Source organism: Pinus tabuliformis, chromosome 6, assembly GCF_031772625.1.
Source record: "Pinus tabuliformis cultivar Carrire ecotype Pingquan chromosome 6, CPIR1, whole genome shotgun sequence".
In the NCBI taxonomy this organism is placed as follows: Eukaryota; Viridiplantae; Streptophyta; class Pinopsida; order Pinales; family Pinaceae; genus Pinus; species Pinus tabuliformis.
This window is the reverse complement of record NC_142292.1, coordinates 251,415,538-251,487,626: the sequence shown is the minus strand read 5'-3', so window position 1 is coordinate 251,487,626 and position 72,089 is coordinate 251,415,538. Positions and strand designations below refer to the sequence as shown.

Below are 72,089 nucleotides of genomic sequence, written 5' to 3'. Positions count from 1 at the left end.
GGGCGAACACCACCTTCCTGCATCAAGCGTGGGCTTCTCCCCGTACATTAGAATTACCTGAACAATGGCATCTAGTATGGCGGGATTATACCGATGCTCTGTCGCAGGCCCACATTCGACTTACCGAAGGCCACGACGAATTAATCTGGGCAATCGCACCCCATGGCACCTATTCGCCCAAGCTGGGATATATTACTCTAATGGAGCCATATAAGCCCACGGTTATTCTCCCTGTCTGGAAAGCGCTCTGGAAATTGGACGCTGCCCCCCGAACTCGCCTCCTTATGTGGAACATCCTTGCTGATAAAATTCCAACTGGTACCAACCTCATGAAGCGTGCATTCCACGGGCCGTTCAGATGTCATTTGTGCCGTTCAGGTGAGGAAAGCACTGCACATTTGTTCCTCTTTTGTCAGGCCACATTAGCATTTTGGCAGAGCATCGTTACACATTATCCATCCCTCAAGACCTGGCAGGGACAGAATCTCATGGATACATGGAGCGATTGGTGTCGATCCCACACAGGCAAATCCGTCAACATGCCCTTACTTGTTTGCTGGGCAATATGGATTGCCCGAAACCAGGTTATTTTTCAAAACAGGGAGCCACAGTGGCCTGTCATTCTGAGACACACTATAGCAGATTTTGATTTACTTCCCACAGCTGTACCAAAAAATACCACGCGTACCTTCAGACAAATCAACCTGGATAAATCGAAGCCCTGGGCTTTTTTCGACGGCTCTGCACAAGAAATAGGCTGTGGTGGAGGAGCGCTCCTTTATCTCAGCGATACCCATTTCTATAAAATTCAGATAAATCTGGGTCGTGGTACCAACAATTTTGCTGAATTATGTACAGCAAAGCATATCATCCACTTTGCCATACAGAAACATTGCAGCCATCTTCAGTTATTCGGAGATTCACAAATTGTCTGCAATTGGTTGAACGATACAGCACACTGCCATACATACTCTCTGAGCCACATTCTCCTAGAGACAAAAAGGCTGATAGCATCATTTGAATCCTTCAACTGCAGCCACATATACAGGGAACAGAACACTGAGGCGGACCAGCTTTCCAAAGCAGCAACTCAAATTCAAAGGGACGGCTGGCTAATACAAGAGGACATTGATGGATCATCCCATCAATACTACCACAGACCATTTCACGATATTCCATAGGTCTGGGCTTGGTCCCACACATAATCTATGTTTTTTTGTAGCTTACATGATCAGCTGTTATATTTTATGTATAACATTTTTGTAGCTGTACCAGCAACTGCTGGGCTCTCTGCGCAGAGCTGGAATGTGAAAGTTCATTACAGGCATATTACAGCATTAGCTGTTAGGACTCCATACCAGACGATAACCGTTCCACAATCTCGAATGCAACTGCATCTGTAAAATGTAATTTCTCCATTAATAGAAGTTACGATATTTTCCTCATGGGAAAAAAATTCCTTTCAACTAAATTTGATGTTATTGTTTTTCAAATTAATGCATGTATTGCATGGATTCCCAAGAAGGGACATGGTTAAGGCAGAAAATTTTCAACACAAAAGGATTTAGTAAAATATTAATAATGTGTGCATGCATTGACCTACCGGGTTGAAAAAAAAATAATGAATGAATAATACAATGGTGAGATACAATGTGTTTGGTAATGCATTGGGAGTGCATAAAAATGTGGGATTTATGAAGCAAATGTAGGGATTGCAATTGTGTTCATGAGTCCATGAGTATTGGCTCAATAGTTTCTAATCTTGAGACAATTTACTATATCATATAATGTTGATTTTTTTAGTAAGGAAAATGTAATTGGAGGATTGGTTCTTCCTATTTAATGTGAAAATTATATGGAATTGTTGATATACTAAATAAAGTTTGTAATAAGTACCTAGTGGGTTATGAAAAGGGCAATAAGTCGTAAAGATTGATAGAATCTTTGAGATACATCCATGAGTTACTATGGCATGATTTTGTCATGACACTCATATTATGAATCATGATAGCACATATTCTTGTTGCATGGAATGCATCCATGCTCATATGAGACAATTAGTTGCATGATTGAATTTCATGAAAATAAATAGCTTCTAATAATTTTGAGGAATTGTTGAGTAGTGGAATGAGTGGCATGAACCCTCATCCTACAAAGGAAAATGGAAGCTAATTACTCATGAATTTAGGGATATGTATATTTCAGTTTTGACCCTTTGATTGTTGGAATAATGTTTGAATGAATTATGGAATGCTTGGAATGATTGTGATGCAAATAAATAATGTAATGATAGCTTCATTTCAATTTATTTGTAAATCAATTGAAATTGATTGAAGTATTATGCATATAATAATTTTGAGATCACTTTAGGGGATGTATAAATGTTGCAATGAAAATACTTTATGTATGAACACTTACCACTATTTGTATCATTGAAAGTATAGATTGCAGTTGAAATGGAATTGGTAATGATAATGAAGGTTGAGAACTAACATATGCAAGAGTCAAATGTCATAAGAAGAATCTCATATTTATGAAATATAATTCCTATATGACGCAAGTTTGGAAAAGAGAATAAAAAGGAAGAATATTTTATTTAAATTATTATGATTAATCTCATGGAAGTTGTATGTTGGTGATACAGGTGAGATGATGATCTATCCAAGAAGAATAGATTACAGTTGTGAAGTAGAAAATATTAGGGACAAGGCCATTGTGGTGACACTGGAACCCTATTACATACATTAATCACCATGAGTTATGACAAATGTGTTGTGTTATTTAGAGCAAGCCAAAGGGATGCCTTGGTTGTAAGAATCCAAAAGTCTCAATACTCTTCCTGTGTGAGGAAGCTTTGCCAAGGAATGGATCACCCAAGGAACTAGGGAGGAAAAGAAGGGAATATATGAACTTGGAAGGTGTGTGACTATAAAGAAGGGGAGACTTGAGTGAATTGGTTTTCAAAGATTCGTATACATACTCATTGGGATCATGAATGCACTGGGTGTGTCCAAGAAAAAAATTAGATGAACGTGTTCCCTATGGAAGCCTTGTGAAGCAATTACAACCATGTAGGAATGTGCTAGAATGCTAGGAGGTATAGAGGTAACTAGCTCATGAAAAATGAATGACATGGAAACTAAGGACATGGAAAATGTTGCTAATATAAAAGTGGCATATCCCTTATTTTACATGGAATGGTTCTATAGATAGTAGAACAATGAGGACGATGTTCCTTAAAGGGGGAGGGGATTGTGACATCCCTTCCATTACCCCAAATTTTGAAGTGTAATTAAGAACATATACTATTGGGGTGTCAGCATTGATGCTATGATTTCAAACTCTATTATATGATGTAATGTTTATTTTTATTAATAAAAATGTTAGAGTTGAGGAAAGGGGACAACCAATAGATTATAATGACTTGGGCAAGGGACACACTTGACTTGAGAGGAAAAATATACCTTGGGCGAATACTTCTATTTGATGTGATGGTTATTCTTCCCTAGAAGATGAAAGTTTGGGAAGATGAAGGGGAAAGGTGTGATTATAAAAATAAGAGGGAGGAGTGATCAAGGGGTTATTCTTCTTAGTTCTTAAGCTTCTAGTTTTTCTCCCTTCTATTACTCTCTCGTAGATCTCTCCCTCTCTCACTTAGAAAAAAATGAATTGGAAAAGGGATTGGTGATAGAACCTAGAGAGATTCAAACCTTATGAATGGTTCAAAGTTGTGAGTTATTTGGCAATAAATGCATGTGTTACAGTACTTTTTCTTTGGACTAGATAGCTCAAAGGATTGGGAATGATTTTGGTTGTGTGTGGAACATAGAACATTAAAGAGGGGAGGGTTGAGGAACTACAAATATCAGAGAAGTACTCCGTTGTGTTGCACATAGTTGTATGGTATTTTTGTGAATGATACCTAGTGACAGATGGAAATGTTGATAAATGAATTTTCCTATGTGTGTGTGAAGGAGAATGGCCTTCAATTTTGGTGTTCAAATCTGGTCTGAATTTGAGTGTGTGAAATACCCCTTAGTTAACTTCCCCTTTAGGCACCAATATTTGGCATGGGGGTGTCTAGTTGTGAGAAAAATTGCAACACAACTAAGCCTATGGTGGGGTGGAACATGTCTCACCCTACTTCATTTTCCAATATATTTTAGTTGTAATAGATAAATATTTATTTCTATGTTAATGATATTTCTAGGATAGATGGTTTAAAGATATGCATGATTATTTAATTTTTTTTTCAGAAAGTTTATAGGCACATGCATTTACCCTTTACAAAATTTATCATGCATGTAGCTATTATAATATTTGGTTCTAGTTTTTTTATATGTATTAAATTTTGTAACAACATCCGTTGAAGAATATATGATTCCTAAATTCTTCCTTAAACAAGCCATGTTGGAATTTCTACTATAAATTTTCTTTTGAGAGGCTCCAGAAGAAAAAAACTTGGACCATACTGAGGGGAAATCTTGTTAATTCTCTAGTCCAATTTTTAGATCTTGGGTCACAAAATTCTAGGAAATATGACCAGAGGAAGTTGGGCTTCCTAAGTGCATATTTAAACAAGTCATGCTCGCATTTCTACTATAAATTTTCTTCTATGAAGTGTTAAAATTTAAAACTTGGACCACAAAGAGGGTAAATATTATTGATAATTTTGTCCAAGTTTCAAACCTTGGGTCACAATATTTTAAATATATGATCAAAGGAATCTGAGCTTCCTAGATGCTCCTGAAAATATGTATCAAACAGGTTATGTGGGAATTTCTACTATAATTTTTCTTTTGGGAGGTTATAGAAGCTAAAACATGTACCATAATGATGGGAAATCCACTAATCAACTAGTCCAATTTTCACATCTTGGGTCACATATTGTAGGAGATATGATTAGAGGAATTTGAGCTTCTTGGATGCTCCTAAAATCATGCATCAAACAAGTCATGTTGGCTTTTCTACTACAGCTTTTCATCTGGGAGGTTCCAAAGGGTCAAGGTGTGTTTATAACAAATGAAAGAGAAAATCCATTTAGGATATTTTCCTTTTTCCTTTTTGTTCTGAGAATTACTTCATTATTCTACTCACTCATTTTTTTTCCTCTCTCACTCATAGATTTGAATTGGCATGACAATTGGTGACAACTTGTGTAATAGAAATTAAATTTGTTGTAGTTATTTTTCCTTGGAATATATGGCTCTAAGGACTAGGAGTTGCTCTATTTGTGTGTGGCATAGAAAGCACTGAAGAATAGATGTTCAAGAGACTGTAGATATCATATAAGGACTCCCTTGTGTTGCGTAGACCTGCATTGTCATTTATGAATTTTTATGGGCTTGATCAAAGAATGGAAAAGCTAAAGATTTAGATTATTTCTTGTGTGTGGAGGAGAGTGGCCTTCACTTTTTGTGTTAAATATAGTCTGAAAATTATGTGCTAAATCCATAAGTTTAGTTTTTCCCTCAATGCATCAAGATTTGGCTCAATGGTGGCTAGCTATGAGAAAGGCTACAACATAGTTGAACTTATGGTTGGGTGGAAAGTGGCGCTCACTTCTTCAATTCTAAATTGAAGAAAAAAAAATACGCAAGATAAATTTCTCTTATGCATGATTATTTAATTTCTCTTTACAACAATTTTATATGTACATGGATTTTCCCTTCAACAAATTTATCATGGTCATAGTTGTTATACTATTTGGATGTCTCTTTTTATACGTATTAAATTTTGTAACAACACTAGTTGAGGAATATATGCTTCCTATATTATTCTTTAAACAAGTCATGTTATAATTTATGCTATAATTTTTCTTACAGGAGGTTCCAAAAGCTAAAACCTAGACCACAGGTAGCGGAAATCCTACTAATCTTATGGTCCCTTTTTCAAATCTTGAGTCACAGAATTTTAGGAAATATGATAAAAGGAAATTGGGCTTCCTAAATGCATCTTTAAATAGGTAATGTTGGCATTTCTATTATAATTTTTATTTTTGGAGGTTCCATAAGCTGAAACTTAGACCATAGTGAGGAGAAATCTCGATGATCCACTAATATAATTTTTAGATATTGGGTCATGAAATTTTAGGAAATATGATCAGAGGAAGTTTGGATTCCTAAATGCATCTCTAAACATGACATTTTTTAATATATGTTATAACTTTTATTTTGTTAGGTTCCATAATATGAAGCTTGGACCATAGTGAGGGGAAATCATATTGATCCTCTAATCCAACTTTCAAACGTTGGGTTGTGATATTTTAGGAGATATTATTAGAGGAAGTCAAGATTTTGGATGCTCCTAAAATCATGTATCAAACAAGTCATGTTGGAATTTCTATTGTACCATTTTCATCTGGGAGGTTCTAGAGGCGGAAACTTGGACCATATTGGGGGTAACTCCCATTGATCATCTAGTTTATTTTTTAGAACTTGGACTACTATAATTTAGGATATATGCCTTGAGGAAGTTGTTATATTAGTTTGCATACAAAGTGTTCAAAGAAATGCCGTAATGGTTTAATGATTCATTGCATACAAAATGTTTGATGAAATTCTCCAATGAACATGTTATTTTGTGCATGGGGATAGTGTTGTATGTTAGCATTGTTATATGAGAGTAATTTTATTGTTGATCTATGCATATTTTCATGCAAAGAATTTTAAGAAAGGTTTTAAAGGTGTGTTATTACAATTTGCAAACAAATTATTTGATAAAATACCTCAAAGACATAAATCAAAAGTTGCATGATTGAGTGGCATATTTTAGTTAGTATGTTATAAGTGGAATCAGAGGAATATCTCTTGTTTGATTTCATATGAAATGTTTGAAAAAAAATCTACAAGAAAAATTCTAATTAATTTGTTGTATACAAAGTATTTGAAGAAAGGTTTACATGTAAAGTGTATGACAAAATGTATGAGAGATGAAAATCAAGTTTTTGTAAGAATGGTTAGGATAAATTTATTAGGGGTATGTGAAAATTGCAATAGTTTAAATGGTTGTCGTGATCCTTGTGCTGTTGTGAAATGGATATTGTCTTCTTATCTTCCCCCACTTTCTACTTCTCCTTCCCCTCCTCGGAAGCTTCATAGTGCTCTTTCTACTTGGAACCACTTGGTTGGCATTTCTTGTGGCCTATGTTTTCCAGTATTGTGCATGTACACATGCCTCATCCACTATCCTTGGCTTAAAAGGTATCACTTTCTTTCATGGATGACTATGTACACCTCCCAGAAACAAGAGGAGTACATCTAGGTTGTTGGGAGAAATACTTAGCATGATGGTCATCTTTCTAAACTCAGCGGTGTACTCATGTATGCTCTACCCCTGCATCTACCCTAATTAGAGCAAATTTTCTCCAAAAATGGGTCTCTCAAGAAAATTATAAAATATAAACCATGTGTGACACTTCGTAATGTTGTATAAACTAAATTAATCTATAGTTACAAAATCAAAATTAAAAATAATACTAATAAGTGTAAATTATTGTTCATAGGCAATAATTCACAATAAATATCATATAATAAATATTTACTAATAATATATAATATGAAAATAGAATAATTAATATCTCATTAATATATGTTAAAATAATTTATGATATAGTCAAAATATAATAATATATAATATGTACTATAAGCATAATATAATACTAGTATAGATCCATTTTAAGCACAGATCTAGCATGCCTAGAGGGATCAAATCTCTTCAATTTGAAAATAAGAATACATCCCTCTCATCATTTAATAGATCTCAAAGAATATATATATGTGATTTGTCATTGTCAATATTTTATTTTTTCAATGTTATATAGAGTACATAACTTAAACTTGTAAGTGCAAAGATCATTGTTGGATTTAAGAGAAAATTGACAAAAAAAAAATATACCAACGACCAAAATGTAAAATAGTGAACTAGTTCAAAAGTTTTAACCACAAAACTTATTTTTTTCAATTTCTTTATATGATATATACATTAAAATATATATATATTAAACAATATATAATATGTACATAATTGACATTAAAATATTTTACTTAACATGTGTATGAGACATTTTTACTATGGCCTGCATTATCACATTAATGGTTTTTTTGTTATTGATATTTTAAGTATACTTCAATATGCATATTATATTGGCATTTTTTATTATTATGAATATTTTTAAATATCACATATTAATTTATATTAAGAACTGAATGAATTACACCTCTCTAGATGGCTCATTAAATCAGTTATAGTTTTTCTGATGGTTATTAGTCATATACTTGTCTCAAAGATTAAGACATGTGTGCGCTTAATAGGGACTACTTGATATTTTTTACTTGATATTTTTTATTTTATGTTTTAACTTTCAATTACTTTTTTTTTAGACATTGAATATTTGACTATAAACAACATTATAATATTTTGTTTTAGCATTATATATATATATATATATATATATATATATATATATATATATATGAAGTTGATATGGACATAAACTACTTAATATAAATCTTTAAATAGTCTATTTATATCTCGTGTTAAAATATCTTTGAAAAGTATAAAGTTTAAACATTTTACTCACACTTTTTTTTACTTATAATTACTTTATCTTTAATATCAACAAAAAATATAATGACCATAGTGAAGTTGAGATTATTGATGCTTTATAATGTTTTTAATTAGAATTAACTAAGCATTCATATTTATTTTTGTTTTTTTATTATGGCTGACATCACTTTTATATTTAGAAAATATTTTGTTTTTATTTTTTTTTAAATACATATCAACTCCACATTTGGCATAAATGGAAATACACATCACCCTCATATTAAACCATAAAATATACTTACTAACATAATCAATTATTAACTATAATATAATAATAGTATTACTACTCATTATATTACATTAGCAAAAATTAAAAAATAATAATAATAATAATATAATATGATTAACATATTTATAGTATAATAATATCGAATATATCAAATTAATGTGTGTAATATAATAATGATTCATAAATGTTAACGAATTAGGTAAAAAAATGTCAACCTTATTTTATTACGTTATAAACGTAAATGTAGCAAATTTATTTATGGTATGAATAATGATAAGAATGTATACAAAGGGAAAAGGTCAGCATTGAGAAAAAATGTGATATTGATTAATACTATAAAATAAATTAATTAGTATATAACAGTTATATAATAATATAAATTAATAAGTATATTATAAATTTATAATTATTCATTAAATATCTTATAATATTATAAAAGCAATAATTATATAATATATAATATTATTATAAAATTAATAAAAAATTATTATTAAGTTGTTAATCTGAGTTGTGGTTTTTCTTTCTGTGTGCTTTTGAGTGAGTAGCTCACATTCGATCTTATTAATGGGGTTTCTGGAGTGTTTTTATTTCAAAGGTGTTGCACTACAAAAATCTTAGGCTCACTTTTTCCTTTTTTAAAGCACAAAGCCATATTTATATCCATTCTCATTAGTCTATGATGTTAATGAAGAGGCATATTTTCTCATTTTTAATAGCTTGGTTGGCCCTTTTTGGGTTTTTGACTTAGTAGATTTTCATGATTTGATTACAAAATATTTGGTTTTAGTGATTAAATAAGAAGTTTTCATTTACCCTCGTTCAAAGGGGGCATTTTGTTGCTAAGTTTGACATTGTCAAAGATAGGACACTAATTATTAACTCGAGTCTAGTATGGTTTTGGGACAATACAAGTCTGTGAATGAAGCCTTGGACTCTCTCTTTCAATCCTTTAATAGAGGTTCTAGCCACAGTGCCTCTTTGGGTGAGGCTTCCTACTATGTTTCTTCACCTTTTGGATTTACAAACTTTTCAAGCGAGAAAGTCCAATTTTGTGTCTTGTGAAACTCAAAGGTGCAGTATAGCAACATATATAAGAATTTGTGTGGAAATCGATTTCAACTCAAGGTTTTTAAAAAAAATTGATTTGGCTAGTAAAAACTTTTCTTGGACCCAAAAATTAGATTATGAGAGTTTCCTTGTGTTGTGGGGCTCGTTTTAAATAGGCCATATCATAGCTCAATTCCCAAAAGGGTCTTTAAAAACAAGGAAGCGCTAGAAAAAATATACCTAGTGGGTTGGCTTTACATAGGATCACTAAATAGTCTTGCATGATATATCTCCACCTACAGATCCTCTAACATAATCAACTCCAATTTCTCAAGAAAAAAATAAGAAAATGTATCCCAAAGCCTGAGGTCGATATTTCAAGGTCAATGGCTCTAGGGTTCACAAGAACTTTTATTCAAAAAATGGTCCATAGTCTTTTATGTTCACTCCGAAAAACTTGCGTTCATACTTATCTAGGTTTGGTTTTACCTAATCTAACTCTAATTATTTATTCTAAATATGATTTCAAGGAAATTAAAAACACTCTTGGTTTTTTATGAGGTCAATCTCTCTTTTCATTAGATAGGGTATATGGGCATGACCCATATTTTGGTGGGTTTAAATCTCTCCTCTAGTATTCTTGATTCAATTTCAATTATCTCAAGGAACCTAATTCACTATCAAAGTTTTGAATACAAGGGAATCCCATTACAATGTGGATAATGCCATGCACATAGCCATATAGGCTTTTCACCTAGAAAATCAAAGAAAAAATGGATTCAAAAGGATGATCTTCCTCCATATTCTCAATAAGTTCTAGCTCCATTCTCTTCCACATGTTCTTTATACTTCCACAAAATATCGCAAGGAGAACGTTCCTACGATTGCTTCACTTCAGTCTATCCTAGAAGCTTTCAAGGAGGATGTGCTTATTGTTTCATCAAAGGACCTTCCATGCATAGATATGCCTTTTGTTTCCTCTATCCCTTTATCAAATTCTATTTCTTATCCTTTGGTATTCACTCATTCTTTGGATTCACTCCCTCCCTTGACCCCAAAGGACTATCTGGCCTCTCTCTCTCTAGTACCTCCCTCCCTTATCCTCTCCCCTTCTTTCCTATAGACCATCCATTCCCTCCTTTCATTATTATTTCCCCCTAACTAGTGTCTCCCTTTTATTGAATTAAGGCACTGAAGCTTTGATAGATCCTCCTTCCGCTTTTCCCTCACTACAACCTACACTCACTTTCATACCCTTGACTATCCCCCAGACTCTTATCCCTCTGATGAATTCCTTCTTGAATCTAGAAATCGACTAGGGTTTCTTAATAAAGGAGAAGAAAATACCTTTGGTAGAGGACAGAAATACTTTCTCTCCTTGGCACAAAAATAAGCAAATTTTGAAATTTGATCAAGAAGACAAAAATATATTCTTAAGGCCCTTAGAGCATCAACCCCTCTTATGGTTTCGAAATGAAAATTGTGTTCCTAAATTACAAGGGATTAGCTAAACCCTCTTAAAAATTGGTAATAAAGAGATTAGTTGAAATGAATTCTCCTAAAATTACATTTCTACAAGAGACAACAATGGAAAGATAAAAAACAATAATCCTACTTAGGAAAACCCTCACACATTATGACTTTGTAGCTGTGGATGCATCTGAAAGATTAGGATGGCTTGTTACAGGTTGGAATGTACATAATGTGCAGATAAATATAGCATAGCCAATTCAATCTAGGATTTCATTAGATATTCAATCAAAATATATAAACATGTCCTTTGTTTTCTACAACATATATGGGCCATACTTGTATAGGAAAGAGTTCTAGACATTTTTTTTCCAATTTTCCCTCTATTGAGTTTAACAAAACAATTGTGTGTGGGAACCCAAATTTTACTCTATGAGATTCAAAAATATGGGGCTCCTTGTCTCTTCTCGACCCCATCTTTGGTATTTTAATTGAACATTTTAAAGAAGTTTGGCTTATTGACATTCTTCCCCAAAAATCATGACCACTTAGAAAGAAAAAAAAATAGATTAGGAATGGAAAAAAATGCAAAACAATTAGATTGCTTCCTCGTATCAAAGGACCTACTATATCTAAACATCCATATGCACTAGTTAGTCTTTATGGGAGGTGATTTTGATCACAAACGTGTCCTTCCTGACTTTGAATCCTCTCCCCCAATGCCTCCAAGTCCTTTTAAATTAAACTCTCATTGGTTTAAATAATCCTCTCTGCGTGAAGCCATTAAAATGGTTGGGTTTCCTTTCTGTCTTAATTCATAGGAACTCCCCTCCATTCAATTCTAAGAAACCTAAAATTTTCCCCAAAAAAATCATCTTCGAATGGGAAAAAAAATGGGGAGGGAGACTCTAAATCTTTGGCTAACATTTCTTGTAGGTTAAAATATACTTTTGATCATGGCATAAATTGGGAAGGACTAGTAGACCAAATGGAGTATATTCAAGACCTTGAAGCAAGGAGAAGGAAAATTATTTTGGATGGGGAAAAAGACTGGGGAATGAAGAGTATATCCCTTTGGTTGCAAGATACAGATGAAAACATCAAATTATTTCATAGAATTACTAATAATAGGAATACCATAAAATACTATTTGGGAGATTAAAAAAAACTGATGGAACAATTACTTCCTTTTTCAAAGGCATACCATCAGAGGGTTTTATATAAAAAATATATCTTCCATCAAGATAACAGAGCCACCATTGATCAAAATCTAAAATTGGTAGGGATATTTCCTAGTTTCATCAATCAAGAAGGAAATGGAAAACTAATGGTTGAGATTATAAAAAATGAACTAGAAAATGTCCTCCACAATTTTTAAAAGGGGAAACGTCTAGTATTAGATGGCCTCTCCATTGAATTATATCATGAATGTTATGACTTCCTTGACTAAGATCTAATGAAATTCATTGAATATCCCATAACTTCTAGGAAAATCTTGGCTCCTTTCAAAACCATTTACAAGATCATATCCAATGTTATATCCCTTCAATTAAAATATATACTTTCTAAACATATCTCTCTAGAGAAATTTGTGTTTGTAGAAGGACACCAAATCCATGAAGATATAGGCCTCACTCAAAAAGGTCTACACCTAATCCACACGAGTCGTGAAAAGTAGTATTATATAAAGTGGATCTCTCAAAACATTTAGACAACATAGGTTGGATATGTACATCATACTTCTCTTGATTCACCTAGGTTTATATCATTATTTTTTCTCCTTGGTGCTAAATTGTATCATCTCTTCTTCGGTATCTCTCTTGATAAGTGGAGCAACTTCACCCTTCTTCAATGTGGAAAGGTTTCTTTGAAAATGGATTACTTTTATCCACTTTTATCTTTCTCCTTGTTGCAAAGTTCTTAGTAGGCTCAATGCAGATGAAAAACACAAAGGATGCTACATAGGAATCTCTATAACACACCACTACACTTTGTCACGTTCACACTTTATGGATGACATTATTATAATATCATACGGTAATCTGGGTCATCTACAAATTTTGAAGGTCCTCCTAAACACCTTCTCTTTGGCCACAGGTATGGTTATAAATCTTTCAAAAACATCCTTATTATGGTGGGTCTCATCTAAAGGGGATAAACTACAATTTCATAATCTCTTCTCTACTCATGAATTACAGATAAACCAAGCATTAAAATATCCATAATTTATCTAAATCCCGACCATTTCATAAAATCTTATTGGAACTAGTCACTAGAAAAAATGGAAAAAAATTGTGGGTTTAGTGCAACAAGTGGTTTTCCAAGGTTGGTAGACTAGTACTTTGCACATATGTAATTGAATCCATTCTAGTATATTGGGCCTCCCTTGCCTAGATTCCCATAAGAATATTGCATAAAATTAGACAACTATCTATATTTTTCTTATGGGTAGGGAAAGGGGAAAAATGAATTTTCACTTACATCCTAGAAATCTATTGCCACCCCAAAATCATAGGGAGGTTGGGGCTTAAATTGTCCACAATGGTTCTCAAAATTCATTGTCGCAAAAGGTGTATGGAAACTCATCTAAGGATCTAGTCTATGAGATTATGTCACACATAAAAAATACACAAGTCCTCTCTTGATGCTAGATCTTCACAAAAAGTGGTAAAAAATGGATCCACCATCTAGAAATATATAACATTTTTTTTCCTCTCATCGATCATAACCTCATATGGAAGGTGGAAACTAGATATTATATACAAATAGGGAAGGACCCATGAATTTGGTCCCATCAAATCCACCTTCTCAATACATAAATAATGAAGGCATCTACAACCTCGACTAAATTTTAGGCTATAATTATGCACAAGGTTAAAAAACTAGATTTATTCTACTAATATGAATTTAGAAGGTGAACTTGCAGCAGTCGGGGAATACTATACAGGAGCCTTAAAACTTTCACATGTTACTGTAGTCGACCATGAATATTTTCTTATATGGGATCCAAGGCCTCATGGATAATACTCCCCATAATTTGGGTATCGTTTCCTTGCATTGGGAGTAGAAACCAATGAGCCCCCATGGTGGGGGAAGAAATTATGGAAACTAAAATTCTCTCCAAAAAATAAAAACTCTTCATGTGGATATTACTCTAAAACAAGACTCCTACTTGAGATAAGCTACAAAAACAATCATTCAATGGACCAAGTATCTACTCACGTTGCTTTGTTTCCTTTGAAACTTTTGACCGTGTCTTCATAAGATTCCCATTTTCTCAAGATTTTTAGAAATAAACCAATCATGAAGGATAGACATATTTCTAGTAAGGACCCTCCATATATGAAAGCCTAAATCATTGGATTTCAGTAAATCATTAACTACAACATAAAGATATTCCCCTAATAAAAGTCACGGGGATATGTTTGGAAAGGGACTAAGCCATCTTTCAATATGAAGAGCCATATTTCTTCAAGATTGCTCTAAACAGTCTAGTAATTGCAAATAGTATGATTTCAAAAAACTCCCTCACCCCATCTCTCCCAATCTTAAAAAACCAATTTAAATGGACTCCCTATGGGATTTTCTCAATGGGACAACTCAAGTTTTCCCCACGATTGGAGGGGTGGGTGGAATACTATTAAAATTATACAACTGCAGTAAAATTCCACTTTGGACATTTCATATGATGAAGATAATAATTTCAATAGGTTCCTATTTTTTAGAGGAGCAAAATTGACCTAAAGATCACCTCATTTGGACGAGCAGAAGTTGGTTTTTGAATTTATGTTCCCACTCATGTATATTGGATCAGGTCGGCCCTATGCATATGTACAATTGGACAGGTCGGCCTCAACATAAAGTGGACCCTCATTGAAGCCTGTATATAGAAGATACCTCAAGCTCATTTAGACATATTTATCAAGCCATCTTCTATTCTCTTTTATTGTCTTGGTTTGCACAGGTCTGACAAAGATCTGAAACTATAGGGTTGAAGCTCGCATGAATCTACGATTTTTGTTTCTCAGTTTTTGGCTCATAAGTAAGCATTCTTGGCCCCATATGTACACACATAGTGGTCAAGGGTGCATCTGGGAAGCCTCAAACTCTCGCATAGTAGCCTAAAGGGAGCGTCTAGGGTTTATGAAGAAGATCGGGTAGTCTGGTTCCTGGACGCACACACAAAGTCGTCAAGGGTGTGTCTAGGAAGCCTCAGATGCTCGCACAGTAGCCTGAAGGGTGAGTTTGGGATTTGAGGTAGATCTAAGTGTATTTTTCCCTAGTCGCACACATACAATTCACTAAGGAGCATCCAGGACTGCCATAGTCGCTTACACAACTCCTCCTCCATGCATTCAGGACTTAAATATGAAACTTCAGTACTCCGAAGACTTCACTCAGTGACAATAGCATTCAGCAGTAGGCTACAGACAATGAAGTACATTACAATCCTCAGAATCAGGGTTTTGAATATAAGCATGTTTAGGTTCATTTCATGGATTTTCTAGTTGTTATGAAGAAATGGATCATTGTACTCTCTTTTGTTGAATCATTTGATGACAAACTATAAGAAGAATAATTTGCTAGGGTTTTCCCCATAGTGGGTTTTTCCCCGGTCTACAACTAATCCTGGTGTGTCTATGTGTGCATTCTTTTCTTCTATTGTTCCTTTATGTTCCACTGCATTGATGATGATGATATTGTTATTTCTACATAGTTGCATATGCTGATAAATAATGATGTAAATCTGAATAATCTCATGATGTTAAGAGGTGAACTTAATGTGTTAATGAACAAATTCAATTATCAACGCAAATAAAAATGTAGCCCTATGAAAAATTAACATGGTATAACAACTTTCCTAAAGAAAAGCCATGGAGATCACCCTGATGATGACACCATTGATGAAAGCAAGAAGAGGATGGTGGATACCTAAAAGAATTCTATGGTTTGAAGAAAACCTTAGGCATCTTGATTATTATGGTTTTATGAGGTTAGGGTTTTGAGATAAACCTTGGTTTATGGGATATACATAAGATATACCATGGTCAATGTGAAGAGGCTCAAGAACTTATGAAAGATTTGATGAATCCCTAGATGGGATAGTCCCTAGGAGGCCTGGTTGGTTAATTGAAGGCAACATTGATATGTGGAAAATGGATATTGATGGATCTTGAAGGATGAAGAGGATCACCTCTCATTGAAGATAATTATTTCTTGACTTATGATTCTTCTTACTTTTGTTTAGACTTATGGATCTAATTATTATGTTTATTTTTTATACTTCCTACATATGTATTTGAGTATATGGATGTTTCTAACCTCCTTGATGAGATGTGATGAGTGGATCCTTCTTTAGGATCATTTGAAATGCAAGAAGGATGGCTAGAATTGGAAAAGGTAAAGAGACACTATATGAATAGGTGTTGCAAGTTTCCTATGTCTAATGAGAAGGTGCACAGCTATTTTAATACCACAAGGTATGCATGGCATGTTACATTGAATGGCTAGGTAAGACCTAAGGTATAATGAGAATGTATGTTTCCAATGATGAAATGGTGCACCTTGTATTGAAATTTTGATCTTCTTGAAATGTGGATCTTTGATCTTTATGGTATACTAACATCTATATATTAGATATCTTGATCTCATAAAGAAGGCTAGCACCCTAAAGATGATACTCTTGATACTTGTCATGCATAAGTCATGATGGATTTCACATAGAAGTATAGCTCATTGGCTCTTTATAATGCTTGTAATGAACATGATGAAAAAGAGTTGAAACTCTTTTTTTTTTTTATAAAGTTCTATTGAATGACCTTACTTGATCATATTGATAATGGTAAGCATGGTAACGTTGATTATAGAGATATAACTATGAGGTTGATATTCTATATATTTTTACTAACTACAGTCATGTATTGATGTGATGAGTAACTATGGAATATGGTAAAAATGATTGTCCTATCTTGATAGTTTGACTTGATATTGTTACATATGTCTGATACCCTAATCACTCGACTCTAATCACCTGATGAAGGATTGATGTCATGATGTTGATGACCATGATGGATATATGTTTTATTTTATGATCTAACATATCTGTTGTTGCATGACTCTAGTATAGATAGGTTGATGACATGAAAGAAGATGAATGAAGTGGATTCCCATTTAGAGGGAGAATCTCTCCTCAAGATTCTTACTCATATTACCATTTGCATTATATGTATATTTTGTACTATTGAAGTATGATTTATGGGTATCTGAAACTGTTGCTTTACAGTAGAGGTCTGAACTAAGGTAAGATGGTTTTATCCCACTCAAAGCTTCAGTCACATGGAAGAAAGGCTACAGGTGAAACTATATCCTCCCAATTGCACGGATACAAGCTCAAGGGTGTGAGCAAAGAACTAAAGATAAGTTATGGGTTGGTCCAACCACAATAGCTCACATATCATCTTGAAGAGCATGACTGTGGGTCCTAATTGCATAGAGGAAGGCCTATGGGTGCGACTATGCCTACAAATCATAGAAAAATGAAGTTCTGTGCATGAAATTAGATGTTCACCTAGAGGATGTCATTTCTACAGATGTGTAGTAGATAATAGAAATATCTAAGCAAGGAAGTTTGAATGTTTACTATAATATGAATATGTAGACTGAATTTGTGTTTGCAGGTGATTGGGATACATATACATCATTATGTTTGAAGTTTGTATTACAAGAGTTTGACATGATTTGGCTGATTGATATATATGAGCAGTGTTGATAGTTCTAACATGAATTATATTGGTATTTGATAATGGTTTTGTATTGGCCTTCTTGTTCTTAGCACAATGGTTGAAGTATTGGCAGTTTTATGCTTGGAACCTGCATGATTTATCCTTGGTATATGCATTTGCATCTAGTAACATAAATGACTTGTATTATGACCATGATAATGACTTAATGAAGTTTGATATTGCTTGACAATAGATGAAGTCAAGACTTGATATGAGCTCTACCTATCACCTGGACTAAAGAACTTGATACTATGATATTAATGATTTTGATATTAATTATGATCTACATTGATTTATGAAAAGTTGAGCAAGTTGGTTTGGTAAAGTGTTATGTTTGCAGAGAAAATTGTATGAAGCAATCTCCCCGATCCAGATATGTCTGCATTGACTATTATCTAGTGAATCCAAGATGATGTGTTGATCCAAACCTCTGTTTCATAAATGTTCCAAGGTATAACTTTGGTTTTGGTTTTATATACTGATGGTCTACCCTTGACAGGTGATGAGCCTCCGATAATCTACATAAGAGGGAGATGGCTTCTGAAGCTCAAAATAAGAAATCATGACATTATGAATCGATTTCTAAAATTGGGAAAAGATAAACTATATTGCAAAGCTATTGAATAAGTATTGGAAAGAGGAAATGCAAATCCTTAGACACTCTAATTAAATTGGAAACCAACAGTTGGTTGAATCATTTTGAACATATATCTATGTATATACATGATATGCATAGAACCTGATTCGATTCATGATTGAGCCACTTCATACATATTGAGTTGCCACCAACCATCTTTCAATATATTTGCATGGGATGATCTATTCTTGGTCTGAGATATTCTTCCTATGATATATGATTGTATGGATATGTTGATGTTGATTGGGATCATTATTGATGAGCACATATGAGTTTGCCTTAGCATGAGATCTGTCATGATGAGAGGTCTAAGGTTGAGTACAATGTTTCTAGCATGGCTAGTTATGAAGCAGGATGAAGAAGCGTCTGAAGAGATGTTTGAGAAAGTTTTGAATATAGCATGGATACATTACGATTACATGGAGAAGTAGAGAATCCCATATATATAGTTGGGACTGAGATACTTTCATATATTTAGACAGTGCAGTTATATGAGACAAGCCTTGGCTTGTGTTTGACACCTCCTTGAGAGGGAGGATGATTATGGTATCCTTTTGAGATTTATATGATTATTTATGTTCTAACATGATATTTGATTTGATGTCATGTATGAATAGGAGACAACTTCCAATGATACATGATGATTACCTGATACGAGTACGATTATATGAGTATGATGACAGCAACATTGATCGAGGACACTGAGCCAAGCTCTTCCTCCCTGTTTGACCTCCCAGGGTGTGGAATTGAGATAGAGGGCTCCTGGGTTGAGGGAAGTCTGGAAAATAGGGTATCACCCCTATCTATTACCTATATGTTATAGACATTTTTGTGCCTTACAGCATGAAGCATGAAATGTCCATAATCTAAGGGATCCAAAGTCCCTAAACATGTTGTTCCTACCCCTAGAGGAACAAGGTCAGCAAACCACAGCACTAAATATCAGTTCTCCACCTGAAAACACTCAAAAACAAGCTAATTCTGGATCATGTCAACTGCTACACTGGCTACCTGCACTGAATGTCAACTGCTACACTGGCTACCTGCGCTGAATGTCAACTCCAACACTAGCTACCTGCGCTGAACGAGTTTGGCCAAGTGGCACAGTCATTCTGCAAGGTGTCAAATGCCCAGGAAGCTTCCAAAATGACACTTGGATCAGGGAATTCGCCTTGTGATGAGTAAGAGGATCTAGATCTCCAAGTGGAAGCAAGAAACTCCAAGTGGACTCAAGAACTTAAGTATAACTGAAGTGGGAGAGGACACTAGTCAGCTTCATGCCAAACTCAAGCTGACTCATCCTTTCTCCAAAACTCCTATATATAGAGCTCTCTCATGAGGTCTAGGGAGGCTGGAATCTTGTGATTGTAAGGAAGTGTTGTTGGTTTGAGTATAGAACTATTGGGTGATTGCTTTGAAGGAGGTGAAGAGGAGATTTCTTTCTGCTGGGAGGTGTTGCTGGATTGGGCCTATTATGGTTGTAACACTCTCAGAACTTTACTTCTTCCATTAATAAAGCATTTGAGGTTCTTCTATATGCATGTGTCTTTGTGGCGTATTGATGCTTGTATATTTGATTTATTCTAATCCTTGAATCAATTATGGATGTATGCTTCTTGTAGTTTCCCTTTCTTGTGCTTTTGCAGGATCTTTGTGTAGCTGGGCCAGTGAAAGAGCAAGGAGCTGGGAGCAAGCAGCAAGGCGAGAAGATTGGATCAAACATTAGCAGAAGACAACGGTTAGTGGATCTCTTTCTCCCCTCTCTTACATCTCATAAAGAAGTAATTTTGAATAGCTTTGCATTCGGTTGTTGCTGAGGTACTATCACCCTTAGAGTGGGATAGGGTCATTCCGTATTGGATACTTTTCCCAACAACAAATTGGCAACTCCGCTGGGGATCGTATCTTGTTGGTTGTTTGTGTTTTTGCTATTCATTTCATAAACAAAGGGAGTACTGAATCGAACTGCATTTGGATATTTCAAATGCAAAGTAGAGGGCAGCTACTCTAGCTCAGTTTCTGGGCAATTTTATGATTTGAAGAGCTGATCCACAAGGACTCTAATAAGCTCTTAGTGATAGCTTTTCATCCTCCTTGTCATCCCTTAGTGTGTCCTTGACTGATAGCTTCTGATTTGGCCAAAAACTGTGAATTTTTGAGCAATCTGTGACCCGGAAACCAAGAGAAACGAAAGTTTCGTTCTTCAGTGCAGGCTGTGTGAAGGTTGTCTGCATTTCAGCGCAGTTCCCGAAGGGGCTACCTGCGCTGAAGGTCAAACTGCCTGTGTACCACCTGCGCTGGACCAGTCTTGCCTTGTGCTACTGGGGTTTCCTGCTGTTTCTTGCCCTGTTTTCACTCTTGTTTTTTGTTGCCTGTTACCAGTCAATGTGCCTATCTGAAACCAACTTTCCTTGTCACTATTCCGCCTCGGTTGTATAAAGAAACTATGTTTTTTCTTTGTGTATTTCTTGTATCATTTACAGTTTCCCATAACGAAAGTGAACTAGTCTTGCTGTGACCTCTTAGATCTAGACCTGTGATAAAGTGTCGTTTTGATCTTAAGAGTTAGTTTGTTTGCTGTTCATAGCTAATTGAGCTTTTGCTTTCATCATATGGTTTGAGTTTATATATTTCTAGTGTCGAAACAAGTAAATCTTAAGGTGTCTTTTGATTTTGGACAAGCTTGTTTGCTTTCACTTGAAATTGAATTCAAAGTTATACAACAGCTTTCTTTTTGTGTCGCACAAACATTAAGAAAGAGAAAAGAAATATTAAGGAATTTAGACTTCTGTGATCCATAACATTGTCTGGATATCTTCGGCAAAATCACATAATCAATCTTTTGTCGACGCGTTTCGAACCAACCAGTGTGGTTCATCGTCAGGACAAGTTGAAGAACTGATCAGGCTAAGCTTGATTAAATAGAGTGTGCAGAGACTCCAACGGCTATATTGCAACGGCTAATTTTGACCTGAGGATCAAAGTCAAACCCTTGATTTTTATTAATAGAAGCATTAATTATTATTAGTTAATTGAGTAATAAATATAATGGTCATTATATCATCATATTTATTAAATAACCTATATTTAATATTATCCCCAAATTATTTAAATTAAATCGTATTAAATTACTATTATTCCTAGAATTAAGTTACAATCGGTAAGTGTGTATTAATTTAATAATAACTGTTTAAACCCAAGGGGTCCAAAGGTAAACAAGAATTATTGGTCATTAATAAATAAGGTAAATTAAATATAAATAAGGTAAATTAAATATAAAGGTCATTAATAAATTAAATTTTTTCAAATAACCTAAATTTATTATTATTTAGATATAATAAATAGTATTAAATTACAAATATTCTTATAAAATAGTTATAATAGGTAACTGTGTAATAATTATTAAAATTCAGGGTCCAAAGGTGAACTAGATCTCCTCTAAATTTAAAACATTTTTATTAATTATGATAAGTTCATACACTAATTATGTTTATTAAATATTCTATATTTACTTAATAATTTTTATCTTATAAATAGTATTCTAGTTAAGTAAATACCATAATTAAAGCACATGTTAATCTAACCTAGTAATTTATATCCATTAAACAATCAATATTTATTACTAAAATTATTTACTTACAAGGTTTAAAAAAGGTTTATTTTAATTAAATACATATGAATACAGTTAAAGGAAATAACTAGTTAAAAAACAAAGCAAGGAATCTGATCAAATTTTGAATTACCCCCTCGGATAGGATAAAAGCCATAATTGGCCCGAAACTACTAAAACCAAATTACTACCTCCTGCATTCCAAGACACACCCGCCAAGAACAGAAATTGAGGAGAGGGAAGATAGAAACCCTAAGACCTAACCAAAGGGGAAAGAGGAGGCTAGGAAGACAAGGCTGGGACCCAGCAACTGCTAATCTTCCAGCCATCATCCCTATTAAGATTGTTCGGCCTTTTCTCAATTTCCAGGGCCTCTCTAAATTTGCGATGGTGAAACTGCGCAACTTTGGCAATGACTTGAGCATCCTCTATACACACATGATGCATAGTCTTCCCCGCATGTTCAGCTAGGGCAGAGGACTTGGTTCTACCATGTCTTAAGTCAGCTGAATGCTCGCTAATACGTTGATTGATAGAGCGACCAGTTTCACCAATATAAGGGGTCCCACAGGAACATGGAATGACATATACGCCCTTCATGTCCTTAGGGTCAATAGGGTCTTTCACAGACCTGAGGGAGCTACGGATCGTGCGGAGAGGTCTAAAACAGTTATTATTAAATTAATACACACTTACCGATTGTAACTTAATTCTAGGAATAATAGTAATTTAATACGATTTAATTTAAATAATTTGGGGATAATATTAAATATAGGTTATTTAATAAATATGATGATATAATGACCATTATATTTATTACTCAATTAACTAATAATAATTAATGCTTCTATTAATAAAAATCAAGGGTTTGACTTTGATCCTCAGGTCAAAATTAGCCGTTGCAATATAGCCGTTGGAGTCTCTGCACACTCTATTTAATCAAGCTTAGCCTGATCAGTTCTTCAACTTGTCCTGACGATGAACCACACTAGTTGGTTCGAAACGCGTCGACAAAAGATTGATTATGTGATTTTGCCGAAGATATCCAGACAAGAAAAGAAATACCTGCATTTTTGCATTTTGCATATAAGTTTGTATGTTGATTTAGGGAAAAAGTGCATTAGCGAGTGCTCTTTGATCTGTGTGAAAAGATTTTGTCTCTCTTTTCCCTCAGTAGTTAAGATTTTCATAAGTCGAAAAGATTGAAAAAGCTTGCTTCTCATCTTAGACTGCATTTAGGAATTTGTATCAAAACATCTCGTGGTGAACCTTGAAAGGCAAACTTTAAAAAGATCAACTTAAAATATATTGAATGAACCTAACAACGCTTTGAAACATAACGCAAACATCTAGAGGTCTAAGCTAGAGACGTGTTCCGGCGTCGTTAAACGTAGTGACTGTCGATCTCAACGAAGGTGGGTGATTCCTCCTGAGAGTCGGTGGCACTAATACGGACTTGTGCTCCCACGTACCATCGCGTATATATTGGGAGACCCCTATAGGAACAAAGCCTTTATCCATAGGAAGCCGTGTCGGCCGCCCTACTGATCGCAATGCAGTGAACACAGCATTCACGAAGATCGACCACTCGTACCGTAAAACGTATTCTGTGGTTTTGCGAAAGGTTTGGCACACCCTCTGCCTAGATCTCCAGAGCAGTTTCTTTTGGCCTTTTTCAAACTCTACAACTGAAAAAGTCCAACCGAGCATTTGTCACTTCGGGCTCGTTAATACATCGAAGGAGACTAGAGTCATCTTTAGCTTTTTCTCGACTCTTAAAAAGTGAAAAAGCAAGTTGTGTCTAAAAGCGTCTAATAAAATTCATTCAATTCGGAAACACCAATTTCCCCTTTTAATATTTTAGTTGATCGAGTAATCCGCAATCATGGAAGAAAGTCAATTGAAACCCCGTCGTTCGCGGAGGCTTACGAGTCAACTGTCTTTGTCTCCGGAATCGAAAACAGTACGGGCAAAGCGAACTCGTTTAACCGGTTCAAAATCTCCTTTGAAAGTTAGAACAAGTGTTCCGACTGCATCTGAGGTTCCGGTTACTCCTAACATTTCTGGAAACCCTGCCTCTATAGAAGAAGTTCAACAGCCGCAGAAGGACAATAATACTGATCCTAGTCTGGGGGCAAGTACTTGTGTAACTGAATCAGTTTCATCTATAACCGGTCCAGAGAGTTTTGTTCCCCAAACAACTGTCGCTGTTGAAACAACCACTTCTTCGGCACCAGAAATATTTTACGGACCTGACAGTCTTCCTCTTCCACCGGGTTTGATTGCGATAGAGGAAATTGCAGAGGATCCGCAAGCAAGTACTCCAACTCATTTTGGAGTCGGGGTCACTCTATTTCCTTCATCAGAAGTTAATCCACCACAAGTGGAAGTTCCTGTAGAATCGCTAGGCAATCTATTGGATAGACTTAAAATGTCTGAACAACCGTCATCGTCTAGGACTGTGTCAAATGACACAGCGACAGCAGAAGCCCCTGCCGTCACTCCAACGATGTTTGCCGGCATACCAGCTGTCCCAACTAGCTCTCAACAGCTAGAAGGAGTCCACCAAGGGACTATTTCGACAGTATGGTCTGTTCCAGTTTGTTCATCCGGAGTAATACCCGGCAACTCTTATGTTGAAACTCGACAAATTGATCCTCATGGAGGTCAATTTGGGCCATCCAGTCCTCAAGGACTAACAATCCCTCTGAGTTCCGGATTGCTACCATATGGGGGGCAGTATGCCCTTTCATTACCTCCTCCGGGAGGATATCCATATGGCAGTTCTCAACAGTATTCAGGTTATACTGGAATTGCATCAAGTAGTTGGGTACCTATGCTACCTCAACAACCAAGGGTTGTATATTCTATGCAACAGTGTGTACCTGTGACGAACATCCCAACCACACCGGCTATTGTAACAGTGTCACAAGTTCAAGCGATACCTGTTGCATGTCAACCTCAGATTTCTCAGGTTGTAATGCAACAGTCACTTGATCATGGGTCACAACCACAATCGCCAACTGGTGGGGCGACACAAGTACAAACGGGTACCATTACCCCACACCTCGGTCCAACGGTTAGCATAGCACAACAAAACATGGCATCACAACCATGGCTTGTGCAATACCAACAACCGCAGTTCCAGCAAGTGTACCAAGGTTCTGAGCAGCAGATCTTTGCGAATAGTGGACAACCGTATATCCAAAACGGTCAAAACCAACCACTTTACAGTGGTCAAGTCCACCAACCGTATCAGTCATACCAACATCAATTACATTATGCTGGTATGCAAAGGCCCACTGCTCAAGCGATTCCATCGTACCCTGGTTACGCTTCGCCTAACCTGAATCAACAGTTACCATTCGTGGCAACTTTAGAGTTACCCGATTTACACCGTTTAACCAACGATCCGATTGCTTATGCCCCTTGGTGGCCAGCAATTCCTCATAAACTTCCGTCAGACATTCCTAAATTTAATGGAAATCCGGGTGAAGATCCGTCGAATCATGTGATGACATTCCATCTATGGTGTTCATCAAACACCCTGAATGATGATTCGATACGACTTCGCCTCTTTCAGAGGACGTTAACGGGTCCAGCGGAAAAATGGTACATTGAATTGCCTAGAGCTTCGTTCGACAACTTCAGTACCTTAGCCACAACCTTTTTAACCCATTTTCAATTACCAATAAGGTATGAAACGGGAACAGAACTCCTTACCAACTTCAAACAGACGACTGCCACCCACATATCTGATCATATACATGAGTGGCGACGTCGTCGTAGGATGGTAAAAATGTACGTTCCCGATCAGCTATTAGCTGAATGGTTTATCAAGTCATTACTTCCTGCCATCACGGAAGATGTGGCAAAGGGGGGAGTCGTAACGGAAGAGCAGGTTATCGCTCGTGCGCAATATCTGGACTTGGTTTATACTCAGTCCAGCACACTCTACGACAAAATACCTGACGCCCCTAGACCGGAATTCTCAATTCCTCCTCCTCCTAAATCAAACAATGACTCTCACGCCGGCGATGGCGTGATTAGAAAACACAAAATTTCTAGTCAAAATGCAAATGAAGAACTTCTTGCCTCAGAAGTAAATACCATGTCGACCGACAAGGGCAAACAACTGAAGCAACCAGGGGGCAAGAAGAAAAAGACAGGGAGAAAAAGGAAACCCCCGGCAGGGTGTCATATATGCGATGAGGATCACTGGACGAAAGATTGTCCACATATAGCTGAAGTTAAGAAACTCTTTAAGAGTTCAAAAACCCCAGCAGTATTGACTGGTCTGTTTCCCAACCCAGGTCAAAACCTGGTTGCTAATCAAAATGCTTCCCGATCCCAAGTGCTTATGTTGTCTGTCTCGAAGTAGCAAAATGAAGCTTTGACAAGGAATAAAGATTACGGGAATCCACGGCTGTCGAATAACAAGGCTAATGAGCAACCTAGTAGTTCGACAACAACTTTAACCGAAGTTGTGCCACCCATCGTTCCTGAGCTAATGATAAAGTCGAAAAAGGGAGCAGTACACAAATCGACATCTAATCCTTGTGCGAAAATAACACGGATAGAGGACCTGGCCCAATCGTCGTCCGCTATGTCGACACTTGAAGTACCGCAAAATTTCCCCTCCCAAGAGCAAGCTTTGTTATCAGCAATAGGTGGGATTGACTCAATGGATTCCAATCTTGTGGCCTTTGATCATAAAGGATATGACCCTCAGTTACCAGCTCAACTAGCTTTCCTTATTCAAGTGAAAGCCCTCAACAAAACTGTTCAACGAACAATTATTGATGAGGGGGCATCTACATGTCTTATGTCGATGAGTTGCTGGAAAAATTTAGGCTCACCACCCTTGTTGAAATCGTCAACGACTTTAAAAGCATTTGATGGACGATCATACACTCCATATGGGATTTTAAGTAACTTGCAAATTGAACTGGGGGGAAAAACAGTAGAAGTTGATGTTGAAGTAATTGATGGAAACCTCGATTACAACATCCTACTAGGAAGGCCCTGGATCTATGCCATGGCCGCGGTTGTGTCGACCTACTTCAGGAAGATTGCATTTCCCTTCCAAGGTGGAATTACAATCGTCGACCAACAAAATTTTCTCCCCAACAGTTCACAAGTTACGGGAAGCGTCCTAATGATCCATGGAAGCAATCATTCACTCCAAAATATCGGAGTAGGTCTCCTAAAAGACCCTACTTTAATGGGTACTTTTGCCCTACCGCCTCCGAGTAATCTGGCGGAAATGGCCACAGTGGAATATGAAACCTTCCATTTCTAATGGATCTAAAACTTCGAGGATAGTTCCTATCTCATGTCAACCTCGTTAAAAAATGAAGAGTCGAGGATAGTTCCTATCTTGTGTCAACCTCATTAAAAAATGAAACAAATCCCCGAGGTAAACCTTCATTCCAACCACCGAGTTGAATGCAATGAAGCTTGGGGGGCGTGCACCTCGATTTGCATTATTATGCTGGGGGCATGCAAACTTATCATCGAGCAGTTTTAGCATAAAGTTCATGCTCGTTAAAAAATAAACGCAAGATCCGAGCAGTTTTAGCACATAGTTCATGCTCGTCAAAAAATAAACATAAGATTGAGCAGTGTTTTGGCGCATTCGAGCTCTTTAAAAAATGAACCCAGTACCGGTAAATAACCTCTGTGATCGTAAATTTATCAGCCATAAAAGCCTTGGTCATATGTGCACCTACCACCTTCACTTTCATTTGGCCGATCGTCCACCTCCATATGATTGTTTACCCATTTTGAGGAACAGCTGCGAAGAGTGATTTCACCTAGCCATCCTTGTGACACTGCCGTGATTGGAAAATTCCAACCTGTACCTGGAATCAGTTGCTATCCCTGTTTATCACTCGTTCCTCAAAAGACGAGTCTTCTTTGAGCTCTTTTCAACTGACTCGTAAAATATGAAAAGTTTGCCGAGTTTTGGCCTTCCAGCTCGTTAAAGGACCGGAAGAGCTATCCCTCCTCTAGATTTTAATCTTTTTGGACCTGAGGGATTATTGCACAAAAAGGTCTAGCGCTTGTTTTATTCGGCTCGTTAAAATTATCGAAAACTCATCCCTTCTGTATTGTTTTATACTTTTTCAGACTTAAGGGATTAGATGACGAAAAAGGAATTTTGGAGTTAACTTTCTGTACCTTTTCAGACTCTCTAAAAATGAAAAGGACCGAGTTTTCCTTGTCGTTAGACTCGTTAAAATGATTAAATAGCGACAAACTTGTCTTTAGACGAGAACGAGTTTCCCTATCGCTAGGCTCGTTAAAACATAGCGATGGGCTTGCCCGAAGGGCAGGTTATAGAACAAGCATATGTTATCCTCCTCAAGCTTGACAAAAATAAAGAGGTACTGGTCAGAAATGACTGGGGAAAAATTGGGAGAACCTCAAAGCTTTAATGGTAGCAAGTCGCTCTTGAACATGACACTTTTCCTCCGTACCACATCGGGTTGGGTTGTTTCATTCACCGGTCTCACCACCATGGTCTTGCCAAACCATCCACATTTGGGGTAATGCTACCGATCCATCGCATCAGTGTCGTTATATGTTCAAGAGATGTTGTTCAGAAAGAGTCAACCGTGTCCCATCCACTGCCATACATTATCCTTCATCCACCCATGATCGCCACCCTGAATCATATTTCACAGATTGTTTTCACCTCCACTAAAATCATTAGCTCCGTTCCGTGTCACTGATGTGGGATTCATTAAGGCCCTCCTTTGACGGATCGCTTCTTGTCTACTTCAGCTCATTATCCAAGAAGTTGATCTAGGAACACCCCCCTCAGTACTTTGAAACTTGCATGCCTCAATGGCAAGTTTCTCACTTCCGGCGACAGGTATACGTCAATGACCTTCGACCAGAAGATTTTGCGTGGTGTTCGACGCCAAGTCCTTTATTCACACCACGTGAATTGTACTGCAGTACCTTGAGGGTCATTATCATTATCGGTGATTCCTCTCGCGCTTGTTAACGGTTTTTCATCATTGACCAGTAATCAAGCAATGTCTTTCCATGTTCGACTTCAGCGCAATTCTCACATGGATCGACTTGTACTTAGAGTGAAGATCGGACGAGTTTGAAGACCCCGGATCTAGTTTCATCCATCCGGGCTACGATATATATTCAGGAAATATAAAGACATTTGACATGTACATCATTATAGCAGATGATCATCCTACTCAAAGGATGATAATTTCAGCAGAGAATTATCAGTCTACCATCAGACGATCGTCTGTTCTATGTACCGAAATGAATTTATAAAGCTGAGCATGGGAATGCCCGCCTCAGCTAGATCATGAAAGAAGAATGAAAAATAATGTATTGTATTGTATTTTATTACAGGTCACCTCTCAGCGATTGAATGAACTTCGGATCCTCCTGATAAAGCATTTCACCCGATAAACGGCCTCATACTTTAGGGGGCAACTGTTATAGACATTTTTGTGCCTTACAGCATGAAGCATGAAATGTCCATAATCTAAGGGATCCAAAGTCCCTAAACATGTTGTTCCTACCCCTAGAGGAACAAGGTCAGCAAACCACAGCACTAAATATTAGTTCTCCACCTGAAAACACTCAAAAACAAGCTAATTCTGGATCATGTCAACTGCTACACTGGCTACCTGCACTGAATGTCAACTGCTACACTGGCTACCTGCGCTGAATGTCAACTCCAACACTAGCTACCTGCGCTGAACGAGTTTGGCCAAGTGGCACAGTCATTCTGCAAGGTGTCAAATGCCCAGGAAGCTTCCAAAATGACACTTGGATCAGGGAATTCGCCTTGTGATGAGTAAGAGGATCTAGATCTCCAAGTGGAAGCAAGAAACTCCAAGTGGACTCAAGAACTGAAGTATAACTGAAGTGGGAGAGGACACTAGTCAGCTTCATGCCAAACTCAAGCTGACTCATCCTTTCTCCAAAACTCCTATATATAGAGCTCTCTCATGAGGTCTAGGGAGGCTGGAATCTTTGAATGTAAGGAAGTGATGTTGGTTTGAGTATAGAACTATTGGGTGATTGCTTTGAAGGAGGTGAAGAGGAGATTTCTTTCTGCTGGAAGGTGTTGCTGGATTGGGCCTATTATGGTTGTAACACTCTCAGAACTTTACTTCTTCCATTAATAAAGCATTTGAGGTTCTTCTATATGCATGTGTCTTTGTGGCGTATTGATGCTTGTATATTTGATTTATTCTAATCCTTGAATCAATTATGGATGTATGCTTCTTGTAGTTTCCCTTTCTTGTGCTTTTGCAGGATCTTTGTGTAGCTGGGCCAGTGAAAGAGCAAGGAGCTGGGAGCAAGCAGCAAGGAGAGAAGATTGGATCAAACATTAGCGGAAGACAACGGTTAGTGGATCTCTTTCTCCCCTCTCTTACATCTCATAAAGAAGTAATTTTGAATAGCTTTGCATTCGGTTGTTGCTGAGGTACTATCACCCTTAGAGTGGGATAGGGTCATTCTGTATTGGATACTTTTCCCAACAACACTATAGGGTTGGAATATTAGCTCACCCTATCTTGGTCTTTGCAGAGTATACCCCAGTTGGCGTCATACCCACAAGTCGGGCTTGTTGGGATTATCCCTCTCAGTCTGGCCAACAAGTGAGGAGGCTTGGGGTGTGAGATCCTTACCTATGGTAAGTTGGGTATCTCACCCAAGCTAGGATTATGATGCAAGTGTTCTAGCACATGACTATTGAGGGTCATTGTTGTGAAGATCTGTAGGCAATGGGATGGGATGAGCAGTATCTCCCCTATATTACCTATTGCTTGATATGGGGTCATAGTAGTATCTCCCCCATGAGGTTCTGGGTTGAGTATTAGCTCTGTGATGTGGTTCCATGTTGATATTTCTCCCTTGTGATATGATCTTCAATGATGATACGGGTAGTAGCCCCCCGACAGATATTTCGGGTAGTAGCCCATTGATAGATATTTCGGGTAGTAACTTGTTAACAGATATTTCGGGTAGTAGCCTGTTGACATATATTCTGGGTAGTAGAATGTTGACAGATATTTTGGGTAGTAGACCGTTAACAAATATTTCGGGTAGTAGCCCGCTGACAGATATTATGGGTAGTAGCCCGCTGATAGATATTTCAGGTAGTAACCCATTGATATAGATTTTAGGTTGTAACCCAATGAATAGAGGGTGGTATCTTAAGCACCCCTCTGATAACAAATTCTTTTTCTTTTAGATTCAATAATATTCACCATATGAGCAAGAACAATCAAGAGATAAGAAATTATAAGCAAGATATGTACATTGATGATTCAAGATGATGAGATACTTGATATGGGACGCATGATTATAGGAAATCATGTTGATCAATGGTCAAATATTGGAAGGTGAAATTCTCCCTAGTTGAGAGGCAGTGTTAAAATTATGCAATTGTGGTAAAATTCCACTTTGGAAAGCTCATATGATGAAGATAATAATTACAATAGATTCCTCTTTTCGAGAGGACCAAAATTGACCTAAATATCACCTCATTTAGACAAGCAGAAGTTGGTTTTTTAATTTATGTTCCCACTCATGTATATTGGATCAAGTCAGCCCTATGCTTATGTACAATTGGACAGGTCAGCCTCAACATCAAATGGACCCTCGTGGAAGCCTATAAATATAAGAGACGTCAACCTCATTTGGACACATTGATCAATCCATCTTCTCTTCTCTTATATTGTCTTCGTTCGCACAGATCTTATGGAGGAAGTTCACAGAAGGGTCTGAAACTACAGGGTTGAAGCTCACATGAATCTAGGGCTTTTGTTTCTCAGTCATTGGCTTGTAACTAAACATTCTCGGCCCCGGATGCACGCACATAGTGGTCAAGGGTGTGTTTGGGGAGCCTCAGACGCTCACACATTAGCCTCAAGGGAGCATCTAGGGTTTCTAAAGTAGATCAGGCAGTATGGTCCCTGAACACATGCACAGAGTGGTCAAGGGTGTGTGGAAAGCCTCAGAAACTCACACAGTAGCCTAAAGGGTGCATTTAGAGGTTTGAGACAGATCTGAGTGTATGTTTCCCCAGTCGCACACATACAATTCACCAGGGAGCGTCCCAGACTGCCATAGTCGCTTGCACAGCTCCTCCTCCATGTGTTCGGGACTTAAAGATGAAACTTCAGTACTCTAAAGACTCCGCTCAGTGACAGTTGTGTTTAGCAGTAGGCTACAGATAGTGACAATACATTACAGTCCTCATAATCAGGTTTTTGAATACAAGCATGTTTAGGTTCATTTCATGGATGTTCTAATTGTTGTCCAGTTATGGATCATTGTACTCTCTTTTGCTGAATCATTTGATGACAATCTATAAGAATAATAATTTGCAAGGGTTTTCCCCATAATGGGTTTTTCCCTGGTCTCCAACCAATCCTGGTGTCTCTATGTGTGCATGTTTTTATTCTATTGTTCCTTTATGTTTCATTGCATTGATGATGATGGTATTGTTTTTTCTAAAGAGTTGCATATGCTGATAAATAATGATGTAAATCTGAATAATCTCATGATGTTAAGGGGTGAACTTAATGTGTTAATGAAGAAATGTAATATACCTAAGGGGGATAATATGGGGTACAAAGGGAGGTACCCAAGGGAATAATGTAATAATGTGATGGGTCATAGCTAATAAATAAAGTGGTTAACCCGCATCATGTAAGGGACCACAAGTAGTTAGGAATAATGTGATAAGCCCATTGTATTAGATATATGGTATTGAGAGACCCATGGTAATGACCCATGTTATTGTATGTATGAAGCCTATATAGAGGCTAGAGACTCCCCATTGAGAGAGGAAAGCGATTATTGTATTAACAAGCATGTGGCTTGTGGAGTGTTCTCCTTCCTTAAGGAGTAGTTGTATGGTGTTTCCCTACCTCAAGGGTTTGATTAATATAGCATAATAGATCTGACCTGAAAATATAATAAAAATACCAAATATGCCCAACAAATAACACAATAGAAGATAAGAACTTCATATCTTTATTAATCAAACAACTTGGGGTAGGGTAGCACCACAAAATCACTCCTTAAGGAAGGAGAACACTCCACAAGTCATATGCTTGCCAATACAATAATCCTTGACCTCTCTCAATGGGGAGTCTCTAGCCTCTATATAGGCTTCATACATAATATACTATGGGTCATTACCATGGGTCTCTCAATACCATATATCTAATACAATGGGCTTATCACATTATTCCTAACTACTTGTGGTCCCTTACATGATGCAGGTTAACCACTTTATTTGTTAACTATGGCCCATCACATTATTACAATATTCCCTTGGGCACCTCCCTTTGTACCCCATATTATCCCCCCAAGGTATACTACAAGAAATGCAATTATCAAAGCAAAGAACAATGTATCTCTATGAAAAATTAACAAATACTTCATATATCAAATATTATTTCTCTCTCCTTTACTACAAACATAGGGTTGGCAATAAATGATTATGTAGAATTATTTTCTCATAAGTTGTTATTATTGTTGGCCATAAATCAAAGGATAAATTAATTGCATATATATGAGGATTCACAAGTTGTAATAAATTGGATGAAATGAGCAACAAGAATTAGGAGATACACTCTTCTTCCTATTTTTCAAAAAAAATATGTCAATAGCACACTTACTTTTCTCAAAATTCATTTGATCAAGTATATAAGCATAGAGACACTGAAGAAACATCCCTCTCGGAGGTTAGATTGGAACTAGACAAGGGCACATTCAAAATCATGAAGACAGATGAATCCTAACACTAAGAATTTTTTCTTAACCCTTGGAGTTGATTGCTAATTAATTTTTTTCCCATATCATACTATGATTTTTGGGAACATATTTTCATCTTTTTTTATATTGATGTATATGGGAAACATATAATTGATATGTATAACTATGTGAAAAAACAAAACAAACGAAATAAATTCATCACATTCCCATACATTGGGGACAAAATTTTTTTATTTTTCCCATGAGGAAAGTATCCATTGGAATGTTGACAAGAAAATTTTATATTAAATATTTCAAATATATTAAACATATCAAGATAATCTCATCAAGATCTTAATTAAGATGAGGTGTACATATGATTAAATATTGTCGAATATAAACATGCCATATAGTCATCCTTAACTTTTATATCTCTAAGTCAATTATTATAGTTGAATCAACTTTTTTAAATTCCATTAATCCAATTCAACAAGAACATTTCCAAATCAACAAGCACGGTTTTTCTAATAAGGCCCATTTTAGCCCCAAATTATCTAATGTCCACTTAGTTACTAACAGATCACCCTCTAGCCTAATTGTTTCCCTATGGCCTTCCCACCAAGTTAAATCATGTCCCTCTAACTTCAATCTAGAAAATGATATCTTTTGTTCCTTGTCTATTATATGGTGAAAGATGAAATAAACTTCTAGTTGTTGCAACCAATGATTTGGTTTTAATGCATTGTTCTCAGCTTTTTATGGCTTTATGTCCACTTTTTGTTCCATCTTGAGTAGGAACTATGAAGGGTTAACAACATTAAATTGGGCTACTCCTCCTTAATTTCTTTCCTTGACACATTATGAGTCTTCAATATCTCTCGATTTCACCTCTAATTTGATCTTTGAGTTGGAAACTCTAGCCTCTTAAAACGATCCAAGCTTTCTTGATAGAGCTTCCATGAGCAAGTTCATATTACAATTGATCTCATCAAATTGTGCTTCCAACCTCGCAAATATCTCTTTTGCCAAATCTTAAGGGTCATTGTGAACAAACTCATTAGCCATAAATAGGGTTCTATGAATTTCTTCTCAAATCGATTCGTGAATCTCTACAAATTCTTAAAAAAATACCCAAATAAAACTACTTTGATACCTATATGATCTGTAAACTATTGTGGATATTTCATTGATATAGTTCTTCACAATAGATTGGATAAAATAATTGAAATCTATATAATGAAGGTTAATTTTAATTTATATCTCATATGCTTTAAGAGTTTGTTTTCCACTTAATTGAATAAAATAATTGAAATGTGATAAATAGAGAACATAAAGAAATATCAAGTGCATTAGTCATAATAGAAAAAAAAAATTACCCTGGAAACCAACATGAGAGAAAACCCATCTAGAATGTGAGGTTGTGCTACTCTCTTTTCTCTGAGATGGAAATATGCAAGTACAAAGGAAAATGTACTCTTCATGGAGTTATCTAAGACCTATGGCCTATAAATTTGTTATAGAACCTTAACCCCATTTATTATGCTCTCCAACTGCCTATTCACAATTTCTCTTCTCAAATATGGAACAAAATACAATAACATAGGATGTAACCCCTACTCTTCCTAGTAGTTTAGTATTTAACATAGCTTAATGGTGGATTAGAGGTAAGTTTTTACTCCCTTAATCCACAACTAGGGTTAAGGTTTTGGACCTTCTATAACCATCTTGAAATTCCACATGTGGCTACTAGCCCCATTTGCATGAGCAATGGGGGCTAATGCGGCATCATATCGTACCATGGTGGTAAACACCGTAGATCAACTTGTGGGAGGTATATCTTTTGCATACCAACTCCTATTGACATGATTGTTGAATTTCCACGACCTTGGGTCTAGGCTAGAGTCTTAAAGTCATTGACACTACCAAACCAAGAATTCCAACCATAAACTACCTTGCACAGCGGAAATATAAAGCGGTAAATCACATATGCACAATATACACAGTTTTAAATAAAAATGTACAATCACCAATCTTCATTATATTAATCCAAATCTAATAAATAAATAGTCTATGGTTACAAGATACAATGACAAACTTGGTTGTAGCACTTCTATGTCGCATCTTGTCCTGTCAATATTTCGCACACATACTTCTCACTAGTAATGCCTTAGTCCATCAAGGCATCTACTCATCAACACTCCAAGAGGGTTGCCTCCTATCACTACTGCAAGTCACGTCTGCTACAATGAATACAGACTCATCAACTGCTCTCTAGGATGGCCAATTCCCATGCTCCAATCTGCCACACTAGCAAAAACTTTCTTCCATCAAAGTGTTGCACTTTGGCACCGTCCTTCACCCAACCTTCATATGCTCTTTGTCCTTCAAGATAGCTCATCTAGGGCTACTTTAGGTAGCCAACACGTTGCCCTCCAATCATCTCTATGACACCCAATCTCATCACTGTCAATTCTACTCCTAAGATGACACTTCACCACCATGGAATGCCATCTACATGGCACCAACATGTTGCACAAACATCTGATCCAAATTGGTCAATGATCTTTGACCCAACACATCTCCAAAACATTGTTGTTACCCACTGCTTGCTTGTTGCTCCTACAATTCTAGTTAGGGCACAATATGCAGCCCTTAACCTCCACACAGTCAGCACCTAAGCCCTTTAATGACTGCGATTTTCTTTGGAGTGGGCCCTCCACTGCCAATTTTCTCCTTCTAGCCTTGTTTGACCCCAAACATAGCTCTTAAAGGTAGCCTAGCTGCTGGCTAAGGCCTGCGGCCTAGCACAGCGGTTGTTGTAGCTTACATCCCCCTCAAAACTCCACCACACAACCTTTAAACAACAGCGTCCTTCTTCTATTCTCCTCAGCCCGGAAAACCCTTTAATTTGGCCCTAATCCCCACTTAAGATTAGCCCAACAACCTTATCTTAGCCCGCAAGCAATCTGTTGTCACCTACAGCAATTCCACGTTGTTTAGGGCAGACTTTCCCACATTAATCCAAGTCTCCTTCTCACTACAGTTTGGCTCCACTTCTGTCCTGGAAACTGAGCCCTAGAACAGCTCTTAGATAACCCTCAAGTAGCCCTTTCTTACCACGTGGTCACCTACAACAAACATATAAACCCACGCTACCTTCTAACTCTCCTCACATTGTCCCTTTAACTCTTCTTCTCCCTCGAAAATTTCATAGATATGCTTGAGATGTATTGATACCAATGGATGCCTAAATGACTCCATATCACTTCATAATTATACACATATAAAGGCTCAATTTCTAACCTTGAAGTGACGCATCCATTGGATCTCTTTTACATCAAGTCGGCCTACTTGACAACCAATATTTATTATGTCAACTTCAAAAATTCATATCTCTCTAACGACAACTGGTATTCAGATGATTTTTTATGCATTGGAATTTTCCTTTCGAGCATAGTCATCCACATCCATCGCATGACATGAATCCATCATGTTTTTGCCCCAAAAGAGCAATGGGTGCCAAAACCCCACACTTGGGTTCTAAGCCCACAAGCTACCCTTGCGACGCTTTGTCCTCCAAACCCTGAACCCTAGGGCTTGGAGTACCTCCCAAGCTACACAATTCAAAAAACTGTAGTCTCTAAGTGCATACTAGTTTCCTAATGTCTAACACTAAAGAAGGAAAGTTTTGGCACAAGAAAATATTTTATGATGACTCAAAATGGCTCTAAAAGGTTTTAAACCCCAATTCTCCAAAGTGGCACCCACATTAAAATGATCCTACAAGCTAATTCCTCCAATGTTTTCCCCTTTAAAGGCATTAATATAGATGACAAATAATACAATTCTCTAATCAAAATTACATTTCTCTCTTCTTTCCTTTCTCATTTAATCTTCCATAAATAGTCAATGCCTCATTAGTGGATTTATAAGCTTCCAACGTCACCTCCTTGAAATTAAAGTAGCCTCAACTTCACCAAACACCGGTATCTTTATAGTGCAATTTGGTCTCAATAGTATTAAATGTATTTCAGTGCTTGTATATAGAACCACCATCATCCATTATCAAAGTAATCAATTTTTTCATGCGAAAAGTGTGTTAACCATGGATTTAGCCTAATACCAAATCCCCCGAGTTATTCTAAATATTTTCTACAATTTTTTCTTCAAAAAAAAAGTTCAATAATATTGAATCAGGCACATTGAGCCTAATAAGGCTTCTCATCTTTCTCTCCAACACCACCCATTATTATCTTTCATACCAACAACTCTAGTTCCAAATATTGCAACCCATAGATCTATATCTAGAATAAAATTCTCCATCTTGAGCTTCCATAGCTCAAATATCTGATATTAAACTTCTTCGGATCTAGTCTAGAAGTTCTTGTCATTTCCTTGCAACAAGATTTTCTTCTATGCAAGTTGTCACTCAAATCAAGATTAGATCAAAAAACATTGCCCCTAATGTTAGGAATGTGTTATACTATTGGCATGGTTATTTCCACATGTTGTATGTTTGCATAAGGTGCACTAAGGGGTCACCTAGGGCCCCTTTTCCTAAGGGTTCAAGGGTGGAGCCCTAGGAAAAAAAATTGGATTATTTTTGCATTGTTTTAGTTTATTTTATTTTTTCCAGCTGATAACTTTTCATATTATTGTAATATAATTCATATGATTTAAGGTTTTTGATATCATAGAATACCTATATATTGTATTGCAAATGGTGAAGTTAATACAATAAGAAAGACAGAGATTAAAAAACAAAACAAAACTATTTCATAGCAAAAAGTTCTTTCTATAGAAAAACTTCAAACTCTAAAGTTTAGCATAAGGATGGATTTTGGAGGAATATCTATAACATAATAGTAAGTTAAAACTCACACATTTTCTCTTCAATCAAAGCATTCAATAAAAACTCATAACAAAATTATAAATCATTTATGATTTTCTAATTCTACATGTTGAAAACCACCAACAATTAATTGACCATAATTGACAAATTATTTTTGCTTAAAATTAATAGTGATTAGCATTTATTCTTTGTTATTGTTTAACATTTATTCCTGTATTTATTTTATATTATTACTTAGCTTTTATTCTATGTTATTATTTAGTTTGTTGACTATTATTGCTTTATTACAAGACTACAAGATGTATAGCACAAGTGCCTTATGACACCAGTGCCCTATAAACTCTTAAGCGATTAAAGCAGTTTTAGATCGTACTCTAAAACCATTGAAAAGAAAAAATTTAACTTAAAACTATAGTTAAAGTCACCTCAAGATAACCTTATACTCAATAATAACTAGCCTTTATCTTATATATAACCAAATATGATCATAAATTATAGGTTAACCTCCTGAACAAGAAATAACTCATTTTTTATTTATAAAAAATACATTTAAAAAAAAATAAAATAAATTCCCTAATTTTTAATTAAATAAAACTAATTTTAGATATTTTACACCTGGAAAAATCCTGTATCATAAAATATTATACACTTTTCTATCTTGTATCATAAAATATTATGCTGTATCAGGATGAAACAATTTATAGTAATCTTCGTTCCGGCCTTATTTACAATGTCACTCATACGTTTATATACGCTGCAAGCACCAAAATCGCAGCAGTATAACCAGGGCTATAGTCGAAACCCGGAGCACGGTGGAACGGGTAACCAAAAAAATTACCAATATGTTCCAATGGTAATTAGTCTGATTCACGTTCTGTGAACACTACCACTATAGGTTTAGTTATGTACCTGAATTGGCAATTCCTTTGGCATCTCAGGAAGCTTCAAATTCAAGTCCAAGTGGATTAATTAGGCCGTAAGGCGTTCCCTCTGGAATCAACACCCCCAGCTGCTAAGGTGGACGATTATGGACCATCGATTATCTATGTTAGACAATAGAAGCATCTTCTACCGTCAGATTAACCAGCAACTATACATACCTCCACGTGGTTACTAACTCCGGCTAAGATCGATACAGTTACATGGACGCTCCTTCTGCTCTGTATCCTGCAGAGCCCGTGGCCACCATTCCTTATTTCCACGTCGCTTACACATGCCATGACCTCCCCTGGGCGGTAATGAAACCGAAACCGATACCTCGTGAATCAGCCATATGGGGTCCCAGGCACTGCTCGCTCCTTCTGAATTCAGGTTCTTGCAACCCCTGGAAAGGCGGGTAGAGAAGCTTCACGGCGATGGCAGTGCAGGAAATAGTAACATGGAGGACGGCCTTCTCAGCTCCCCACCTTGTGCCATGCAGCGCCAGGTGAGCGTTGCAGCCGGGGGAAGTCTTGATCAAGTCTGGAGAGACATTCACAAAGAAGATTTATCTTACCGGGAAATATGCGTGACCAGGAGATCGAAAATCTGTAAGCATCCATCCCCAGATCCACTATTAGCCCGATATCTTCCTGCACAACGTATTCAAATATGATTATTACCCTACACACATTCCTTCTTACAGCAGGGTTTTATTGGGAGGTTGGAAATTTGACCCTGTAACGATGATAGTGGTCGACTGCAATGTCTGCATTGCTGGAATCCAGTATACTCCCTGTAAAAGCAATGGTGTTCACATGATTTTAAATGGTTTATACTGTTTGCACAAAAAAAGGGCTTAAGATCACAGCTTGCTCTTGGAAACCAATACCAATTTTATGAGAATAGGTATCCCATACACTGGGTCCTCTCCCATCTTCTTCTACTGCACCCTCGTACTGCAAAGTGGCACATTAGCATAAATGGCTCAGCATCAGAATATTCATACAAGGCGAAAAGGTAGAGTTCCAATGAAAATTTTGAACCTGGAATGCTGAGGAGGCCGTGCCAAATACAAATCCAGGGGGGAAATTCTTTCTGCTAAAATCTACTGTCGACTTTGGATTACATTTGGATTCCGATCTGTGCAGTATATTGCACAGAAGAACACTCACAACAACAAAGAAAAGAGAAGCAGCGCTCATCTTTGACATCTGCAAAATTCCAAGATGGTACAGCTGATATTCTCAATTTAATCAAGATACATGTAAAGGTTTAAGTCTATTTGACCTGAATTTAACTCCATTGTAAATTTTGAAAATATTTTGAAATTTAGAAGTATTCCAACTGAATTATTTGAATTTTGAGAAATATCATTATAACCTAATTTGAATTTATAATATTTTTATTTTTATTTAAATGGTAAATTTCTAAAATATCCCTGAATTCTAACCTGCAGATATGAGATAGACCAATAAATCTACACTTTGATGTATTTAACTATCGTCCATGGCCTTTGTGTTGGCCAGTAAACGCTTTGGATGTCCAATCAATCTACACTTTGATGTATTTAACTATCGTCCATGGCCTTTGTGTTGGCCAGTAAACGCTTTGTTACATCCAAAGACATCCTCGATCTGACTCAGATCCCTGGTTTTACGCTTGCTTTTGAGTCTATTTTGTTATCAATACTTGGAGTTTCAGGAATTAACATGCGTCTGACTGTTTGATATGAAATGACATTTAGGTGAAGGAAACAACATTTGTGTGAATGTTTGATATTAATGAAAACGATGTGTCTGCTCATATTTTTAGGCCTTGCCTTTCACAGTGCACAGATTGCATGAGTTGGTTTCCTCCCAACCGACTTCTAATTCGGTGCCTCATCGAATTTGTGATGTTCCTACCACTGAACGTCGAATTCGTGAAGTTCGGAAATGCTGGTGTGCGGGAAATGTGTATGAGAAAACAAGACTTTTTGGAAGTGTGCAAGACAAGATAGTGCTCGATGGAGAGAGTGATAATGTTATATAGAATATTCTGTCATTGCATTTAGAAAAAGCGATGTTCACTCCCTCAACCTAGTGGGATGTGTTATGATGGCGGGTAGTATTAATTACGCATAAAATCGTGAATTTTTCAAATAGCTCTTTAACTTATCTGCATCCATTTAGATGATTATTCTTTTGATGTACATGTAATTACATTTGGCTTTGGAAAATGAACCTAATTTACATTGTATGCCGTTTTCTTCGTTATATATATATGAATTTGAGATCTTCGTTTTTACAGATTTGAAAGGCTGTCAAGGAGGTCATGACTGGTTGGGTACAGAAGGTGTGCTTCGAGTAAGCCTGGGCTGCTTTGTATCCAATTTCAAAATTTATATGCCTTACAAGTTGTTTGGCTTTTAAACACGTTGAATACCGGATTCTAATTTCTTGTCATGAGCTTTTTAAGTTTGAAGTGGCATCATGTCTTTCACAGAAGGTAAATCCGGATCAGTGTCAAGGTCTGAATTTTCACGCAGAACTAACCACCCATTGGTTACAAACCAGATTATTTCTGGGGGCTTTAACATGCAAGTGGCCTTTGCAATTTTCAAATGCATGACCACGGCAACATATAACTTACATAAAATCATATCCGCGTATCGATGCCATTGGACTATAAGTGGCACATGCGTCTCGGCCACTTCGTGCGATGTCAAGCACATTATTTTCCCAAACAGTATTGGACCATAGCGATAGGCCTCTGGAGTCTGAACTGTTTTATTTCGCTATGTTTCTTACAACAGTTGGAACTACGAAGTTGCATGAATGTCATGACTCGTGGCATTCAAGATGGTGGCCCTTGAAGAGCCTTATGTGGATTGCTCTGATGGTGATCCTCTTTTTTATTCCATCTGCTTTTATTCAATTCTATGGTGAGTTTACTTAAAATGATTCTCAGCAATCTATTTCAATACCAAATTTGGTTCAAATTACCAATTTTTACTCTTGTTTCTGCTTAAATTAGACAGGTTTCATGACTTTGTGGCAAATTGCAATTAGACATCAAAATTGCCCAAACATGGACTTCATAAAATGCGTATCATAAACTAACGTCTTTGTAACTATTGATGCAGGTGAAGTTGCTAGATTTGGTGCTGGGTATGCTTCTCTTCTTTCACGTTTTTTTGGATACAATGTGCCTTTTAAGTACGCAAACAATCTGGTTGGATAAATTAACTTCTGGAGAATCAATTTTACATTTCACGTTTTTTTTGGATACAATGTGCCTTTTAAGTACACAAACAATCTCCTTGGATAAATTAACTTCTGGAGAATCAATTTTACATTTGCTGATTGGTAGAAAACTGTTGATGACAAATCCAGGGGTGGGGGTTGGTGATATTTTCACGCAATGTTTCACTAGTTCAATGATATCTAACAAATCCCCTGTACAGCAATCACCTACGTCATCAAAATGTCTTTTGCAATTTTAACCTAAATACTACGACTAGATAACCTTTGTCTTCCAAAAGAGAATATGTATATGCTATGCTATTTGTCCATGGTAAATTCAAGATTACATTGGTTACATTTGGGTGATATAGTTTGATCAATCACTAAATGGATATTATGTTTTCTATCTTATAGGCTAAAATTAATTGCTTGTTAAGGAATACTAACCAGGGCCAAAATTTCTCTTTTTTTTGGTAGGATATTTCTCATCATACAACTTTTCAGTGTGATCAATTTCATCACCTGGGGGAATTATTATATTGGGTATTGGAGAAAAATGTTGAACGATGGTACAACTCTTTCCTCTCATGTTCACGGTTTTTTTTCTTTTAACTTCAAGGAAGATGGATATGTTAAAAAATTGAAGTTTGAATTTGGGAGATTTTTTTACCATCAGTTTCATCCCGCTGAAGCCATCCCTAGATTGAACAAAAAATTCCTTTTACAGAGTGGAAAGAAAAGGAAAATTACTGGATGACGAACTGGTATTAATTATGTTAATGGGTAAAATAACCTATAAGGAAATTCAAAAACATAGAAATAGTCGAGATGCAGATAAGGCATATGGTTATTAATACCTAAATTGAGATTCATTTGGCCATTTATCATTTAGTTCCAATATGTAGATTTGGTTTAGAGTTTGCTTTCTTGGATCTTGTCAAAAATCAGGAGATAACAGAATCAAGAACATTTAAGTAGGATTAGAAAAATAAAGCCCTGTCTATCTACAGATATACACACATATTTGCCTCATGACCATATCGACGAATACGAGAAGCATCCTTAGTAAGTGAAGAAAGTGAAGAAAATTTGAGTAATGCAGAAGAAGGGCGTTTACTTTGTTACTTGAAATCCCAACTTAAAAATACAGAACTTGCCTTATCTATTCCACAGCTCAACACAACTCTATATATTGAATTGACATGCCAATGTACTAAATCTGAATTTTATAACTCATGGAAACATCGATTATAATGCATCCAAAAACATATTCAAATTTCCACCTCCCCCGTTTAAAAGCTATTAATCTAAGAGTTTTTTGTTCTTTAATTGAGATCCATTTTCTCCTTATCATGACATTTATTTTATCGCCCAGTTTTCGTATATGGCATAAAACTGATGAACAAAGAAAATTTAATTTCACAGAGTCGGATCCTAGTGATTACAATGTCAACGATGGCCTATGCTGCTTCCCTGGCTGGAATCATACTGATGTACATTTGGTATGCTCCAAAAGCATCATGCGTCCTGAACATATTTTTCATCACATGGACACTACTTCCTCTTCAAGTAATGACTAGCATCTCCCTACATTCAAAAGTAAGTTCCAATGACATAATTCACATGTAGTTATTAGTAAGTTGGTGATTCCTTATCACAAGTTGCCAATCAATTATATTCAGGAAAGTGACTGAAATCTAAATATTTGTTATATTATTACATTACAAATAAAAGTTTATTTTTTGCAAGGGAGTGTCGTTTTAAAAGTTGTTGAGATGGAAACTAATCACTGACTGTAGGCATCAAACTTATGTTGAATATGCAGGCAATAGTATATTCTACAAAGAATTCTGATGTATGTGTTTCCTTTCTCAGCAACGTCCACAGGAATGTGTGATTTCATCTATGAGGACATTAGTGAATGTGTTTTTCGTTGATGCATCCAATTGGGCGTGGACGGTATAGTTTTCTATTAAAAGCCTCTGCTACAATCTGAAGTATAGCAGATTTCAAATTCAAATAGTCATCCAAAGTATTGTAAATTTGATGAGAGATTCTTGCATAAGCTTTCACTTAAAAAGGCTTGGATGTCTGCACTGAAACTGTGTGAGTGTTGTTTTTTTGGGGCGGGGGTAAGGAGGGGGATTATATGCACCATGATTGTATAGCACTGAAAATTTAGTCTGGTTCAATTATCCTTTCACAATGAGAAAAGCTAGGAACCATTGTGAGTCCATATTTGGAAATTTTGGTACTCTGTTCCATATTTGCTTAATTTGTTGTACTCTGTGCCTACCGGATTGTGGTCTAGCCCAACTAGTAAAGTGATTGGTCTTCTATTAAGTTAGATGATGCTGAGTGTAAATTCTGAGTGACTTTTACTGTAGATGTGCCCCTCACAGCCTTGTATCTTAGGTAAAAATAATCTATAAAAATCATTCTCCAAACTAAAAACAAATAAAATATATACCTCTATATAATCGTGGTACTCTGTAATCCTTATAGGCAATATAAGGCAACCGAAGTGGGGGCATCTGAAAGAGTTGCACAAAGAGATAAAACTATGTGAAGCTGCTCTACTCTATGGAGACGTGAATACCATTTCACTGGGCCAAGGCCTTGAGGTTGGTCATTCAATTGAATATTTTTCTATAACAAGATTAATACATTATGACATTGCAAATAAACATTTATTTCTTGCAAGGGAGTGTCATTTTAAAAGCTATTGAGATGGACCCCTCTGTTTTTTTTCTTTTTCCCTAGATTCACTCTTTTTCTCCGCTATTTCTCATCCTTTTTCATAGCCATGTACAAGTGAATTTCCGTCTTCTTGTTTTTTTTTAAAGTTAGAGATTAAGAAATTGAAATTGTTTTTTTTAAAGTTCGAGATAAAAAAAAAAATTTGAAATTGTCATAAAAATCTAAAGAATTATGAACTATTTATCAAGCTCATTTCTATAATGTCAATTATTTTTGTCTAAAATTTGATAATAAATAAAGATAATGGCCAAAACATAAATCATAAATCATATAATGGTATTAAGCTTTCTGAATAAGCAGAAGATGGGCGTTTACTTTGTTACTTGAAATCCCAACTTAAAAATACAGAACTTGCCTTATCTGTTCCACAGCTCAACACAACTCTGTATATTGAATTGACATGCCAATGTACTAAATTTGAATTTTATAACTCATGGAAACATCGATTATAATGCATCCAAAAACATATTCAAATTTCCACCTCCCCTGGTTAAAAGCTATTAATCTAAGAGTTTTTTGTTCTTTAATTGAGATCCATTTTCTCCTTATCATGACATTTATTTTATCGCCCAGTTTTCGTATATGGCATAAAACTGATGAACAAAGAAAATTTAATTTCACAGAGTCGGATCCTAGTGATTACAATGCCAACGATGGCCTATGCTGCTTCCCTGGCTGGAATCGTACTGATGTACATTTGGTATGCTCCAAAAGCATCATGCGTCCTGAACATATTTTTCATCACATGGACACTACTTCTTCTTCAAGTAATGACTAGCATCTCCCTACATTCAAAAGTAAGTTCCAATGACATAATTCACATGTAGTTATTAGTAAGTTGGTGATTCCTCATCACAAGTTGCCAATCAATTATATTCAGGAAAGTGACTGAAATCTAAATATTTGTTATATTATTACATTGCAAATAAACGTTTATTTTTTGCAAGGGAGTGTCGTTTTAAAAGTTGTTGAGATGGAAACTAATCACTGACTGTAGGCATCAAACTTATGTTGAATATGCAGGCAACAGTATATTCTACAAAGAATTCTGATGTATGTGTTTCCTTTCTCAGCAAGGTCCACAGGGATGTGTGATTTCATCTATGAGGACATTAGTGAATGTGTTTTTCGTTGATGCATCCAATTGGGCGTGGACGGTATAGTTTTCTATGAGAAGCCTCTGCTACAATCTGAAGTATAGCATATTTCAAATTCAAATAGTCATCCAAAGTATTGTAAATTTGATGAGAGATTCTTGCATAAGCTTTCACTTAAAAAGGCTTGGATGTCTGCACTGAAACTGTGTGAGTGTTGTTTTTTTGGGGCGGGGGTAAGGAGGGGGATTATATGCACCATGATTGTATAGCACTGAAAATTTAGTCTGGTTCAATTATCCTTTCACAATGAGAAAAGCTAGGAACCATTGTGAGTCCATATTTGGAAATTTTGGTACTCTGTTCCATATTTGCTTAATTTTTTGTACTCTGTGCCTACCGGATTGTGCTCTAGCCCAAGTAGTAAAGTGATTGGTCTTCTATTAAGTTAGATGATGCTGAGTGTAAATTCTGAGTGACTTTTACTATAGATGTGCCCCTCACAGCCTTGTATCTTAGGTAAAAATAATCTATAAAAATCATTCTCCAAACTAAAAACAAATAAAATATATACCTCTATATAATCGTGGTACTCTGTAATCCTTATAGGCAATATAAGGTAACCGAAGTGGGGGCATCTGAAAGAGTTGCACAAAGAGATAAAACTATGTGAAGCTGCTCTACTCTATGGAGACGTGAATACCATTTCACTGGGCCAAGGCCTTGAGGTTGGTCATTCAATTGAATATTTTTCTATAACAAGATTAATACATTATGACATTGCAAATAAACATTTATTTCTTGCAAGGGAGTGTCATTTTAAAAGCTGTTGAGATGGACCCCTCTGTTTTTTTTTCTTTTTCCCTAGATTCACTCTTTTTCTCCGCTATTTCTCATCCTTTTTCATAGCCATGTACAAGTGAATTTCTGTCTTCTTGTTTTTTTTAAAGTTAGAGATTAAGAAATTGAAATTGTTTTTTTTAAAGTTCGAGATATAAAAAAAAAAAAAAATTGAAATTGTCATAAAAATCTAAAGAATTATGAACTATTTATCAAGCTCATTTCTATAATGTCAAACATTTTTGTCTAAAATTTGATAATAAATAAAGATAATGGCCAAAACATAGATCATAAATCATATAATGGTATTAAGCTTTCTGAATAAGAAGAGCTCATTGCACCAAAATTCACCATACAACCAACTTTCCCTTTTATCCCACAGTTGGGAATACCTCTTTGTAATTTCTTCCATGTCTACCATAGACATTGCCATCACTTCTACATTAGTGTTCTCTCTAGTTCCTATATTTCTTATTGGACAACCAAAAATTCTTACTTTCTGAAGTGTCTTCAGATCCATATAACTCTCTGGTAATATATTTAATGTTGTACATGCCATTATAGTAAATATTTTAAGTGAAGCCATTGCACCTTTCTCTATTACAGGAAACTCCTTTAATGTAGGTAGCCAAGCAAGAGAAAATGTTTCTAGAAGAGGAAATGCTCCTTTGTGACCAAATTTTGTTGGAAACTTACTTACTCTAGGACATTCAATGATCTCCAATTGCCTCAAACCCTTGAGTTTATGTAGATGTGGAAGTTCTTCCAAGAAATGACAACCAACAAATTTAAGATAGCCCAAATATTGAAAGTCATAAAAATTATAATCCATTTTAACCAAGTGAAAGTATTCTAATAATACTAGTCTTCTCAATTTTGACATGTTTCTTATATCGTTGGGTAGAATTTCCAGCTTCAATGTGAGGGAGTTCATTTGAGTCATCTTTCCCAGTGTGCCCTCACTAATAATTTCCCCATTTTTTGTAGTTGTAATGTTGTAAGTTGTGTTAAACTTGCCAAATTGTTGATAGAAGCTGTTTTTTTTCCATCTGGTATCCTTATCTTTCTTCCAAAGAACCTTGCAACCGTAAGTTTCCAAATGCTCCAAAGAGGTAAGCCCTGAGATACTGGGAGGTAGAAATTGCAGATCTCTACATCCCTCCAAGCTTAATTTCCTTAAAGATCTCAGCATATGGATGGCGGACGGTAATTCTTGGATGGCAGAATAGGAAAGATCAAGGATCTCCAGACTTACAAGACTGGTAAAAGATGCAGGTAAAACCTATTGATGGGTATGTGTCTTAAACCCAAATATATTAGCTGCTCCAAACACCCAAAACTCTTTGGCAATGATTTCAATGACGTTCCACTTAAAGAGAACGCCTTAAGGGATATCATACTCCTGACACCCTTGTTGGGATCTTTGTTAAATATGGATTTCCACTGAGAAGCAATGAGCATATTTGTGTAGACGATGTGATTAAGCCAAATGCGGCCCAAACACTCATTTTCATTCACAGCTGTCAAACCCTTACCCACACGGCAGTAGAAATTTTCTTCCTCCTCTGCAATTCGGATTGCCATATCACGCAGGGAGTCATGCACCCTGAAACAGAGTACTTGCCCATCAAAGTCTCTCATCATTGGCTCGATCAAACAACGATATGCTAAAATGTTGAGATAATATCTTCCCAGCTTGAATGGATCATAAGCGGGTCGATGCTCATGTTCCAATGTCTTCTTGGCAAGTAAGCCTTCCCCTATCCATACCTGAATCGCCAACTGGACATGAACGACTGCGTCTTCCAAGATGTTTGCAGCTACACATAAAAAGCACAATTGCAGGTCAGCATCCTCATAGCCGAGTGCATCATAACTCAACCTAACAGAATTGTACACACTGTCCACGTTTGGCAGCCTTTGGACAGCCCATTCCCACTGTTGTGGATGAGTACTCCCGGCCATTTCCCTGCCAACCACTTTGATAGCGAGGGGAAGCCCTCTGCACCTTTTACACACAAGCTTGGCTTTTCCCTCTTCTATGTTTGCTGGCAGATTTCCATATAAAAACATAATTGCAGGTCAGCATCCTCATAGCCGAGTGCATCATAACTCAACCTAACACAATTGTATACAGTGTCCACGTTTGGCAGCCTTTGGACAACCCATTCCCACTGTTGTGGATGAGTACTTCCGGCCATTGCCCTGCCAACCACTTTGATAGCGAGGGGAAGCCCTCTGCACCTTTTACACACAAGATTGGCTATTCCCTCTTCTATGTTTGCTGGCAGATTTCCATTATTATATGGAAAAGTGTGACAAGCAAACAACATCCAACTCTCATCTTCCGACAAATCCTCCATTGTTATTGTGTATTTATCTGCGACACCTGTTTTTAAGAGTGCAACGCGATCCCTGGAACTGACAATGACTTTGGAGGTGGAGTGGTTCCTTACAGGGCACAGTACACCTAATTCCTCTAACAATTCTGCAACATTCCATCCCCATACATCATCTAAGAAGAGAATAAGCCCGGTGCTCTGGTGCACTGTCTGATTCAACCATTGCTTTACCTCTTCTTCGTTCATATTTTCGCCCAAATTTACCTTTTTTTGTGTGGCTATTTGGGTAAGGAGTGCATTTCTAAGACTTTTAAAAGAGGGACTTTGGGAAAGAGTGAGCCAAAGTAATAAACCATCCTTAGAATTACTGCGTACCTTTTGGCTATTGAAGAGCGTCTTCAAAAGAAGAGTTTTTCCGGAACTTTTCGAGAATCGAAAATGCTTTATCCTGTCCCACTATAAGGGGCTCTTCGATCAATTTCATCTTTGCAGAGCCTGTTGGAACAACAGGGCCATGGGAAGTACTTGAAGAAGAATTTCATCTTTGCAAAGCCTGTTGGAACAACAAGGCCATGGGAAGTACTTGAAGAAGAAGAGCTCATTGCACCAAAATTCACCATACAACCAACTTTCCCTTTTATCCCACAATTGGGAATATCTCTTTGTAATTTCTGCCATGTCTACCATAGACATTGCCATCACTTCTACATTAGTGTTCTCTCTAGTTCCTATATTTCTTATTGGACAACCAAAAATTCTTACTTTCTGAAGTGTCTTCAGATCCATATAACTCTCTGGTAATATATTTAATGTTGTACATGCCATTATAGTAAATATTTTAAGTGAAGCCATTGCACCTTTCTCTATTACAGGAAACTCCTTTAATGTAGGTAGCCAAGCAAGAGAAAATGTTTCCAGAAGAGGAAATGCTCCTTTGCGACCAAATTTTGTTGGAAACAAACTTATTCTAGGACATTCATTGATCTCCAATTGCCTCAAACCCTTGAGTTTATGTAGATGTGGAAGTTCTTCCAAGAAATGACAACCAGCAAATTTAAGATAGCCCAAATATTGAAAGTCATAAAAATTATAATCCATTTTAACCAAGTGAAAGTATTCTAATAATACCAGTCTTCTCAATTTTGACATGTTTCTTATATCGTTGGGTAGAATTTCCAGCTTTATGAGTGACAATGTGAGGGATTTCATTTGAGTCATCTTTCCCAGTGTGCCATCACTAATAATTTCCTCATTATTTAGTAGTTGTAATGTTTTAAGTTGTGTTAAACTTGCCATTTTGTTGATAGAAGATGTTTTTTTTCCATCTGGTATCCTTATCTTTCTTCCAAAAAAGCCTTGCAACCATAAGTTTCCAAATGCTCCAAAGAGGTAAGCCCTGAGATACAGGGAGGTAGAAATTGCAGATCTCTACATCCCTCCAAGATTAATTTCCTTAAAGATCACAGCATATGGATGGCGGACGGTAATTCTTGGATGGCAGAATAGGAAAGATCAAGGATCTCCAGATTTACAAGACTGGTAAAAGATGCAGGTAACGTATCGATGGGCATGTGTCTTAAACCCAAATATATTAGCTGCTCCAAACACCCAATACTCTTTGGCAATGATTTCAATGACGTCCCACTTAAAGAGAACACCTTAAGGGAGATCATACTCCTGATCACCCTTGTTGGGATCTTTGTTAAATATGGATTTCCACTGAGAAGCAATGAGCGTATCTGTGTAGACAATGTGATTAGGGGAAAGAAGTCAATCTGTTCTCACTCAAAAAAATCTGAATGCGGCCCAAACACTCATTTTCATTCACAGCTGTCAAACCATTACCCACACGGCAGTAGAAATTTTCTTCCTCCTCTGCAATTCGGATTGCCATATCACGCAGGGAGTCATGCACCCTGAAACAGAGTACTTTCCCATCAAAGTCTCTCATCATTGGCTCGATCAAACAACGATCTGCTAAAATGTTGAGATAATATCTTCCCAGCTCGAATGGATCATAAGCGGGTCGATGCTCATGTTCCAACGTCTTCTTGGCAATTAAGCCTTCCCCTATCCATACCTAAATCGCCAACTGGACATGAATGACTGCGTCTTCCAAGATGTTTGAAGCTACACATAAAAAGCACAATTGCAGGTCAGCATCCTCATAGTCGAGTGCATCATAACTTAACCTAACAGAATTGTACACATTGTCCACGTTTGGCAGCCTTTGGACAGCCCATTCTCACTGTTGTGGATGAGTACTCCCGGCCATTGCCCTGCCAACCACTTTGATAGCGAGGGGAAGCCCTCTGCACCTTTTACACACAAGCTTGGCTTTTCCCTCTTCTATGTTTGCTGGAAGATTTCCATATAAATAGCACAATTGCAGGTCAGTATCCTCATAGCCGAGTGCATCATAACTCAACCTAACACAATTGTACACACTGTCCACGTTTGGCAGCCTTTGGACAGCCCATTCCCACTGTCGTGGATGAGTACTCCCGGCCATTGCCCTGCCAACCACTTTGATAGCGAGGGGAAGCCCTCTGCACCTTTTACACACAAGCTTGGCTTTTCCCTCTTCTATGTTTGCTGGCAGATTTCCATTATTATATGGAAAAGTGTGACAAGCAAACAACTTCCAACTCTCATCTTCCGACAAGTCCTCCATTGTTATTGTGTATTTATCTGCGACACCTGTTTTTAAGAGTGCAGCGCGAACCCTGGAACTGACAATGACTTTGGAGGTGGAGTGGTTCCTTACAGGGCACAGTACACCTAATTCCTCTAACAATTCTGCAGCATTGCATCCCCATACATCATCTAAGAACAAAATAAGCCCGGTGCTCTGGTGCACTGTCTGATTCAACCATCGCTTTACCTCTTCTTCGTTCATATTTTCGCCCAAATTTACATTTTTTGTGTGGCTATTTGGGTACGGAGTGCATTTATAAGACTTGTAAAAGAGGGACTTTGGGAAAGAGTGAGCCAAAGTAATAAACCATCCTTAGAATTACTGCGTACCTTTTGGCTATTGAAGAGCGTCTTCAAAAGAAGAGTTTTTCCGGATCCACCCTTGTCAACAACACCAGCTTTTCGAGAATCGAAAATGCTTTATCCTGTCCCACTATAAGGGGCTCTTCGATCAATTTCATCTTTGCAGAGCCTGTTGGAACAACAGGGCCATGGGAAGTACTTGAAGAAGAAGAGCTCATTACACCAAAATTCACCATACAACCAACTTTCCCTTTTATCTCACAATTGGGAATATCTCTTTGTAATTTCTTCCATGTCTACCATAGACATTGCCATCACTTCTACATTAGTGTTCTCTCTAGTTCCTATATTTCTTATTGGACAACCAAAAATTCTTACTTTCTGAAGTGTCTTCAGATCCATATAACTCTCTGGTAATATATTTAATGTTGTACGTGCCATTATATTAAATATTTTAAGTGGAGCCATTGCACCTTTCTCTATTACAGGCAACTCCTTTAATGTAGGTAGCCAAGCAAGAGAAAATGTTTCCAGAAGAGGAAATGCTCCTTTGTGACCAAATTCTGTTGGAAACAAACTTACTCTAGGACATTCAATGATCTCCAATTGCCTCAAACCCTTGAGTTTATGTAGATCCAACATGCCAGGGTTGATTAAATTTCGAAAGTCAATTAAATAGTCAAAAGTTTTAAAGCTGTTGACTAGATTTGTAGAGTAAGTGAAATAGTCAAAAGGCGCTTTAAGTGACTGCCAGAATCAAAGGTTGTTTCCGAATGAGCACGAGCTAGCAGAGCCGCCCGTGATATTTCCGGAGGCGTTTATCGAGGCGGAGGAATTGCCTGGACCGCCAAAAGTGGTCGGAATCCGGGCAAAAAAATTTCAAAAAATTTCATAAATCCTTCACTTTGAAGATATCCCCGTTGGAATCTCCCTGAAACATAACATATGGTAAAAAAAACATCAATAAAGAAACAAAATTGCATAAACTTTTGACTTCTTTCTTCTATGCTATTGTTTCTCATCATTGCCTTACGGCGTTTTCTTTGCAACATGTGGTGCAAATGCTAGTTATCTGTACTAGCAGGAATATTTTCTGCAACATGACCGGTTCCTCAAGCAAAGAGGCACAGTATTAAAGACTAGAAAATTAAAATTGATTTTTTTGATTTTTTTTTTTTAAATTTGAGTATTTTAGGTTTTTGAGGATGCTGCATTTTTAATATTATTTTTTTCAAAAATTTCTCACCCACTCACTCTAGAATTTAACCATCACAAAGCCAAAATTCCCTTTCTAAAACCCTAAATACCCAAAATTGTTATGTAGGTAAACAAAGCCAAATTCCCTTTCTAAAACCCTAAACAACTTTCAGAAACCATTGTCCACAAACAAAGGGTTATAACTTTTTCAGAGAAAAAGTTATAACCCTTTCTTTACCTAAATCCAACTTAACAACCGAAAAAATTCGCGATGAATTCATAAATCGGAGAAATCATGGAGGAATTCACTTCTGAACATTGTCTAAACTTAAACTGTAGTTTCACCTACTAAAAATCCAATTATAGAGTAATTTGATTTCTAAATTGACCTAAATCAGTAATTTCGTTTCTGAATCACTCAAATCGTGATTTGAACTTTCTTTTCCTCTCCACTTTTTTCTTTGAAATAGAGTTCGATGACCAGAGTATATACCGTTATGGACTCTGTAAATTGAAAGACTCTTCATCGCTCTCGTCTAATCTGAAATGGTATATAAACTTATCAGTAACCCTAACCCTAATTTATTACTATTTGTTACAGAAATAGGGCTCTATGAATTAATCTTCTTATTGGTGGTCTTCGTCTCGTTTCCGGGCGTCGCGTACTTTACCAGATCCTCCTGGTGAATGGCAAGAGGCCTCCTGGTGAAATTGTCATAAAAATCTAAAGAATTATGAACTATTTATCAAGCTCATTTCTATAATGTCAATTATTTTTGTCTAAAATTTGATAATAAATAAAGATAATGGCCAAAACATAAATCATAAATCATATAATGGTATTAAGCTTTCTGAATAAGCAGAAGATGGGCGTTTACTTTGTTACTTGAAATCCCAACTTAAAAATACAGAACTTGCCTTATCTGTTCCACAGCTCAACACAACTCTGTATATTGAATTGACATGCCAATGTACTAAATTTGAATTTTATAACTCATGGAAACATCGATTATAATGCATCCAAAAACATATTCAAATTTCCACCTCCCCTGGTTAAAAGCTATTAATCTAAGAGTTTTTTGTTCTTTAATTGAGATCCATTTTCTCCTTATCATGACATTTATTTTATCGCCCAGTTTTCGTATATGGCATAAAACTGATGAACAAAGAAAATTTAATTTCACAGAGTCGGATCCTAGTGATTACAATGCCAACGATGGCCTATGCTGCTTCCCTGGCTGGAATCGTACTGATGTACATTTGGTATGCTCCAAAAGCATCATGCGTCCTGAACATATTTTTCATCACATGGACACTACTTCTTCTTCAAGTAATGACTAGCATCTCCCTACATTCAAAAGTAAGTTCCAATGACATAATTCACATGTAGTTATTAGTAAGTTGGTGATTCCTCATCACAAGTTGCCAATCAATTATATTCAGGAAAGTGACTGAAATCTAAATATTTGTTATATTATTACATTGCAAATAAACGTTTATTTTTTGCAAGGGAGTGTCGTTTTAAAAGTTGTTGAGATGGAAACTAATCACTGACTGTAGGCATCAAACTTATGTTGAATATGCAGGCAACAGTATATTCTACAAAGAATTCTGATGTATGTGTTTCCTTTCTCAGCAAGGTCCACAGGGATGTGTGATTTCATCTATGAGGACATTAGTGAATGTGTTTTTCGTTGATGCATCCAATTGGGCGTGGACGGTATAGTTTTCTATGAGAAGCCTCTGCTACAATCTGAAGTATAGCATATTTCAAATTCAAATAGTCATCCAAAGTATTGTAAATTTGATGAGAGATTCTTGCATAAGCTTTCACTTAAAAAGGCTTGGATGTCTGCACTGAAACTGTGTGAGTGTTGTTTTTTTGGGGCGGGGGTAAGGAGGGGGATTATATGCACCATGATTGTATAGCACTGAAAATTTAGTCTCGTTCAATTATCCTTTCACAATGAGAAAAGCTAGGAACCATTGTGAGTCCATATTTGGAAATTTTGGTACTCTGTTCCATATTTGCTTAATTTTTTGTACTCTGTGCCTACCGGATTGTGCTCTAGCCCAAGTAGTAAAGTGATTGGTCTTCTATTAAGTTAGATGATGCTGAGTGTAAATTCTGAGTGACTTTTACTGTAGATGTGCCCCTCACAGCCTTGTATCTTAGGTAAAAATAATCTATAAAAATCATTCTCCAAACTAAAAACAAATAAAATATATACCTCTATATAATCGTGGTACTCTGTAATCCTTATAGGCAATATAAGGCAACCGAAGTGGGGGCATCTGAAAGAGTTGCACAAAGAGATAAAACTATGTGAAGCTGCTCTACTCTATGGAGACGTGAATACCATTTCACTGGGCCAAGGCCTTGAGGTTGGTCATTCAATTGAATATTTTTCTATAACAAGATTAATACATTATGACATTGCAAATAAACATTTATTTCTTGCAAGGGAGTGTCATTTTAAAAGCTGTTGAGATGGACCCCTCTGTTTTTTTTTCTTTTTCCCTAGATTCACTCTTTTTCTCCGCTATTTCTCATCCTTTTTCATAGCCATGTACAAGTGAATTTCTGTCTTCTTGTTTTTTTTAAAGTTAGAGATTAAGAAATTGAAATTGTTTTTTTTAAAGTTCGAGATATAAAAAAAAAAAAAAATTGAAATTGTCATAAAAATCTAAAGAATTATGAACTATTTATCAAGCTCATTTCTATAATGTCAAACATTTTTGTCTAAAATTTGATAATAAATAAAGATAATGGCCAAAACATAGATCATAAATCATATAATGGTATTAAGCTTTCTGAATAAGAAGAGCTCATTGCACCAAAATTCACCATACAACCAACTTTCCCTTTTATCCCACAGTTGGGAATACCTCTTTGTAATTTCTTCCATGTCTACCATAGACATTGCCATCACTTCTACATTAGTGTTCTCTCTAGTTCCTATATTTCTTATTGGACAACCAAAAATTCTTACTTTCTGAAGTGTCTTCAGATCCATATAACTCTCTGGTAATATATTTAATGTTGTACATGCCATTATAGTAAATATTTTAAGTGAAGCCATTGCACCTTTCTCTATTACAGGAAACTCCTTTAATGTAGGTAGCCAAGCAAGAGAAAATGTTTCTAGAAAGGAAATGCTCCTTTGTGACCAAATTTTGTTGGAAACTTACTTACTCTAGGACATTCAATGATCTCCAATTGCCTCAAACCCTTGAGTTTATGTAGATGTGGAAGTTCTTCCAAGAAATGACAACCAACAAATTTAAGATAGCCCAAATATTGAAAGTCATAAAAATTATAATCCATTTTAACCAAGTGAAAGTATTCTAATAATACTAGTCTTCTCAATTTTGACATGTTTCTTATATCGTTGGGTAGAATTTCCAGCTTCAATGTGAGGGAGTTCATTTGAGTCATCTTTCCCAGTGTGCCCTCACTAATAATTTCCCCATTTTTTGTAGTTGTAATGTTGTAAGTTGTGTTAAACTTGCCAAATTGTTGATAGAAGCTGTTTCTTTTCCATCTGGTATCCTTATCTTTCTTCCAAAGAACCTTGCAACCGTAAGTTTCCAAATGCTCCAAAGAGGTAAGCCCTGAGATACTGGGAGGTAGAAATTGCAGATCTCTACATCCCTCCAAGCTTAATTTCCTTAAAGATCTCAGCATATGGATGGCGGACGGTAATTCTTGGATGGCAGAATAGGAAAGATCAAGGATCTCCAGACTTACAAGACTGGTAAAAGATGCAGGTAAAACCTATTGATGGGTATGTGTCTTAAACCCAAATATATTAGCTGCTCCAAACACCCAAAACTCTTTGGCAATGATTTCAATGACGTTCCACTTAAAGAGAACGCCTTAAGGGATATCATACTCCTGACACCCTTGTTGGGATCTTTGTTAAATATGGATTTCCACTGAGAAGCAATGAGCATATTTGTGTAGACGATGTGATTAAGCCAAATGCGGCCCAAACACTCATTTTCATTCACAGCTGTCAAACCCTTACCCACACGGCAGTAGAAATTTTCTTCCTCCTCTGCAATTCGGATTGCCATATCACGCAGGGAGTCATGCACCCTGAAACAGAGTACTTGCCCATCAAAGTCTCTCATCATTGGCTCGATCAAACAACGATATGCTAAAATGTTGAGATAATATCTTCCCAGCTTGAATGGATCATAAGCGGGTCGATGCTCATGTTCCAATGTCTTCTTGGCAAGTAAGCCTTCCCCTATCCATACCTGAATCGCCAACTGGACATGAACGACTGCGTCTTCCAAGATGTTTGCAGCTACACATAAAAAGCACAATTGCAGGTCAGCATCCTCATAGCCGAGTGCATCATAACTCAACCTAACAGAATTGTACACACTGTCCACGTTTGGCAGCCTTTGGACAGCCCATTCCCACTGTTGTGGATGAGTACTCCCGGCCATTTCCCTGCCAACCACTTTGATAGCGAGGGGAAGCCCTCTGCACCTTTTACACACAAGCTTGGCTTTTCCCTCTTCTATGTTTGCTGGCAGATTTCCATATAAAAACATAATTGCAGGTCAGCATCCTCATAGCCGAGTGCATCATAACTCAACCTAACACAATTGTATACAGTGTCCACGTTTGGCAACCTTTGGACAACCCATTCCCACTGTTGTGGATGAGTACTTCCGGCCATTGCCCTGCCAACCACTTTGATAGCGAGGGGAAGCCCTCTGCACCTTTTACACACAAGATTGGATTTTCCCTCTTCTATGTTTGCTGGCAGATTTCCATTATTATATGGAAAAGTGTGACAAGCAAACAACATCCAACTCTCATCTTCCGACAAATCCTCCATTGTTATTGTGTATTTATCTGCGACACCTGTTTTTAAGAGTGCAACGCGATCCCTGGAACTGACAATGACTTTGGAGGTGGAGTGGTTCCTTACAGGGCACAGTACACCTAATTCCTCTAACAATTCTGCAACATTCCATCCCCATACATCATCTAAGAAGAGAATAAGCCCGGTGCTCTGGTGCACTGTCTGATTCAACCATTGCTTTACCTCTTCTTCGTTCATATTTTCGCCCAAATTTACCTTTTTTTGTGTGGCTATTTGGGTAAGGAGTGCATTTCTAAGACTTTTAAAAGAGGGACTTTGGGAAAGAGTGAGCCAAAGTAATAAACCATCCTTAGAATTACTGCGTACCTTTTGGCTATTGAAGAGCGTCTTCAAAAGAAGAGTTTTTCCGGAACTTTTCGAGAATCGAAAATGCTTTATCCTGTCCCACTATAAGGGGCTCTTCGATCAATTTCATCTTTGCAGAGCCTGTTGGAACAACAGGGCCATGGGAAGTACTTGAAGAAGAATTTCATCTTTGCAAAGCCTGTTGGAACAACAAGGCCATGGGAAGTACTTGAAGAAGAAGAGCTCATTGCACCAAAATTCACCATACAACCAACTTTCCCTTTTATCCCACAATTGGGAATATCTCTTTGTAATTTCTGCCATGTCTACCATAGACATTGCCATCACTTCTACATTAGTGTTCTCTCTAGTTCCTATATTTCTTATTGGACAACCAAAAATTCTTACTTTCTGAAGTGTCTTCAGATCCATATAACTCTCTGGTAATATATTTAATGTTGTACATGCCATTATAGTAAATATTTTAAGTGAAGCCATTGCACCTTTCTCTATTACAGGAAACTCCTTTAATGTAGGTAGCCAAGCAAGAGAAAATGTTTCCAGAAGAGGAAATGCTCCTTTGCGACCAAATTTTGTTGGAAACAAACTTATTCTAGGACATTCATTGATCTCCAATTGCCTCAAACCCTTGAGTTTATGTAGATGTGGAAGTTCTTCCAAGAAATGACAACCAGCAAATTTAAAATAGCCCAAATATTGAAAGTCATAAAAATTATAATCCATTTTAACCAAGTGAAAGTATTCTAATAATACCAGTCTTCTCAATTTTGACATGTTTCTTATATCGTTGGGTAGAATTTCCAGCTTTATGAGTGACAATGTGAGGGATTTCATTTGAGTCATCTTTCCCAGTGTGCCATCACTAATAATTTCCTCATTATTTTGTAGTTGTAATGTTTTAAGTTGTGTTAAACTTGCCAATTTGTTGATAGAAGATGTTTTTTTTCCATCTGGTATCCTTATCTTTCTTCCAAAAAAGCCTTGCAACCATAAGTTTCCAAATGCTCCAAAGAGGTAAGCCCTGAGATACAGGGAGGTAGAAATTGCAGATCTCTACATCCCTCCAAGATTAATTTCCTTAAAGATCACAGCATATGGATGGCGGACGGTAATTCTTGGATGGCAGAATAGGAAAGATCAAGGATCTCCAGATTTACAAGACTGGTAAAAGATGCAGGTAACGTATCGATGGGCATGTGTCTTAAACCCAAATATATTAGCTGCTCCAAACACCCAATACTCTTTGGCAATGATTTCAATGACGTCCCACTTAAAGAGAACGCCTTAAGGGAGATCATACTCCTGATCACCCTTGTTGGGATCTTTGTTAAATATGGATTTCCACTGAGAAGCAATGAGCATATCTGTGTAGACAATGTGATTAGGGGAAAGAAGTCAATCTGTTCTCACTCAAAAAAATCTGAATGCGGCCCAAACACTCATTTTCATTCACAGCTGTCAAACCATTACCCACACGGCAGTAGAAATTTTCTTCCTCCTCTGCAATTCGGATTGCCATATCACGTAGGGAGTCATGCACCCTGAAACAGAGTACTTTCCCATCAAAGTCTCTCATCATTGGCTCGATCAAACAACGATCTGCTAAAATGTTGAGATAATATCTTCCCAGCTCGAATGGATCATAAGCGGGTCGATGCTCATGTTCCAACGTCTTCTTGGCAATTAAGCCTTCCCCTATCCATACCTAAATCGCCAACTGGACATGAATGACTGTGTCTTCCAAGATGTTTGAAGCTACACATAAAAAGCACAATTGCAGGTCAGCATCCTCATAGTCGAGTGCATCATAACTTAACCTAACAGAATTGTACACATTGTCCACGTTTGGCAGCCTTTGGACAGCCCATTCTCACTGTTGTGGATGAGTACTCCCGGCCATTGCCCTGCCAACCACTTTGATAGCGAGGGGAAGCCCTCTGCACCTTTTACACACAAGCTTGGCTTTTCCCTCTTCTATGTTTGCTGGAAGATTTCCATATAAATAGCACAATTGCAGGTCAGTATCCTCATAGCCGAGTGCATCATAACTCAACCTAACACAATTGTACACACTGTCCACGTTTGGCAGCCTTTGGACAGCCCATTCCCACTGTCGTGGATGAGTACTCCCGGCCATTGCCCTGCCAACCACTTTGATAGCGAGGGGAAGCCCTCTGCACCTTTTACACACAAGCTTGGCTTTTCCCTCTTCTATGTTTGCTGGCAGATTTCCATTATTATATGGAAAAGTGTGACAAGCAAACAACTTCCAACTCTCATCTTCCGACAAGTCCTCCATTGTTATTGTGTATTTATCTGCGACACCTGTTTTTAAGAGTGCAGCGCGAACCCTGGAACTGACAATGACTTTGGAGGTGGAGTGGTTCCTTACAGGGCACAGTACACCTAATTCCTCTAACAATTCTGCAGCATTGCATCCCCATACATCATCTAAGAACAAAATAAGCCCGGTGCTCTGGTGCACTGTCTGATTCAACCATCGCTTTACCTCTTCTTCGTTCATATTTTCGCCCAAATTTACATTTTTTGTGTGGCTATTTGGGTACGGAGTGCATTTATAAGACTTGTAAAAGAGGGACTTTGGGAAAGAGTGAGCCAAAGTAATAAACCATCCTTAGAATTACTGCGTACCTTTTGGCTATTGAAGAGCGTCTTCAAAAGAAGAGTTTTTCCGGATCCACCCTTGTCAACAACACCAGCTTTTCGAGAATCGAAAATGCTTTATCCTGTCCCACTATAAGGGGCTCTTCGATCAATTTCATCTTTGCAGAGCCTGTTGGAACAACAGGGCCATGGGAAGTACTTGAAGAAGAAGAGCTCATTACACCAAAATTCACCATACAACCAACTTTCCCTTTTATCTCACAATTGGGAATATCTCTTTGTAATTTCTTCCATGTCTACCATAGACATTGCCATCACTTCTACATTAGTGTTCTCTCTAGTTCCTATATTTCTTATTGGACAACCAAAAATTCTTACTTTCTGAAGTGTCTTCAGATCCATATAACTCTCTGGTAATATATTTAATGTTGTACGTGCCATTATATTAAATATTTTAAGTGGAGCCATTGCACCTTTCTCTATTACAGGCAACTCCTTTAATGTAGGTAGCCAAGCAAGAGAAAATGTTTCCAGAAGAGGAAATGCTCCTTTGTGACCAAATTCTGTTGGAAACAAACTTACTCTAGGACATTCAATGATCTCCAATTGCCTCAAACCCTTGAGTTTATGTAGATCCAACATGCCAGGGTTGATTAAATTTCGAAAGTCAATTAAATAGTCAAAAGTTTTAAAGCTGTTGACTAGATTTGTAGAGTAAGTGAAATAGTCAAAAGGCGCTTTAAGTGACTGCCAGAATCAAAGGTTGTTTCCGAATGAGCACGAGCTAGCAGAGCCGCCCGTGATATTTCCGGAGGCGTTTATCGAGGCGGAGGAATTGCCTGGACCGCCAAAAGTGGTCGGAATCCGGCAAAAAAATTTCAAAAAATTTCATAAATCCTTCACTTTGAAGATATCCCCGTTGGAATCTCCCTGAAACATAACATATGATAAAAAAAACATCAATAAAGAAACAAAATTGCATAAACTTTTGACTTCTTTCTTCTATGCTATTGTTTCTCATCATTGCCTTACGGCGTTTTCTTTGCAACATGTGGTGCAAATGCTAGTTATCTGTACTAGCAGGAATATTTTCTGCAACATGACCGGTTCCTCAAGCAAAGAGGCACAGTATTAAAGACTAGAAAATTAAAATTGATTTTTTTGATTTTTTTTTTTAAATTTGAGTATTTTAGGTTTTTGAGGATGCTGCATTTTTAATATTATTTTTTTCAAAAATTTCTCACCCACTCACTCTAGAATTTAACCATCACAAAGCCAAAATTCCCTTTCTAAAACCCTAAATACCCAAAATTGTTATGTAGGTAAACAAAGCCAAATTCCCTTTCTAAAACCCTAAACAACTTTCAGAAACCATTGTCCACAAACAAAGGGTTATAACTTTTTCAGAGAAAAAGTTATAACCCTTTCTTTACCTAAATCCAACTTAACAACCGAAAAAATTCGCGATGAATTCATAAATCGGAGAAATCATGGAGGAATTCACTTCTGAACATTGTCTAAACTTAAACTGTAGTTTCACCTACTAAAAATCCAATTATAGAGTAATTTGATTTCTAAATTGACCTAAATCAGTAATTTCGTTTCTGAATCACTCAAATCGTGATTTGAACTTTCTTTTCCTCTCCACTTTTTTCTTTGAAATAGAGTTCGATGACCAGAGTATATACCGTTATGGACTCTGTAAATTGAAAGACTCTTCATCGCTCTCGTCTAATCTGAAATGGTATATAAACTTATCAGTAACCCTAACCCTAATTTATTACTATTTGTTACAGAAATAGGGCTCTATGAATTAATCTTCTTATTGGTGGGCTTCGTCTCGTTTCCGGGCGTCGCGTACTTTACCAGATCCTCCTGGTGAATGGCAAGAGGCCTCCATAGCTGTATTGTCCATGGCCTTCTTCTGACTTGTTCTTTTGTCTGGGATTCGCCCATACGGTTGCTTATCCAAAAAAAACAACGGTGGTTCTGCACCAGAAATTACGGATAATTTCGGCATCCAGGGAAGGAACCAAAAAATTGGCCCTTGTGCTGATCAATCCGTTAAGGGTGCTGATCTATCCATATAGGAGCCATACTTATTCCGATGCGGGGATGGGGCAGACAAGGTTGAGATCAATTTCTCAAATTTAAAATTTCAAATATGCAGATGAGTTGAAATGTTTTCAAAATCTCTGAATTAAAGCTTCTGTCATTCATATCCTTTACACAATTAGTCCCTTAAAATTACATTACAATAATTTGATTTTTTTTAACCACCCAATGTAAATCAAAATGCTCAGTTAAAATAAATTTAACTTAATATATTTATTATATTTATTTAATTAAAATCACAATAATAATATTATAATAATTCATAAAATGTGAAATACTTAATATAAACTATTTTGTTAAAATCTTTTTTATCTAAATGTCATTTATTCTAAACCTTGTAAATCTATTTTTTTAAGAAAACTTAATGAGGGATTTTTGGAGCTCTGCGACCCTAATGACCTTGCGGTCATGAGGTAGGCGGCGCGGAACGCCTCGAAAACAAGTGGACAAGCACGGAAAGAAGAAGACATGGGGCTCAGAAATGGCAGAGGGGACTAGGAGGGGAGAGATCCCCTCCTATAGAGACGCAACAGCGGGAAAAGGAACAAGCAATAGCAAAGCAGAGGATGAACAAAGGACACTAGGACCAGTCCTAGGAGCACGATGGCAAGCAGGGCGTAAAGGTAAATGTTTGTCATGCGCAATGAAAAAACCGAGGTTTGTTATTCCAATGAACAAACTTGAAAGGTACAGAAGTTACATGAAATACCATGCAATGATATGCAAGTTCATTAGCATCTGGCCGTCAGAGAAAGAACTGACAAGATGGATCCAGCGAAAACGGCAACGACGTGGCCACATCGAACTGAAGCTAGGGACACGAGGATTCTTTACGGTAATCTTCTCAAACCTGCAAGACAAAGAAAAAGTTTTTGAAAATGGCCCATATTTCCATAACAATGCAAGTTTATTTATGAGGTATTGGGAGGAATGCTATAATCCAGATAAGGAGAAATTCCTAACAGCACCTGTATGGGTCAGATTGTTTGGACTACCTATGGATTTTTGGGACCCAGAAATACTGGAAGGAATAGGGAACACCATAGGTAGCTTTGTAAAGATAGCGGAATCAACTAAAAGAGGAAGATATACCTCGTATGCAAGAATATGTGTTTATATGAACATTGCAAAACCTATACCAAGCGCAGTAGAACTAGAATATCATGAAGAGGTCTGGTAGCAGGCTTTGGATTACGAACACATACCTTTTAGATGCAGAAAATGTCATGAATATGGACACCTCTTCAAGGAATGCCCCTTAAATGCAGAAGAAGAGGAAAGAAAGACTAAGCAACAACGGAAAACCATAGAAGACAATGAGGGGTTTCAAGAAATCAAAACTAAGAAACGACCTACCAAGAAAACCCCTAAGGAAGGTAGAAAAGAATAGCCAACCAGATCAAAAGAGACAAACAGGTTCGAAATACTGCAGACAGAAGAAGAAAACAAAGAAACACAAGGTATGGACTACTAAGAGGAACCAGAACAGGGAGGTAGAACAAATCAGGATCGCCAATAGCAACAAGCGGAAAGCTAAAGGAGAAACAGATAAAAAGGGGAGAAAACAAAAGGAGGAAAACCAAGAGAATGAAGTTATGGAAATAGACATAAATAAAGGGGAAGACCCAATAACAAAAGAGGAAATTCTGAGGAAACGACTGGATAAGTGGCGAAACCTGAATGAGACGTTTATCCCAGAAGAGGATAAAAAATTATACAAGGAAATATTCTAAAAATACAAAGAAAAACGGGAGCAAGGAACTACAGGGATGAATGAGCAATTAGGAATACAACATGACAATAGCCGGGAACAACAAAGCAAAGGGAAAGGGGGGGGGGAACGACGGGGACGAGGAAGAAAGAACCTATAGGAATCAATTCAAGTAATGGGAGAAATGTTAGTCAATACAGGAAGAGTAGTGTTGCTCTCAGCGGTCTTCCAACAAACTACCCAACATTCCCAATGATTATCACATCATGGAATATAAGAGGGCTTAACAGCGAGGGTAAGCAAAGGTACCTGGCAGAAAGGATCAAGAAAGAAAAACCCCAAATTATGCTGCTTCAAGAAACAAAAATAACAGGGGGGAAATGGAGGAAATTCTAAAAAAAATCAAGCCCACTTATGAAAGCATGACATTGGATTCAAAAGGGAGTGCAGGGGGTATTGCAATCTTGTGGAATCCAGCAGAAGTCATGGTTGACTTATGGATAGGAATGAAGAGGATTCTCTCAGGGAGATTCAGAATGATATGACATAAAGAATGGTTCCTAGTATCAACGGTGTATGGGCCTCACATACCGATGGAAAGAGAGGCCTTCCTAACATAGTTGCATCAACTGGGTAACCTGCACACAGAAAAATTGTGGGTGATAGCAGGAGATTTTAATATGATCACCACCACAACGGAAAATAAAGGTGGACTACAACGGGAGGATGCAGATATGGAGAGATTTAGGGACACCCAGACAGCCCTACAATTGATTGATATAAACACTATCAATGGAAAATATACCTTGAATAATAGAAGAGGAGGTAGCAGGCAGATAGCCTCCAGATTGGATAGGTTCTTAGCAACAGAACACTTTCTTGGGAAAGATATATTCTATGAAAAACTATCCTACCATGCCAAGGATCAGACCACTGGTCAATAAAACTTGAAATTGCTATGAACAATCAAAACCAGCACAAACCATTCAGGTTTCAAACCTTCTGGCTAAGAGACCTGTTGGTATTATTTTATTGCCATCCTTTTCTTCTAAAAATCCATCATTCATCTATCATTTTCTCCCATAAACCCCTCATAGTCCATTGAAATTGATCAATTAAGCATTATAATTGTTATTTTACATTAAATTTAATTTGTGGATTTTTATGTTAAAAATTAGAAATTTTCAACAAAATTATGGGATGTCATGACTTCCTGTAATTGGTTTATGTTGTGACACGTGGCATGGCAGGAAAATCAAAACAGAGGATAGGGACGTGATCATGGATGTACATACATGGTGAAAGATCTATTCAGCATCGCATCTGCAGCTCCTGGATACATGGTCAATGCTAGTCAAACCCAGCCTTTTTGGTCATAAAAGCAGCAAGAAGCCAAAGTTACCTAAACTGATTTCGTTTTGTTTTAGAAATCAGTTAAGATTAGAAAAAAACAAAAATATGTTTTAGAAATTAGTTAAGATTAGAAAAAAACAAAAATCTCCTTTTTGACTGTAAAAGCAGAAACATCTGCGTGATAATGTATGTACATTCGATTGTAAACCTTAAGGAATGTTAGTGAACGAAGGATAATAGACATTGAGCAGACTTAAGACTGCGTATTGTATTGTTACCAGAACTCTGTTCTTGCATGTAATTGATTTCCAGACTTTAATCACAGGCATCGTTTCATCATTCTAGTGTTTTATGTGTTAACGGTTTCATCATCTGAAGTTTTCTAAGTGTACCATCAATGCGTGGACGGGCCCTACATGGGGACTGGTATACTTTCATTTCATTTTCATAGCATTTAGACTTCAGATCTGAATAGCGTTTGATGCCATTTCTTTGCTTGTGAATTAATTAATTCGATTAGAAGTTCTTGCGAGTGTTATTGTATGATTCATGGTGATAGCTTGAAACTTCAATTGCTAAACTATTGAACAAGATCTTGTAAAAGATTCAATTGAGCACTGAATTTCGAAGTATCTCTATGGACTCTGTTTTCATGCATTTGAGTTTTAGTATGCTTAAAAGAGTCTTTAGTTTTCATGAATTTGATTGTTAGGATGCTTAGTGTGTTACCGAGAAAGAGTTTTTGTGAATGATATCCTTGTAAGAGGATTGAAAACTCAGACTAGTAACACGCTGTGTTTTTAGAACAGTTAATTAAATTAGATGATCTGAGTGTTTAAAGTGTGAAAGGAAACATATTCCAATCTCTTGTAAAAGAGTGTTGTAGCCTGTCACAGTAGACACTTATCTAGGTAGATGAGATCCTTTTAGGTCTATAGATTGTAGACACGTGCCTCTAAGTTTACCTACCTTGGTTGACATTAAATTTAGTCTAATCTAGACCCCTGGATTGGTCACTACAAGACCCAACCCTCATAGAAAATATGGAAAACTGGTGGAAGAATAGTGAAGAGGAAATACAAGGTAAGAATAAGATGCACACGCTCCAATTGAGACTTAAGGAGTTAAAAAGCAAAATTAAGACTTGGAACAGAGGAGAATTTGGCAACATACAAAAAGACATAGCTCCAAATGGAAATGAAAAGGATACAACAAAAAATAATAGAAGAAGGGAGAATAGAGGAGCTCACGCAGGAAGAAGGAGGGTTGCTAACCAGATTGGAGGAAAGAAGAAAACAGGAGGAAATTCTATGGAGACAAAAGTCAAGTGTACACTGGTTAAAAGAGGGGAAAGGAACACAAAATTCTTCCACATAGCGATGCAGCAACATAGGCAGCAGAATAGAATTTTCTCCCTAAAAAACAACCAAGGTAACAGGGTAACTCAGAAAGAGGAAATGGAAAATCTCCTATTCCAGCATTTCAAAGGCATACTGATAGAGCCGCAAAGTAACAGAAAAGAGGAGATAGCAAAGATCAGTCAATACATCCCAAAAAAGGTAAACAGGGAACAAAACATGGCTCTCCTAAGGGTAATCACTGAGAAAGAGGTAGAGGACATAGTAAAGATAATGGACAAAAGCAAAGCCCCCCGCCCGGATGGATTTATAGCAGAGTTCTTTCAAGCAACATAGAGCTTTATGAAAAAAGATATAGTAAACGTAGTATAAGAATCAAGATGCAACAAAAGAATGCACCCAGCATGGAATGCAACCTTTCTTGCATTAATACCAAAGGTAGAAAAGGCTGAAGAACCTCATGGCTTCAAACCAATAGCTCTATGCAATGTAATCTATAAAATTCTAGCTACCATAATGGTAAAAATATTACAACCTCTACTTCCAGGATTGATAGAAAAAGAACAAACAGGGTTTGTGAAAGTAAGACAGATAGTGGATGGTATTTTCATCGCTCAAGAGGCGATTCATTCCTTAAAGAAGATGGGAAATAAAGGAATGATGATTAAACTTGACTTAGCAAAGCCTATGATAAACTCAACTGGCAATATCTCCAAAAAATCCTACAAGCCTATGGGTTTGATGATAGATGGATAGCATGGATAATGTCAATGATATCCACTCCAAGCATGTCAATCCTACTAAACGGAACCCCAACAGACACCTTTAAACCATACTGCGGCCTAAGACAGGGAGATCCACTTTCACCGTTCCTGTTTATTTTAGCAGCAGATGGTTTAGGTAGATTAATCAATGCAAGAGTAAGCAGAGGGGAATTCAAAGGTCTGAGATTATGGGGGGAAGAATTAACCATTACACATCAACAATTTGTGGATGATGTAATGATGTATAGTCAAGCAAATCTCAAGGAAGCAAAAAAACTAGGGGAAATCCTTACAGAATTCACAAAAGCATCAGGAATAGAGGTAAATAAGGAGAAAACCGAAATATTCTTCTTTAATACCCCAAGGGTGGCCCAAGCCTTCCTAGCCAGAACAATGGGGTTTAGAATTGGACAGTTTCCAACTAAATACCTAGGAGTTCAATTGAGTGATCAGCAGAACAGAATTGTGAATTGGAAAGGATTGATAGGGAAAATTCAAAAAAGAATGGACAATTGGACGTTTAGAATGCTCAATACCCTGAGCCACCTTACCCTATTGAAGTATGTCCTTCAAGCTATGCCAGTATATCAAATGGCTAGTCAAGCGATCCCTAAAACCATCTGCCAGAAAATGGTGCAAATATTCAAAAAATTTATGTGGAAAGGGTCAAACAAAACAAAAAGGTGGGCTTTACTTTCATGGATCTGGTTAAGCAAATCTGCCACAGAGGGAGGCCTGGGACTAAGAGACCCCTACATATTAAACCAAGTCATGGGGGAAAAATTTTGGTGGAGATGGGTCCAAGGAGGAGACGACCTATGGAAACTGCTATGGGAAAATAAATATGAGATAGCAAGGACTCCTGAAGGCAAACTCCGAACACTATCAGAAAAGAAAGGCTCAGCCATTTGGAACCCGGCAAGCCTGAACAGAGCCTTGATAAGAGACCACAGTTTTTGGGAAATTCGAGAGGGGGACAAAGCAGACTTCTGGCAGGAGGCATGGCAACGGAGAGGAATCTTGAATCAAGAACCTCAGATCCAAGAAATCCAACAATGCACTACCCAAATGGTGGAAGATGTCGTAAGAAACTACTGGGTATTGGAACAGAACGGTTACTGGAGAAAATGGAAGATGAAGAGCGACTGGCCCGAAGCACCAGAAACTGATCAATGGATAATTTACCAAAAAGAATTGGCAACAAGAAAAATTGCAGTTAAAGAAGGATCAGATATAATAAGATGGGGTAAACGCATAAAATGCATGTTTACTATCTCAGAAGGTTACCATATAAAGACAGGAGGAGTTGGAAACTCAAACATAAAGAAATGGAAAAGAATATGGCAATTAAAAACCTGGCCAAAAGTGGCGTTTTTTTACCTAGACTGCGCTGCATGGGTGCACCTTAACTTGGGACCAATTGAGAAGGAAGGGGATGCATGGACCCTCCCACTACGCATTGTGCCAAAACCAAGAAGAAACCATGGAGCACGTTGCAAACTCCTGTAGTGTAAGAAATAACCTGTGGAAAAACCACCACCAACTATTCGAGATTACTGATAGGAACAGAGGGAGCATAAAAACAACAATAGAGAAGTGGAGCAGCAAGTCGTACCATAAGACAATCCTGAACCACTCCTGGAATCTGTCAATTGGTTTCCTCCTATGGAACCTTTGGAAGGCACGAAACAGGGTGATATTTAGCAAAGATAAAAAAGACAAAGGGGAAATATGGAGCCAAACCATGAAAAACATAAGAGAAACAGTAATTTTGGAAAATTGGAAAGAGGAAGACTGGAAGACGAAGGGAACTGAGACCCGCATTATGAACCGACTGGAAATCAAAGTAAAAAACACAAACAGGACAGGGAAGGAATATGATGCAGGCAAGGCAAGAGCCGAAGAAAGATACAGGAACCCGCCACAGGGGTTCATTAAGCTAAACTTTGATGGCGCAAAAAAAGGAAACCCATGGGAGGCTGGCATAGGAGGGATATTCAGAGACGAGGGAGGGAAGATTAAACGGGCCTATGCAATGGATTATGGCATCGCCACTAACAACGAAGCAGAATACCATGCACTAAATGGGGGACTAGAGATAGCGATAAGGGAAGGGTACCAAAGTCTACAGATAGAAGGTGACTCAATGCTGGTAATAGAAACAATTAAACAACTACAACAGGGAGCAACAGTCGAAAAGCTGAGCAAAAGCTGGAGGATGGCATGGGTAATAACAGAATTACGACATCAACTACAGAAGATTGCATACACCATACCATCCCATGTGAAGAGGAAAAGAAATGCCTCGGCGAACTTCCTCGCGAACTGGGGATGCCGAAACAGAGAGCAGCAGTTAGACGTGAGCGGGGAAGAGCTTAATCAGAAAGAGGAAATGATACAAATGATTCAGGCAGTCGAAGAAGATAGGCAGCACAGCAAGCATCTAGAGAATTCGTTTGATGTCGATGGGAGGGAAGAAGGACAAGGGCAGGTGCAGGTAGGACAGAACAGATCAACCACAAAATAGCAAAGGACAAATGAAAGGATGGAGATGAATTGGATGATGGGGGGGGCAGAG

The 72,089-nt window shown here is 37.0% G+C and overlaps 4 protein-coding genes across 4 annotated transcripts; all 4 read right to left on the bottom strand.

Moving 5' to 3' along the window:
- Positions 1 to 49,872: 49,872 nt before the first annotated feature.
- Positions 49,873 to 50,421, bottom strand: LOC149258340 (putative disease resistance protein At5g43730). Its single transcript, XM_089411474.1, has one exon. It carries the CDS (start codon positions 50,419 to 50,421, stop codon positions 49,873 to 49,875), a length of 549 nt encoding a protein of 182 aa, XP_089267600.1.
- A 1,999-nt stretch (positions 50,422 to 52,420) lies between these two features.
- On the bottom strand, positions 52,421 to 53,074 carry LOC149258339 (putative disease resistance protein At5g43730). The gene has a single exon (XM_089411367.1). The coding sequence runs from the start codon at positions 53,072 to 53,074 to the stop codon at positions 52,421 to 52,423; it is 654 nt and encodes a 217-aa protein (XP_089267493.1).
- Positions 53,075 to 58,907: 5,833 nt separating this feature from the next.
- Positions 58,908 to 59,456, bottom strand: LOC149258338 (putative disease resistance protein At5g43730). Its single transcript, XM_089411273.1, has one exon. The coding sequence runs from the start codon at positions 59,454 to 59,456 to the stop codon at positions 58,908 to 58,910; it is 549 nt and encodes a 182-aa protein (XP_089267399.1).
- A 1,999-nt stretch (positions 59,457 to 61,455) lies between these two features.
- On the bottom strand, positions 61,456 to 62,109 carry LOC149258337 (putative disease resistance protein At5g43730). The gene has a single exon (XM_089411156.1). It carries the CDS (start codon positions 62,107 to 62,109, stop codon positions 61,456 to 61,458), a length of 654 nt encoding a protein of 217 aa, XP_089267282.1.
- Between the last annotated feature and the right edge of the window lie 9,980 nt (positions 62,110 to 72,089).

Bases quoted from the DNA above. Each gene is read 5' to 3' on its own strand.
- LOC149258338 (XM_089411273.1), bottom strand. From the start codon at position 59,456: ATGAACGAAGAAGAGGTAAAGCAATGGTTGAATCAGACAGTGCACCAG.
- LOC149258339 (XM_089411367.1), bottom strand. From the start codon at position 53,074: ATGAACGAAGAAGAGGTAAAGCGATGGTTGAATCAGACAGTGCACCAG.
- LOC149258337 (XM_089411156.1), bottom strand. From the start codon at position 62,109: ATGAACGAAGAAGAGGTAAAGCGATGGTTGAATCAGACAGTGCACCAG.
- LOC149258340 (XM_089411474.1), bottom strand. From the start codon at position 50,421: ATGAACGAAGAAGAGGTAAAGCAATGGTTGAATCAGACAGTGCACCAG.